We start from the raw sequence: 71,155 nt of genomic DNA on the forward strand, positions 1-71,155 counted from the left end.
GACAGCCTCCATCCTTCAGGTAATGAGCATCAGACTGAAGTCACAAAAGTACACCGTCCATCCTTCAGGTAAGGAACATCAGATTGAAGTCACAAGAGGCAAGCCTCCATCCTTCAGGTAAGGAGCTTCAGATTGAATTCACAATAGGACAGTCTGCATCCTTCAGCTAAGGAGCATCAGATTGAAGTCACAAGAGGACAGTCTGCATCCTTCAGGTATGTAGCATCAGACTGATGTCACAAAAGGACAGCCTCCATCCTTAAGGTAAGGAGCATCAGATTGAAGTCACAAGAGGAAAGCCTCCATCCTTCAGGTAAGGAGCATCAGATTGAAGTCACAAGAGGACAGCCTGCATCCTTCAGGTATCGAGCATCAGAATGAAGTCACAAGAGGACAGCCTCCATCCTTCAGGTAAGGAGCATCAGATTGAAGTCACAATATGACAGCCTTCATCCTTCAGGTAAGGAGCATTAGTTTGAAGTCACAAGAGGACAGTCTGCATCGTTCAGGTAAGGAGCATCAGATTGAAGTCACAATAGGACAGTTTGTATCCTTCAGGTAAGAAGCATCAGACTGAAATCACAAGAGGACAGTCTGCATCCTTCAGGTAAGAAGCATCAGATTGAAGTCACAAGAGGACAGCCTCCATCCTTCAGGTAAGGGGCATCAGATTAAAGTCACAAAAGGATAGCCTCCATCCTTCAGGTAAGGAGCATCAGACTGAAGTCACAAGAGGACAGCGTAAATCCTTCAGGTAAGGAGCATGAGATAGAAGTCTGAAGAGGCAAGCCTCCATCTTTCATGTAAGGAGCATCATATTCAAGTCACAATAGGACAGTCTGCATCCTTCAGGTAAGAAGCATCAGACGGAAATCACAAGAAGACAGTCTGCATCCTGCAGGTAAGAAGCATCAGATTGAAGTCACAAGAGGACAGCCTCCATCCTTCAGGTAAGGAGCATCGGATTGAAGTCACAAGAGGACAGACTCCATCCTTCAGGTAAAGAGCATCAGATTGAAATCACAAGAGGCAAGCCTCCATCCTTCAGGTAAGGAGCATCAGATTGAAGTCACAAGAGGCAAGCCTCCATCCTTCAGGTAAGGAGCATCAGATTGAAGTCACAATTGGACAGTCTGCATCCTTCAGGTAAGAAGCATCAGATTGACGTCACAATAGGACAGCCTCCATCCTTCAGGTAAGGAGCACCAGATTGAAGTCACAAGAGGACAGCCTCCATCCTTCAGGTAAGGAGCATCAGATTGAACTCACAAAAGGACAGCTTCCATCCTTCAGGTGAGGAGCATCAGATAGAAGTCACAAAAGGACATCCTCCATCTTTAAGGTAAGGAGCATCAGACTGAATTCAAAAGAGGAAAGCCTCCATCCTTCAGGTAAGAAGCATCACATTTAAGTCACAAGAGGAAAGCCTGCATCCTTCAGTTAAGGCGCTTCAGATTGAAGTCACAAGAGGACAGCCTCCATCCTTCAGGTAAGGAGCTTCAGATTGAAGTCACAAGAGGACAGTCTGCATCCTTCAGGTATGGAGCATCAGATTGAAGTCACAGTAGGACAGCCTCCATCCTTCAGGTAAGGAGCATCAGATTGAAGTCACAAGAGGACAGCCACCATCCTTCAGTTAAGGAGCATCAGATTGAAGTCACAAGAGGAAAGCCTCTATCCTTCATGTGAGGGTCATCAGATTGAATTCACAAGAGGAAAGCCTGCATCCTTCAGGTAAGGAGCATCAGACTGAAGTCATAAGAGGACAGTCTGCATCCTTCACATAAGAAGCATAAGATTGAAGTCACAAGAGGACAGCCTCCATCATTCAGGTAAGGAGCATCAGAGTGAAATGAAAAGAGGACAGCCTCCATCCTTCTGGTAAGGAGCATCAGATTGAAGTCACAAGAGGACAGCCTCCATCCTTCAGGTAAGGAGCATCAGAATGAAGTCACAAAAGGACAGCCTCCATCCTTCAGGTAATGAGCATCAGACTGAAGTCACAAAAGTACACCGTCCATCCTTCAGGTAAGGAACATCAGATTGAAGTCACAAGAGGCAAGCCTCCATCCTTCAGGTAAGGAGCTTCAGATTGAATTCACAATAGGACAGTCTGCATCCTTCAGCTAAGAAGCATCAGACTGAAATCAGAAGAGGAAAGCCTGCATCCTTCATGTAAGGAGCATCAGATTGAAGTCACAAGAGGACTGCCTCCATCCTTCAGGTAAGGAGCATCAGATAGAAGTCAGAAGAGGACAGCATCCATCCTTTAGGTAAGGAGCATCAGATTGAAGTCACAAGAGGACACCCTCCATCCTTCAGGTAAGGAGCATCAGATTGAACAGTCTGCATACTTCAGGTAAGGACTTCCGGTAGCTTCGTCGAGACACTAGGAGGCAAGAAGCTTTGCTCTGTCTCCATTTATCCATTGTCGGAGTCGTTTAAATTTCCAAATTTAACTATCATTGGTTTGGACCAAGAGAATACCCAACTCGGGTGAGATTTGGGGCGAGAGTCTGAAGGGGGCAAGATTGCCTGCCTTACTCTGCCCGCAGCGGGGAGCTGTTGGGTGGGGGAGGGGTCTCTGCAAAAGCCACAAGACAGCCGATGCGACGGAATTTAGTCAAAAAGACACTAGTCTCGACAGCTACTTTTTTTCAGTGAAGATAAGCCCTGTTTTCGACCCAAACAGGGGGATATAAGTTCAATTTTACCTTGGGTTGTGAAGGACTAGGAAAGACGCCAGATAGATTTGTTTGCCTCAGGGGGATAAAGGACAGAAGATTAAAAGGACATTGGTTTCAAAGCGTTAACAAAGCAGCTTTGCAGACTTGAAGAGAAACCTTCCCTTTTCCTTTTGAACTTTCTGAACTCTTGGTTGTTCTAGCTGTAATTTTACAAATCCTTGCTAAAGAGGACATTTGCAATATAAGCAATTTATTCGGTATTATCTAAGATAGCCCCAAAAGGAAAACATAAGACTTTACCGTTTTGGCATCTCACCTGAATCTTGTGGGAGTAAGAGAATAAGAGAAGGGCATTGAGTAACCTAATTAACGAAAGCAAATTGTACTCAGCTGGAGTTGTTTAAAGGGGAGGAGAAGCATTTAACCTCCTGTCTTAGACAACATTAAACTTTCTCTCAGAAGAAAAGAGATAACAGAAATAGTAACATCTCTAAAATAAATGGAGACAAGACAAGCTAAAAAGAAAATATGAGTTGGATATCCCAAGGAAATAGAAGAGGTTCCTCAGAATGGTCTAATAAGCAACAGGATCTCAATGCTATTTTCCTGGAGGAACTACGAGAATTTAAAAAAAAAACTTTAAGGCTGAGATAAGGGAGGAACAGAAAAGCCTCAGAGAAGAGATAAGGCTAGATATGCAATCGGAGCTACAAGGACTCCCCAAAAAAATTGATAGTCTGAATAAGGACTTTTGTGAAATCAAGGAAGAGGCACAAGTAACAGTTAAGAAGACAGAGGAGCTGGATGCTAGAGTGGAGGAAATTGTAAAAGTACAGAGGCGGGAGGAACAATTCTTATGGTCCCAGGAGAAAAAGCAGAGAGATAAGGCAATTAAAATAAGGGGCCTACCAGAAATGGATGAAGAAGACCTAGAAGAAAGAGTAATCCCGGTTCTAGCAAAAGTTCTAAAAATCTCAAACGATTTGGTCAGCGCTCTAATTGATAAATTGTTTAGGATAAATTCAAGAACAGCACAAGAAAAAGGACTACCAAGGGACATTGCAATATGTTTTAATGGAACAAGGATTAGAGAAAGAATAATGCAAAAGAACTACAATGAAGGCTTAGTCATAGAAGACATGGAAGTTGAGATTTTCAGAGACTTGCCTTTGTATGTCTTAAAGCAAAGACAACAATATAGATTTTTAACATCTCTTCTACAAAGGAAAAACATAGGCTATAGATGGGGAAATCCAGAAGGACTTGTGTTTATGTATAATGAAAAAAGATTAAAAATCAACACGGTGGACAAAGCGAAGGATTTCTATAGAAGATTTACACAGGGTGAAGACAGAGGAGGAGGGGAAGAAAACAGCTCCAAAGCAACCAGGGAGTTTTTTCTTTCGGGAAAAAAGGAGTCCCTGACCGGGGGAAAGAATACTACGGAAGATCTGTTAAGAAAGGAAGGAGGAGAAGGAGAGAAAGTTCCCCCGCAAGGGACTGAGGACTCGGTCTAGCTGGGCTTTGATAAAGGTGAAACTCTTCTGTACTTTAATAAGTAAAGATAATTACTATAGCATCTTGGAATGTGGCTGGGATAAATAGAGAAAGGAAGAGAAAACAAATTTTCCATCTTTTAGAAAAAAGAAAGTATGATATATATGTCTGCAGGAAACAAAAATTAGGAGTGGGGATCAAAAATTTCTCAGAAACCCCAGGTTGGGTAACTGCTTTGTAGCCTCTACCAACAAAAGAAAAAGAGGATGTGCGACCTTTGTTAATAAAAATTTCTCTGTAAAAGAAATTAAGAAGGATCCAGAGGGGAGATATTTAATTCTTGAAATTAATACTGGGGATACTGTACTTGTGGTAGTCAATATCTATGGACCCCTGGAAGGAAAAGAATCCTTTTTTCAGAATTTAAATATGGAATTGATGTTGCATGACAGGGGAAAGCTAATTGTAGCAGGAGATTTCAATGGAGTAATGAATGTGAAAAGAGATAGGAAATCGGAAAGCATGAAGAAAGTGAAGGGGACCCAGGGTCGGCTACCCAAAAGTTGTTTTGATTTAATTAGAGAACATGATTTGGAAGATCTATGGACTTACAAATATAATGAGAAACCAGGGTTCACATATTACTCAGGGGCACACAGATCTTGGTCTAGGATAGATCTCTTCTTAATTTCAAAAGCATTAGCATTAGTAAATAGTCCAGGGGGCTGAGGGGGGGGGGGTTCCTTTTCCAAAGTGGGGTGTAAGGACTGGTTCCCATGGGACTGTGGGCCCCATGACCTCTGAGCAAATCTATGGGAGACGCTGCCTCAAAGAGCATTGGAGGAGTCTCTGGCTGGATGGCCATCTCTTCGGAGGACTTGGAGGGCAGAATGGGGCTGACTGTTTGGCCCTTGGGGCACCCTTCCAGCCCTAGGAGCCTATGGAGCCTACCTTACAAGGCTGTTGTGGGAGTTAATCACAAGACAATTACTAAACAAGAACGGCCACATTTTAGTAGCTTACAACAAAAAAATATCCGTACAATACAATAAAAACATGTTTCATGATCTCCCAAAACCTTCCTAACACTCCCATCCAAAATAAAATACCATTAAATTACTGGACAGTTATTAAAACAATTATTAAAAACAGGGATAGTAGTCAAAGCCCAATGTTTGTGAAGAAGAAGAATAAGGCTTGTATTAAAACTATCCTCCCTATTTCTGATCCTTTTTAAAACCCATGTTCCCCAGAAGGAGCAGAGCTGTGTAAGAAAACCCTCTCTGAAAAGAGACACAAAAGACACAAAGGGACACACTTCCTTCCTTTTGGCCCAAGGAGCCTGGCCTCCTTCTGACTCTGGAGCCTCAGGAGAGAAAGAGAGGACTCTGTTCAACTGAGGCCTGAGAGAAGGTTCCAGAACATTATTCCTCACAGTCACAAGCAGCAGAAAAAAATGGCTGCCGGAACACAAAATGGCCGCCTCTTTCTCAGCGCTTGGCAGTTGGCAGTTTGAGGCCTTCAGGGAGAGAGAGAGACTGAGGGGAAGAATGGAAAGGAGGTCCTGCAGAAATAAGGCACTTTGATACTGCTTTAACCTCTCATTGCTATGGAATCCTGGGTTTTTTCCTTTGTGACACTTAGCCTTCTCTGCCAGAGAGCTCTAGTGCTGCAACAAACTACAAATCCCAGGATTCCACTGGATGAAGCCAGGAAAGTTAAAGCGGTTTCAATCTGAATTATTTCTTCAGTGCAGATACAGCCAGAGTCAGTTGTAAAAGTGTAGAAGCACCAAAGGCTGATTTTCACCCTTAGAAATGGTTCTACTTTTTAAAAGATTTTAGTTCTTATTGTTTGTTTGTATGTTTGTTTGTTTCATTCTTGGTAATATGAGATATTCTGGTCTGTCTCCTTCCTTCTTGCCTGAAAATCTCTTAATAAGAAAAGTGAGAAGACTTTTGAAACCTCCCAAAGGAGCTACTTTTGACCTATTTTGGGGGACAAGCCTCCTCTTAGAAGCCAAAGCCCCATGTTTGTGAAGAAGAAGAATAAGGCTTGTATTAAAACTATGCTCCCCATTTCTGATCCCTTTTAAAACCCTTGTTCCCCAGAAGGAGCAGAGCTGTGTAAGAAAACCCTCTCAGAAAAGCGACACAAAAGACACACCAAGAAACACACTGACTCCCTTTTGGCCCAAGGAGCCTGGCCTCCTTCTTGCTCTGGAGCCTTAAGGAGAGAAAGAGGAGCCTCTCAGTTGTACTGAGGAGGCCTTACAGAAGGTTCTGGAACATTATTGCCGACAGTCACAAGCAGCACAAAATGGCCGCCGTAACACAAAATGGCTGCTTCTGCCTCAGCACTTGGCACTTGGCAGGTGGAGGCCTTTAAGGAATCCCTAATGCAAGATCAAAGGGCCGCAAAGTCAGAAGGGACCCCAAAGAGGGTGGCCAGAGGCATGGACTGCAAAGGACCTCCCTTATTAACCACTTCTGAGCCTAGAATAAGATGGAGGCTTTTAAGTTCTGCCAAATTCTTTTGGTCTAGAGAGGCTGAAGTGGGGAAGGCGAGGGCCGAAAGTCCCAAATGGGGTTAGGACACACTGCTTTAATTAGTGCCAACTGAGTTTGAAGCAAAGTCATTTGCCCTCCATAAAATGGGAAGAGAAGAAAATTTGAGAGCCCTAGAATTGGAAATGATCCCCCAAGGGCCATCCATGCAGGAATACCCAAAATCATAGACCATGAAGGATCATCCAATCCAGCCTCCTTCTGCCATGCAGGAATACACAGAATCCTAGACCCCCAAGGGCCATCCAGTCCAGCCTCCTTCTTCCATGCAGGAATACACAGACTCCTAGACCCCCAAGCGCCATCCAGTCCAGCCCCCTTCTACCATGCAGGAATACACAGAATCCCAGATCTCCAAGGGCCATCCAGTCCAGCCTCCTTCTGCCATGCAGGAATACACAGAATCCTAGACCCCCAAGGGCCATTCAGTCCAGCTTCCTTCTGCCATGCAGGAATACACAGAATCCTAGACCCCCAAGGGTCATCCAGTCCAGCCTCCTTCTGCCATGCAGGAATACCCAAAATCCAAGACCACAAAGGGCCATCCAGTCCAGCCTCCTTCTGCCATGCATGAATACACAGACTCCTAGACCCCCAAGGGCCATCCAGTCCAGCCCCCTTCTTCCATGCAGGAATACCCAAAATCCTAGACCATGAAGGGCCATCCAGTCCAGCCCCCTTGTGCTATGCAGGAATACCCAAAATCCTAGACCACAAAGGGCCATCCAGTCCAGCCTCCTTCTGCCATGCAGGAATACCCAAAATCCTAGACCACGAAGGGCCATCCAGTCCAGCCTCCTTCTGCCATGCAGAAATACACAGAATCCTAGACCTCCAAGGGCCATCCAGTCCAGCCTCCTTCTGCCATGCAGAAATACACAGAATCCTAGACCTCCAAGGGCCATCCAGTCCAGCCCCCTTCTTCCATGCAGGAATACACAGAATCTTAGACTCCCAAGGGCCATCCAGTCCAGCCCCCTTCTGCCATGCAGGAATACACAGAATCTTAGACTCCCAAGGGCCATCCAGTCCAGCCCCCTTCTTCCATGCAGGAATACACAGAATCCTAGACCCCCAAGGGCCATCCAGTCCAGCTCTGCCATGCAAGAATGCACAGAATCCTAGAGTTGGGGGCAGGTAGGGCAGTGAAAAGAGATCCTTAGAAGGAGGGAGGATTGGGAGATATAGTTTTGAAAATCACATTGTTAAAGACTCCTTGGTTTTGTTTTTGTTTTTTTGCCTTTGCCACCCTCTGAAGCTGAGCAAACGAGATCCGAATTCTGGTCTCTAGAGTCCTAGTCCAGCACCAAAAGGCTTCCTCTGAGCACTGTATTTCCAGGAAACCAAATATTGTCCTGGGTGACTCTGGAGCCCAGGGTTCGAGTCCAGGCTTGGCTGTATAAACCCACTGGATGAACTGGGGCAATAAGTCACGCTCTCTCAGTCGTCAGTGGATGGATATGATGGCAAAACCACTCTGAAAAAATCTTGCCAAGACACACTGCAACAACAGCAACAGCAACAACAACATGCTAGTCCTGACCTCAGTGAGACTTGCTTGTGAATAGACAGGTGCAGTCTTGTTCTGAATGTGTGCATATATGGATCCGCTGGTACTATTGGATCCTTATATCCACAGATGTATAGCAGGATCAAACCTAGCTCACCAAGGATTCTGATTGAGATCAGTGTTTACGTTTGAGCCTGGTGGCCTTAAAATGGATCCTAGATCCGAAATAGTCCCTCCAGAAAAGGGGCAGATGTCACCTGCCCATCCTGTCTTTGGACTGGTTCCTAAATTCCAAGATTTAGGCCGGGGAGGAGTTCTGTCCCTGCCCTCCTCTAAGGCTGAGAGAGTCTGACTTCTCCAGGGAAGAAAGGAATCCTAACCTTCCCATCTGCTTCGGGGCTTAATGGCTGGGATCAAGGGAGCTGCCACGGGCTTGAGCCTCTGCCCAACCATTGCCTCCGCCAAGAAGGCAGTGACCGGTGGCCAGGGCACTGTTGACCTTTCCACCATTAAGTGCTCCATGGCTGCTGTAGTGTGAAAGGTTGGGGGCACCCTTGGCTGAGCAATTCCTGTCACTACTGTGCTCTGAGGCTGAGAGAGTGTGACTTGCCCAGGGCAAGACTTGCACCTATTTCCCAATATTGTGACTGGTATGTGTGTGCCTTCCAGTTGTTTCCAGGTATTATGGTGACCTTATGGGACCTAAAGGGGTTTTCTTGGCAGGTTTCTTCACAGTGGGTTTCCCATGGCCATCCTCTGAGGCTGAGAGAGTGTGACTTGCCCAAGGCTTCAGTTCTTTTGGAAGCCTTTTTGCTTTATCTTCTAGAAGGCAGCTGAGGTGTTGCTTCTTGCTCTGAAGAATGAGAGGAACCTTCTGGCATCCAAAAGGCTAACAATCTCTGGAGTTATGTCTGATAATACAGCGCGCCCGCGCTATACGTGGGCACACCATACACGGCTTGAGCATACGCGCTCAAGCCGCAGGGCGCACGCGGGACGGAAGGGGCGGCATGTCTCATTCAGTTGTGCCCCATGCGCCGCTGCGGCCACCGTGCACAAGCCCCATTGGAAACAATGGGGCTTGAGCATAGGCGAGGACGCACTGTATGTATATATAGGATTGAAATCTGAAAAGAGACACAAAAGACACACAAAGAAACACACTTCCTTCCTTTTGGCCTAAGGAGCTGGGCCTCCTTATCACTCTAAAGCCTCAGGGAGAGAAAGAGAAGCCAATGGTCAGTTCAACTGAGGCCTCAGAGAAGGTTCTGGAACATTCCCCACAGTCACAAGCAGCACACAAAATGGCTGCCAGAACACAGAATGGACACCAGAACACAAAATGGCTGCCAGAAAACAAAATGTGAGTCTGGTGCAGTGGGTGGGGTCTTCCAGCTGCTCTGCCCCCATTGGCCAGCCTCAAGAAGAGGAGGAGCTTCTGCTTCTCTATTTAGCTCTGCGCACGGAAGAGTGACTGAGGAGAGAAGCAGAGTGTCAGAGGGAGAAAGAGATAGACAGACAGGAAGGAGAGAGAGAGAGAGGGAGGAGTGGAGCGACAGCAGAGAGACAAGGCCTGGAACCACTAGGCTTCACTGCTGCCCTGAGGTCTGTCTGGGCCTGGCTTGGGTCTACTGCTGCTGCTTTCCTTTGGCCACTGCCATTAAGGAGGGGAGGAATGAGGCCCAGCAGTCCTTCTAGGCATGGCCCACTCTCTCTGAAGGTGGGAGAGTGGGACTCCCCAAAGGGGATTTCAGTGCTTTTAATGGTGGCTCTGACACAGTCACAATGGTGCTTGTGGTGATGATGATGATATTATCAGGCCTGCAGGGGAGAGGATGGAGCTGCTGTCAGACCTTAATAATCATTAATGCCACCCCCGTTCATTCTGAGGCAGAGGCATCCAGTTTGTGTTCCGGCGGCCATTTTGTGTTCAAGCAACCATTTTGTGTTCTGGCAGCCATTTTGTGTTCTGGTGGCCATTTTGTTTTTCCAACAGCCATTTTGTGTTCTGGGCCATTTTGTCTTCTGGCAGCTATTTTGTGCTGCTTCTGAATGTGGGGAATGTTCCACAATCTTCTATGAGGCCTCATCTTTCTCTCCCTGAGACTTCAGACCCAGAAGGAGGCCAGGCTCCTTTGGCCAAAAGGAAGGCAGTGTGTTTCTTGGTGTGTCTTTGTGTCTCTTTCCTGAGAGGGTTTTCTTATACAGAAATGGGGAGCATAGTTTTAATACAAGCCTTATTATTATTCTCCACAAACATTGGGCTTTGGCTTCTAAGAGGAGGCTAGTCCCCCAAAAAAGGCCAAAAGTGGCTCCTTTGGAATGTTTTCAAAGTCTCCCCAGTTTCCTTATTAATAGATTTTCAGGGAAGAAGGAAGGAGTCAGACCAGACCATCTCACGTTATGACCAAACAAACACAGAAACAAACAAGAACAACAAAAATAAGGATTAGACAGAAAAGCAAACTGCTTCTTCTTTTAAAGGAAACCCATTATTAGGAAGGTAAAAACAAGACTTGGGTGCTTCTGCCCTTTTACAACCGACTCAGGCTGTATCTGCACTGCAGAAATAATCCAGTTCGAAACCGCTTTAACTCTCCTGGCTCCGTCCTCTGGAATCCTGGGATTTGTAGTTCATTGTGGCACCAGAGATCTCTGGCAGAGAAGACTAAGTGCCCAAAGGTAAAATCCCAGGATTCCATAGCACTGAGCGTTAAAGACAAACCTATTACTCGCATTTACCATCCGCTGTTTCCAAACTACCAGACTAACTTTTATTTCTGTCTCATTCGTTTTTTAATTATCTGTTAATAAGTAAAAAGCAAATACAGTGGTGCCTCGGGTTACGAAAGTAATTCGTTCCGCGGCCGCTTTCGTAACCCGAAAAGCCTTCGTAAGCCGAATTGCCATAGGCGCTAATGGGGAAAAGCCGCGATTCCGTGCGAAAAAGCCGAAAAAAGCACCAAAAGTTTTTTCGTAACCCGAAAAAACATTCGTAACCCGGAACAATAATTCCCTATGGGATTTTTTCGTATCCCGAAAATTTCGTAACCTGGGTATTTCGTATCCCGAGGTAACACTGTATATATCGTTTTACTTATCCTTACGAATCATTTATTTTCTCTTTCAATCCTCATTTAAATTGTAAAACAGTTGATACAAAATCGCTCTCATTAGATTAAACTAAACATCATTGGGCTTTTAACCTCCCAACATACTTCTGTTTTACAGCCGTTATATTTCTTTGAATAAATTAAAATACTTCAACTTAAATTATTTCTGTCTCTAAAGTATCATTTTCCCTCCATGCTTCTGGAGAGATTCAATTATAATATTCCAGTCTCCTTTATATAAATTTGACGCTCCTTTCTAATTCCTCTTGAGAGTTTGTCAATTTCCATCGTGTCCAGAAGCTTAAATCTTCTTTTGAAGGTAATTCTTTAGTTTTCCATCTCTGAGCAAACACTATTTTGCAGATGACAACATATAAAATAACATTTTACCATGTGTTTTCCTATGGATTGTTCTATTATATTAAGCAAAACATTTCAGGCAAGAATTTAAAAGATATAGTTACAACTTTCTTAATGTCAAATTAAATCAGCTTCCAAAGTTGTATCTCTTTCCCACAATTCCACCACATTTGATAGATTGAGCCCTGCTCCTTTTCACATTTCCAACATAAATTTCTGCAATTCTTATACATCTTGCTTATTCTTTCTGGTGTTAAATACCATCAAAATGTTTTATAATAACTCTCTTTGATGTTTTGGCTGCAAATATAGTTCAATCTGTTTTTCCAAGTGTATTCCCACTGGTCTAATTCAATTGCAAAACCAAAGTTTTGAGACCATCTGATCACATTTTCTTTAATAACTTCCTTTTATGTACAGATTTTAAGAATACAATTATAAAGTCTTGCTAATAAGGCATCTTTATTCAACATTATTTCCTGTTTTAGATCAGAGCCAGATTTGCCAATACTGTATTGTTTTTTATCCATTAGGAAGAGCTCTCTAATTATCTGTAAAAGAACCATGAAAGATCATAACCCTGATCTTTAGGAACTTCTCGAGTCTTTATTCTATAACCAGTTCTATCTATTTGCATTGATTCTTTATAGGAGATCCAATTTGCATCCTTTTTTGAATCTCTGGTCTCTTTTCTCAGGACCTTCATCTCGGACCCCTTGGACACAGCTTTGGGGCACCTTTTGCTGGAAGAGACCTGAGTGCAAGACCACCAGGACCCCTGCCCACCTGATGGCCGACACAGAGGCCAAGCGGAGGGAGCTGGGCTCCAAGAGAAAGAGGATGCAGAGGTGTAAGAACTCTTTGGTGAGTTGAGGTTCTTGACTATTAGTTTCATCTGTGTCACTGCTGGGCCAGTTCATGAAAGCAAGCGGAGAACATATGCTCCCAATTTAGCAGAGACAGTCCTGGTTAATCCTCTGTCACCCCACTTTTTCATGGGCTTCCAAACATGTCCCGGTTGCTCTCTCCTCCTCCTCCCACTTTCCCCCTTCTCAGCTCACTTCAAATCCCGAGAGCCATTCAGTTTGCATCCCATCAACTCAAAAGTGGGGAGAGGAGAGGAAAGAAGGAGGCAGGATATTGCCCTTCCCAGGAGCCTGAAGCAAAAGCAAACTGTTGTGCACTTCCTAGCTTGAGTGATCTTCCTCATAAACAACTTTGACCATCCTCACCACCTTCTGGATTGCTTCTCCACATGTGACTTGCTTTTCCAATCTGTGAAATATTGGGGATATGGAAGAATGTCTCTGGATCTAAATTGGGGGTGGGCCCAGTGGCCCTTATTAAAAATAACATTTACCTCTGAGATTTGGCAAGAAATGGCTAAATGCCCCATAATTCTTTTGTGGCTAAATATACTATATATTTTGGGATAGTTAGTATCCTAATCCATCCTCAATATCCCAGCCATGGCCTAAATTACATTGTTTATTATATTGTATATTATATTGAAAGGATTCGAGACAAACTGGTTCTCAAAGGCAGTAGCTTCTTTCTTGCTGATAGAATTTAAAGTTTATTTCCTGGACTGAATTGTGAAGTGATGAAATAATATTTGGATGCACCATGTGCTTTCCTCCCCTTTTCCTTAGTCACTTTCTGGATAAGGGCTATTTTCTGTTGCAGGTGACCTTTGCAGATGTGGCTGTATATTTCACTGAGGAGGAATGGAAACTGTTAACAAACAAGCAGAGACTGATGTACAGTTATGTGATGATGGAGAATTATGAAAATGTGGCCTCTGTGGGTAAGGAACTGGAATCCATTGTCTTTTCTATGAAGACTGAAGTTGCCTTTATGCTTAATTATCATGTTGCTATGATTCCACTAGAACTAGAGTTGAAATAGACCACAAGGGCCATCCTGTTCAACCCCCTTCTGCCATGCAGGAATACACATTCCAAGCCTCTGTTTAAAGACCTCCAAAGAAGAGGAGTCTGCCAAACTCTAAGGGAGTATATTCCACTGTCGAAGAGCTCTTACTGTCCCAAAGTTCCTTCTAATATTTCGGTGGAACCTCTTTCCCTTTGGCTTGCATCCATTGTGGTGTCTCTTTTTTCTGTAGCAGCAGAAAGTATATTTGCTCCATCCTCAATACGACTCTTTCCGATATTTAAACAAGGATATCATATCCACTCTTAACTTTCTTTTCTCCAGGGTAAGCATTCCCAGCTGTCTAAGTCACTCCACATAGGGCTTGATGGTTTCCAAATCCTTCACCACTTTGGTTGCTCTCCTCTGGGCATGTTCCAATTGTCAACATCCTTTTTGAATTGTGGGGCCCAGAACTGGACACAGGATTATTCCAAGTGAGGCCTGACCAAAGCAGAATAGAGTGGCACTATTACTTCCCTTGATCTAGAAACTATACTCGTATTGATGCAGCCTAGAATCACATGGGCCTTTTTAGCTGCTGCATCACACTGTTGGCCCATGTTCAACTGGTGGTCTACTAGGAGTCCTATATCCCTTTCAAGCGTAGTTTAATTGTGATAGCAACATCCTGTAGAATATCTGAATGCGAAGTTTAGTGAGGCACTATTGGAGAGACACCAAAGGAGAGGGGTCTTGGGGATTGGGAGCCAGCCACAAACCTGACAGATTTTATGAACTGGTTTGAGGGAACCTCTGAGAATTGGTTCAAATCTTTGTTTTCAGACATATTTAGGGGTTGCATTTAGCAATTATGAGTGATACCTATGAAGGGAGGAAAGAGGGACACAAAACCTACATTTTCCTCTAATGTTTCTTTTCCTACCTGAGCTTGCTTAGTTCCATGGTTGATTACAGAGGCCCTTTGTTACCCAGAATGCTGAAGTCTGGGGAAGACACCCGCAAGTACTATGCTTTTAGGGAGAATTTGGTACTTAGCTGAAAGCAGACATATAATTTGGTTGGGGCAAGAGTGACCTTGGGATTCAGCCCAACTATACCAGGCCTGGAAGCACAGAGAACTTCAAAGGCATTTGAAATAGGTTTTTATGTTTTATTTAGGGGAAAAGCAAAATACCCGCATACACACGCACATACAGATATAAGTGTTCACACACACACACACACACACACACACACACACACACCCGAACTAGGTAACAAAGGTGGGAGTGGTGAAAAGTGTGAGACTTTGCTAATGGTAAAACTTTACCTAGATGGATCTTGATTGCAATTGCTGAGGGTCCAGAAAGGGGAGAGAAGTCAGTAACTCCAAAGGCAAGTGGGGCTGGTGAGTGCATTGAGGTGTTTAGCAATGTAAACTGACAGACTGTCTGTCTGTAATTGGACTGATGTAAAAGAACAGCCAGTCTGGGCAGATATTTATACTGTGATTGTTTCTTGGGGTCAGAAACCGAGTGTTCAAAAACGTTTAAATTGCTTTAGAAAGATTCCTGGGGGAGAGAATGGTTTGAAACCAAATTGAATGTAATGGGTGCTTGATGCAAATATCTCAGACAAAAAGGATTAGCACACTGGATCTTGGTCCTTCTTGGCTCTGAATTCTGATTACATTAACAAGCCGATATACAGCACAATCTGAGGGTAATGCTCCCAGATGCAACCAAGAATAACATAGCAGAGTATGGAAACAGATGTCCAGATATAGATATTGGCAAAGCACTGGCCACTTTTCACTTAAAAATAAGACACAAACGCAGTTGATTTCATTGAAATACTTGTAGGTTCTCTATTTTGAGTTGCAAATTAATACAAATATTTGCCAGCTCTCCTCTCTGACTTCCATCAACTTCACCATCTCTTGTACACACAACTCTGGTCCAATCTACACCAATCCGCATGTGAGCTGTATACTGTATTGGTTGGGAGTCACCTCCTGGAGCCAAACAGCATGAAGTGTCCTCTGCAGTTAGGTCGCATCATCCCTTGGGCTCTGACTCTGTACTCTATGGCAGTCTCACAGGATATGATGCCACTTTTTAATCAAAATATCTTTACATATATTTAATGGAATATGTTTCACCAGCCTAACTCTCTGATTCCAGTTATTTTCTCATGAAAGTTCCCTCAATCTCTTCTTTGCTAGCTCCTATGGGTAAGGATACAATCATTATATGGATTTGGGGGTATCCAGAACAGGGTCACTCACACCAACTTTATTAATTTAATCTGAAATAGGGAGGGGTGAACGTGGAGCTAAATCTTTGGGTAACATCTTCCTCTCTTAAGGCTGAGATTGTCTTGTCTCTCATTTTCCTTGTTTACAGAAGAACTTGTCAGTCATGAAAGAGTCCACACAGGAGAGAAGCCATACAAATGCCAGCATTGTGGGAAATGTTTTTCTTGGAAGTCACATCTAGTGACACATCAGAGAGTCCACACAGGAGAGAAGCCATACAAATGCCAGCATTGTGGGAAATGTTTTTCTCGGAAGTCACATCTAGTGACACATCAGAGAGTCCACACAGGAGAGAAGCCATACAAATGCCAGCATTGTGGGAAATGTTTTTCTCGGAAGTCAGACCTAGTGACACATCAGAGAGTCCACACAGGAGAGAAGCCATACAAATGCCAGCATTGTGGGAAATGTTTTTCTCGGAAGTCACATCTAGTGACACATCAGAGAGTCCACACAGGAGCAAAGCCATACAAATGCCAGCATTGTGGGAAATGTTTTTCTCGGAAGTCACATCTAGTGACACATCAGAGAGTCCACACAGGAGAGAAGCCATACAAATGCCAGCATTGTGGGAAATGTTTTTCTCGGAAGTCAGACCTAGTGACACATCAGAGAGTCCACACAGGAGAGAAGCCATACAAATGCCAGCATTGTGGGAAATGTTTTTCTCGGAAGTCACACCTAGTGAGACATCAGAGAGTCCACACAGGAGCGAAGCCATACAAATGCCAGCATTGTTGGAAATGCTTTTCTCGTAAATCAATCCTAGTAACACATCAGAGAGGCCACACAGGAGAGAAGCAACACAAATCCCAGCAGTGAACTAACATTATTTTTATCAATAAGGAATACAAAAAATATATTTTTAATTCAGAGGTGCTACGAAAAGGCCCTTGTGATTTTGTTTGTAAGGTTTGTCTGTCCATATGTCTGTTTGTATTTTAAAGTTGTATTTCGATAAGTTTAGGTTTTATTTGCTAATAGTATAGATCGTTACTTTGGGTTATAAATTTGGCTGGGGATTGTGGGTCATGGTATAGGTTTGCTAGATGGGGGGCTGGGATTTGTTGCAGCTATCTAGAATAGTTATAGCAATGATAGCTTTTGCAATGTTTGGGATGTTGGCTGAAGAAAGTTGGAGGCCGGTATTAACAGAAAGGGGTCTAGTTTCTGGGAATGGCAAAGAGGGGCTTGTTACATTTGGGGCATAGATTATGGGAATTGGAGGTGGGGGCTAGGTTTGGAAGAGGGTGGAGTTTTAGGTTTTGAAGTTTTAATGTATTTGCTTGGAATGGGCAGTTCTGGCTCAAACACTGAATTCCTAAGTGTTCTCAATAAAGTTCTTTGCTATTTCAACACACTGGACTCTTTGATGCACAGAAGTTCTGAATTTGCTCAAAATGGACACTTTCTTCTCTCTTCAGTCCTCAGCTCCATTCCCAGCCATAAGAACAGCAGAGGCAAACACATACACAGAAATAGAAGATACATAGAGAGAGCTTGATTTCCAAAGCAGAGCCTTCCTTTCCTGCCTTTCCCTCTGCACCTTGAGCTCTATTGCGGTCTCTTCAAAGGAGGAAAGGAGGGAAGGAAGAGGAGGCCGCTGAACCCCCAACGCATACCTTCTTTTCCCACAAAGGCCTTAGCTGAATAAGCAGCAGCAGTACCTAGGCCCTGGCAATCCCTGCGCATGCTGAGGAGGGGCATCGAGGAGATGTTGCGATCGCCCAAGACCAAAAGCCTAGGTGACTCCAGCAGCAGCTCAGTGACTAGTTGTCTAAGCTTGGCTAGGGAGTCTGTTAAGGAACAGGACGGACCTTAAACCGACAGAATCCCCAGACTTTCCCTAGTCTTTAAGCTTAGGTAAATGCATTAGATGTGGTCCATCATATGGATAGGTATCCTGCTCAAGCAAAGATTGTCTTTATGGACCAAAGGCACTCCCCTTACCTGCTCTCTGATGGAGAACCCAGATGGTAAGGCCCGATCCCAGGTGGCTGAGCTATCATCATCCAGCCAGGTCTCCATGAAACAAGCCAGGTCAGCCTCTTGGTCCAGTAGGAAATCCTGGACTATCTGCGTTGTATTTTTTGATGACCTGGCATTACACAAGAGCAGGGGAAGGTTCTGTGGTTGGTTTGGTATGCTCTCCAGCCCTTTTGGAATAGCAGGGTGAATGGAAGGGGAGAGAGATATCTGTCAGGGTCTTAAGTGCAGCCCCTCTTGCAACACAAAAGGCAGTACTAATGGAAGTGAGTTTTTTGTTAGGAATGAAAGAAAGTATCAATATATCCCTTTTATAACCATATGAATCCACCGCACTCCATTCACCAATAAAGCTAATTGATTGGATAGCCCTTTCCCGCACAGTGTTCTCCTGCCCTTTTCTGCGCAGTGTCCTCCCATCTGGGATTCTGGCACTTTTCTAAAAGCAATTAAGCTCTCATGTGCCTTTTCTCAACCACTGCACCTGTGGCCTTGGACCACAGAACTCAGCCACACAACGGTTTTAATTTACATTATGGCTTAACTATATAGATAGCTATCTATAATATAAAACCCTATCAATCTCCACATAATATGATACCATGTGAAAATATAATAAGCACAAACCTTATACTTTGAATTATTGCATTCTGGGAGTCACTGCTGGGAGGAGTCTCAACTTTAAATTCTACAGAAGGCTGGCAGAGGCGCGCGCCGTTAGTTCTGATCTCAGCCTGAGTTTCCTTGCCTGAAGAATTGAGACGGTAATATTGTGACTTCAGGGTGGTGCTCTTTACCTGAAGGATTAAGACTGGCCCATTGTGTGTCAGAATTAGTGTATAAGAGTTCTGTCATAAAGAGTAAAAATATTAGAGTTTGGTTATTAAAGTAGGAGTTATAGTTGTAGTTCATAGTAGGTAGTGTAGAGTGATGGGTTATTGAAAGCACATCATGGAAAATGATAGAAGGACAGATGGAGTGGCTTTTAGATGAAGGAGAGAGGGATGGGGTTGCAGCTGGAGACTGGTTCTCAAGGAGGAGTGAAGCTGGCTTGGGAAGACCGCTCTTCAAGGTGAGGCTGTCTGGGAGAAGGGAAGGGAAGTATAGACAACCTTGGTATCTATGCAACCTCCGCTTGTGTTGCTTTAGCTTGGGAATTGGGGGCTGGCTTAGGGAGGGGTTGAGTAGGTTAAGAAGGGAGCAAGTGCCTTTGGACTTCAGACTTTGCAAAAAGGTGTTAATGGATGTTTCTGCCTGGATTCATCAATAAAGCTTCTTTTGTTTCAAATGAGATTTATTTTTGAGCACAGGACTGACTCCAGATCTCACCGATTGCAAAGTATCACACTTTTAACTCCAATGGAGACCCAGGAACAAGAAGAGTCCTTGGAGAACCCGGTGGTTCTGGAGAGTCTGGTGGTGTCTTCTTCAGAGGAACTAGGGCCAAGCCCAAGACTGGGAAACCTCCTGAAGCTCACACTTCCCAGGTCACCACTGGAGGATTTGGGTTTCCGGCCCCAGACTGGGGAAAGGAAGGCCATTGGGGGCAGAGTGACAGCCTGAGACCTGGCAGTGGGGGAGTCACTTGATAGCCGCCCCAGCACAGAAGAACCCCAGGTAGACGTTTATCGAATGGAGGAAGACATAAAGGAATTAAAGGACCTTATGAAGTGGATGGTGCCCAAGTTAAAGATACGGAGGAGGAAGATGTGAGAGGCGAACCGAGGGCAGCTGATTCTCCTTGCCTGAAGCATTGGGACTCTCCCATTGTGACTTCAGTCTGATGCTCTTTGCCTGAAGCATTGAGACTATCCCATTGTGATCTCAGGCTGACCTCCATGGATGAGGAAGCTGGGCCAAGTCCATGACATACAATGGCCCAGTGAAACGATGTCCATGTTGTAGGAGCCAATGTCACCTAGTGGTTTGAGCATAGTGGAACTATGACTTTGGAGATCAGGGTTTGAATCTCAGCTCCAACACAGAAACTCACTGGATGACTGGGTCACACTCTCTCAGCCTTAGAAGAAGGCAATGGGAAACATTAAATATAGACATTTAATATTGTGATTGCTATGGTTCTTATTGGGTTGTTGTTGTTATTGCTGTCTATCTATACAGTATGATTTTATGTAGCTTATTTTAAGAAAAAAATAAAAAATAGACCCATTAAAATCAATCAGACACATGAGCCCTACCCAGCCCTCCTCCTATTGACCTCTTTGGGAGTGATGAAGGCTGGGGCCAACCCTAAGACTCCAATCCTAGCCCTATTTTCTGGAAATTAAGGGGATGTACAAACTGCCCCTTTTAGCGCCAGATCAGGGCCAGGGCAAACATGCTGCTTTTTGCAACTCCTTTTTGCATTATGATAAGGCTACGCTGTGGCCCTGATGTAGCCTTTCCGTGGTGCAAAAAGGAGCCCCTTTCTGTGCCGGGGGGAAAGTGCCATATTCACCAATGGTGTGACTTTTCTGCACTCCTTTGGCACTGCGTCATCTGGATGTAGCGCCAGAGGAACACTGTGTCGTCACCTGCAATGTGGTGCAGTGTGCAGCGTCAAACCAGCATGCGTGAAGAGTCAGGGAGTGTGCTGTGCAGACGCCATCTTCGCCCTCATTCCGGCTAATGATGCTGGTCTCTACGCCCCGAAAGGCCCAGTGAACTGTCTTAGTATTTCAGCATTCACTAGATTCTCTCTCTGAGGGTTTGGAGACGAGACTAATAAAAGTAATAATAATAATAATAATAATAATAATAATATAATCACTAATTTATATCCTGCTTTCCAATGGATTTATTTTGAATTTTAGGGGAGGTTCAGGTTTGATTTGCCCTTAACGCTGTTGAATTGTATTTTCAGTGGTCCATGAAAGATTGCATAAATGTGTGCACATAAAAACACTTTGTATTTTCTGCAGGTGTGGAAAGAACCAAGATGCTTCCAAAGGAAGGGAGAGAAGAGAAATGACCCTCAATTCCTCCTTTGTGGAAGAAACTGGAGGAAAGGAGACCTCCGGAAAGGTTAGTGTCCAGACCTCCCTTTTCGTGGTGGAGCCATTGGGACTTTGACTGACTAGGAAGCAATGGGGCTGTTATTTACAATCCTCTGTCTTTCAGCAAAGGCTATTTTCTATTGCAGATTACCTTTTGAGATGTGGCAGTGTTCTTCACAGAGGAGGAATGGCCACTCTTGAGTCCAAAGCAGACATTTCTGTACAACGAGGTGATGATGGAAACCTATGAAAATGTTTCCTCTGTGGGTAAGGACCCATTGCCCTTCCTATAGAATGGGGGCAAGTGCTCTAGAAAGCTACATTGCATGCAACACTGGTTCTAATTTAATTATTATAGCAACATCCTGTGAAATCATGGAATTTGTAGTCTGTAGTTTCTAGAACTGCCCACATTACACCGGATCTTAAATCCCTCCACTGGCTGCCCATTAGTTTCCAGGCAAGATACAAGGTGTTGGTTGTAACCTTTATTTATTTGTTTTAATTATTTTTTTATTAATTTTACATAGAAAAAAATACTACATAGCATATTATTACACAATAAACCATATTGAACAATATTACATTGTAGCAATACTTCAATATTACACAGTATCTATTTACTGTTTCACATCCAACAAAAAACTTTTGTTCACATCAATCAAAAAAAAACTTTTTAATAACTTCCTGTCTTTGCAAATCTTCTTTATACTACTAACATCTTTCTATATACCTTCTTGCTAATCTTATATACAACCCTTAAAGAGGTGAAAAATAAAAAGAAGCCAAACAATTTGTGTTGCATAGTCTTTTATGTATTCTCCCAACATCTTTAACTATCTGTAGCCTTGTTAAGAAAAACCAAAAGAGCTTTATATTTCCCTGGTCATAAATATTTCGTTTTCCACTTCACACACAAATATTTCTTTAATAGTGACCTACATTCATTTATATTATCCATTCGACCAGTCTTTCCTCCAAACCCCATCTTTTTTGCAAAAATAACATTATTTTTTCCCATTCCAGTTGCATTTTCTCTTTTTTATCCTCGTCAAGTCTATATGAGATCAAATCTAACTGCTTGATGTTATTTAATTTTGACAACCATTCCTCAGTTTGCAGCTCTTCAGAGTCTTTCCAATGTTTAGCTATGATTAATCTCGCTGACGTTATCATATATAAAATTATTTTCCAATATCTTCTTTCATCTTCTCTTTTCACAAAATAAGTCATATTTAGTAAATAAATCTCCAGTTTCTTTTTATAACTAATATTAAATACCTGTTGGATTATATCATGTATATTGTTCCAGAAAGGTTTTATCTTTTCACATCCCCACCACATGTGCACCATTGACCCCTTTTCCTTTTGACATTGCCAACATTTATCACTCTCTAATTTAAACATTCTTTTCAATCTTGCCGGGATATAATACCATCTGTGACTGATCTTAATGAAGTTCTCCTTATAATCCAAACATTTTGTGAAACCATTTGTCCTTTTCCACGCCATTTCCCATGCCTCCATGGGGATTTCTCTTCCAAAGTCCCTGGCCCAATCCACCATGTATTGATTGATCGGTTCCATCTCTAAGGCCTGTTCCAGACTGCCAAAATAAAGCTGCTTGGGGTCTCTTTGGAGGCATGCTGTTTAAATGATGCATGCATCCAAAGAATCTGGAAGCTGCATCAAAGCTGCACTCCTGTGCTTAGGAATGGAGTGTGGCTTTGGCGCGACCTCTGGACTCTTAGGACCCAAGCATCATTCAAATAGCATACCTCCAAAGAGACCCCAAGCAGCTTTATTTTGGCAGTCTGGAACAGGCCTAAGTCTCTTTGCCTTAAAATATTATAATATTTAGTTATCTTTTTTTCCTCATTTTCCAAAAGAAGTTTATCTAATTCTGATAATTTTGTCTCAATTCCAATTACTTTCTTATCATTATCAAATCTCATTTTTATTTGTTAATAACTAAACCAATTTAGATTTTTCCGTTCTCCTGAAAGCACATCCCTAGTTTTAATACATATTTCCTTACCATCTTTAACATCAAGCAGGTCCTTATATGTTATCCATTCATCTTGCCTATCCCATCTGTTAGCGAAGGCTTCCTGAGTTGAAACCCATGCCGGCACATTTATATAAAACTTATTTTTGATTAGTTTCCATGTGTTCATCAGGGCCCTCCTTATCGGATTATTATAGAAGTCTCTATTAACCATACCAAAGATATCCGTGCCAGCCATACCTAAGATCCGCACCCTCCCAATTTAATATATCTTTATCTTTTAGTCTAATCCACTCCTCCAACCAGCTCAGATTGCAGGCTTGTTTATACAGTTTAAGATCAGGGAGCGCACATCCTCCATTTTCTTTGCTTTCCTTCAAACAGTTCCATTTAATTCTGGCTTTGCCCCCTTCCAAATGAAGTTCTTTAAATCTTTATTCCATTGATCTAACGTTTTATTATTAATATTAATTGGTCAATTTGAAAAAAGATACAGAATCTTAGGTAAGACTGACATTTTAATAGCGTTAATTCTTCCCAGTAACGATAGATTTAGATACTTCCATTCATTTAATTTTCCCTTGATGTTACTCCACATGTCTTTGTAATTATTATCGTATAGATTCATATTATTATCCGAAATATATATTCCCAAATATCTGACCTTTTTAGTCACTTCACATCCCGTTTTTATGCAATATTTCTTTCTCAATATTAGTCATATTTTTAGTGATTATTTTAGACTTTTCTCTATTTATATTAATGCCAGATAACCTGCCAAACACATTTATTTCCTTCATCAAACTTTCCACATGACGGAGGGCTTCCTCCACTATAACCAACAAGTCCTCCTCAAACGCTTGTATTTTAAGTTCTCTTCCTTTTACTCTAAATCTTCTGATTTCTTTATTTCTCCTAATATTATTTAACAAATATTCCAGTATTATAATAAACAGGAGGGGGGAGAGGGGGCAGCCTTGCCTTGTTCCTCTCTTAATATCAAAATCTTCTGATTGTTCCCCATTTAATATTAATCTTGCCGTTTGTTTAGAATATATTTCCTCCACATTACTCACAAAGTTATTTCCCATGTTCATAATTTTTAGTAAGCAAAACATGAAATCCCACCTAACAGAATCGAACGCTTTGGTTGTAACCTTTAAAGCCCTTCATGGCTTGGGTCTTGACTACTTGCAGGAGAGCCTTCTTCCACACAATCCTCTCGCACTGGAAAAAGTCTCCTGAAGCCCAAGAAGGCTAGATTGGCTACAACAGGGGTAGGCAACCTGCGGCCCACGGGACAGATGCGGCCCGGCAAGGCCTTGGGACTGGCCCCCACCTGGTCCCACTGCCGATTGCCACCAGAGCCTTTGGCCTCTCGCGTGAGGGCGTGGGGCCTTTGGCCTATCAGGGGGAGGTGGGCAAGGGGGGGCAAGCGGCAGGCAAGGGTGGCAAGCGGTGGGCAAGAAGGGCAATTGACTATAGAAGCCTCCGAAACATAAATGTATATTAACATTTTTTTAAAAATCAGCAATTTTTATTGCGTGTCCTCCATTTTTAAAAAGCGTCCTCCATTTGAAAATTTTGTCCTACATTTGTCCCAGTTTATTTATTTAATTAATTTTTTTTAAAAATTTTTTATTTATTTATTTATTTATTTATTTATTTGGCTTTGGCTCCCTAGTTTTCTGAGGGACAGCAACCTGGCCCCTGGCTCAAAAAGGTTGCCTACCCCTGGGATACAACAACCCAGAGGACCTTTAATTCTGCCACTCCTAGTCTTTGGAATGACCTGCTGGAAGAGATCCGTCACATCACCACCTTAGAAGCCTTTTAAAAGGCTGTTAAAATGGATCTCTTTTGGCAGGCCTTTCCAGATTAGGGCTTTTCACTGTCACTGACACAGTTATTGATACCGATACCCCGGCTACCTTTCATAGATAGAAATTATTCCCTCAGCCTCTGCACTCTATTTAGTCTTCACATGTGGTTTAAAGAATAAAGGAGGTAGGAAGGAGAAAGATTTATATGGTAATAATAAGAACAAAAATAAGAACAAGTGTGATGTATGTTTGAATTGTAATTTTATTGATTGTATGGTTGTTTATTCTGAAAGTAAAAAGAATTTGAACATTATTTACAGTTTGACCTCAGTATCTGCTGAGGTTTGGTTTCAGGAGCCCACTTAGTAACCAAAATCCATGGATGTTCAAGTCCTATTACAAACATTGGCGTTGTAGTATGATGTGCCTTACATAAAATGGCAAAATCAAGGTTGGCTTTTGGGGGATATATTGAGATGCAGAATCTGTGGATACTGAGAGCTGACTGTGAAAGGTTAAAAAAGCAATTGAAATCATCCTATTAAGAGAAATGCAACCCATGTAATTGGACTCATGGAGAAGTGGTCAGATGGAACCAAGGAGAATGTGTTTCTTTGGTTGGTTTCCCTGGAAAGAACTGAGAATCTTGGCCAAGGAGGGAGTTGAGTCAGTTGAGGCTGAGAGAAGGAGGAGAGACCTCAGGACAAGAGCATTTCTCTGGGTTAGTTTGCCTGTTTCCTATTTTATGTTAGTGTTTTGAGTACTATCTTTTTTACAGTGGAACCTACTCCTGCTTTGTGAAGGCATCACAAGTTGGACTGGTTGATCTCACCTGAAAGCATCCTTCTTATTCATCCATTCCTATTGTACATTCTTTGAACTGTATGGTTGTGTTATCTATTAAATTTCATCCCACCTTTCTCCCATGGATGGGTCTCAAGGTGGCTTAGGATACAAAATAAAGAATGAACAAAAGCGTTGTTTAAAAAAGAACACATACTAGTAAAATAAGGATATTGCTCTTCCTTCGGTTGGAAGTTCGTTCTCCAAGATCTGCAAGGGATAATCTACAAATGTTAACTGGGAGGGAAAGAGGACATTGGAGGACAATGGCTTGGAGTTATATCTTATAGACAGTAGTGAATGGAGACTTCCATGTTAGTGGGTTGGTGAATCTGCTCTGTCTTTTAGTCTGAGCTCTCTCTGGTGCTGACTCTATTTTGGAAATGGGCTCCAGCCCCATGGATGAAAACCTGGAGGAAATTCAATGCCCCAAAAATATGGAAGTCACAGTCTGTCAAAGTTTACATGAACTGTGTGAAATGTGGTTTTTGTTTTGCTGTTGTCTGTCCTGAATTTCCCATCTCCACTAAATGACCCCAAGATCAAGCAAGAAGAGAGAAGGAGAAAACTGTGACTCCTTCCACTTTCTCAACCCCATTTAGAAATGTATGAACCTCTTCCATGGCAATGCTTAGACACAGCTTTGCTCATGAAAAACACAAGGCTTGTAATCTTTCACAGAAGACGTATTATTTGGGAGGCAGTTCAAGAAAAATCCTTCCAGGAAGGTGCCCCAAATTTCTTTTCTAGGCATAGAGGCTGGTGGGCTTTTCATCCACAGTTTTATGGTGGAGGTGGCCTATGACAAACATCCTTTGAACACAGACTAATGAAGAACTGCCTTCAACTTGACCACTAGCGATCCTGCTAAAAGTTTACATGATGAAGAGAGTTCTTCCTGATAGATCCTATGATGCTTCTCCTTAGTTTCACTTAATTTGCTGAGGTAAAATTGTATTTATTTGTTAGACTGTTCTTATCCTTTAAAAAAAATCTTCTCCAGACAAAGGACTTGGAAAGAAGAAAGATCCCTCCACAAAATTGTCTGGCCTTAAGATGAATGAGAAAGGCATCATGCGAAATGAAGAAGAGACGGCGATCGTGAACCAGACAATTCTTTCTGACCCAGAGGAAGGGATCCAAGTGAGTCTGGGACACTTTTATGCAATAGGTTCTTGGCCTTAGGAGAAAAGACGCAATATGGAAAAGGGGCACCAGCTCATCTTTCTACTCTTTGTTCAAATGGACAGGTTTTCTCTGACCTACGGAGTCAAAGCAGCCATTTGGATGTTGAATGCGGATTGGAGGATGACTCACATTTGCCGCTGGGATCTTACTGGCATGGCTACAGGAACATGGATCTCATAGAATCAGACGATGACCTGGAACTAACTGACAAGGTACAGAAGAAGCCTCATGCACTTTCCATGTGTTTTAGAGTTGGGCAGCATGTTCGCATCTGGCTGTCTTGCAAGGAGAGTCACAGAGGTCAGGGCAGGGGAACAGTAAATCCACCGCCAACTTTTTACTGAACGCTCTTCCCCCCAATAAATTCAATGCCTTGGACAGTCATGATTAAAACCAAAATGGATTCACTGTCCCACTAGAATGGAAGCCACTAAGGAGGCTGGATACAATGGGACACAGACCTTTGTCTTTAGTGAGAGCCATGCAATGAATTTTACGAGGCAAGTCAGGTCAGATCTAGGATTCCAAGTAGACAACAAATTGAACATGAGTCGACAGTGTGATACGGCAGCTAAAAAGGCCTTGCTTATTTATCAAATAATTCCTGATGCTGCTGTTTATTCCACTGTCGGCTTTTGAGGGAAGGGAATGAGTTCGGCAGGGGTTCAGCAGCCCCTCCTTCCTTCCTTCCTTCCTTCCTTTCTTCCTTTTTTTCTTCCTTCCTTCGAAGAGATTTTGAAGAGGCTGCAATGGAGCCCAGGAAAGGCAGGAAAGAAAGGTTCTGCTTTGGAAATAGTCTCTCTGTGTATACTGTAGGTATATAGATATATATAGATATATATAGATGTATGTGTGTTTGCCTCCTCTGTTCTTATGGTTGGGAATGGAGCTGACGACTGAAGACAGAAGAACGGGTCAGTTTTGTGCAAATTCACAAGTCCAGTGTGTTGAAATAGCAAAGAACTTTATTGAAAACACATAGTCAGAAATTCACTTTTTAAGCCAGAAGTGCCCTCCCCAAGCCAAAGAATATATTGAAAACCCTAAACCTAAAACTCAACCTTCTACCAAACCTAGCCCCCACCTACAATTCCCACCATCTATCCTCCACTATTTACCAGCCCCACTTTGCCATCCTTCTCACACGCACAATCTCTCCCTGCCCCAGACATTCGAAGAAGCTTGCTCCCTTTGTGTTACTACCGGTCCCCAACTTTTGTCGGCCAACATCCCACAAATTTTGAATGCTATCATTGGTATTCTAGTTAGCTGCAACAAATCCCAGCACCCCATCTAACTAACCTAAACCACGACCCACAATCCCCTGCCAATTTTATAACCCAAAGCAATTATCTTTACTAGTAGCAATTAAAAACTAAAGTTAACAAAACATAACTTTAAAACATACACAGGCGTATGGACAGAAAACTTGTAGATATAAATCATAAGGGCCTTTTAGCACCGCTGGATTGAATAAATATTTTTGTATTTCTTATTTACAAAAATAATGTTTCTTCACTGCTTGGGTTTGTGTGGCTTCTCTCCTGTGTAGCCTCTCTGGTGACTGAATAGGCCTGACCTCCAAGAAAAACATTTCCCACAATGCTGGCATTTGTATGGCTTCTCTCCTGTGTGGATTCTCTGATGTGTCACTAGGTTTGACTTCCCAGAAAAACCTTTCCCACAATGCTGGCATTTGTATGGCTTCTCTCCTGTGTGGACTCTCTGATGTCTCACTAGGTTTGACTTCCCAGAAAAACCTTTCCCACAATGCTGGCATTTGTATGGCTTCTCTCCTGTGTGGATTCTCTTGTGTATCACTAGGTGTGACTGCAGAGAAAAACATTTCCCACAATGCTGGCATTTGTATGGCTTCTCTCCTGTGTGGATTCTCTGGTGTCTCACTAGGTTCGACTTAAAAGAAAAACATTTCCCACAATGCTGGCATTTGTATGTCTTCTCTCCTGTATGGACTCTCTGATGTATCACTAGGTGTGCCTTCTGAGAAAAACCTTTCCCACAATGCTGGCATTTGTATGTCTTCTCTCCTGTATGGACTCTCTGATGTATCACTAGGTGTGCCTTCTGAGAAAAACCTTTCCCACAATGCTGGCATTTGTATGGCTTCTCTCCTGTGTGGATTCTCTGGTGTGTCAGTAGGTTTGAGTGCTGAGAAAAACAGTTCCCACAATGCAGGCATTTGTATGGCTTCTCTCCTGTGTGGATTCTCTGGTGTGTCAGTAGGTTTGAGTGCTGAGAAAAACAGTTCCCACAATGCAGGCATTTGTATGGCTTCTCTCCTTTGTAGATTCTTTGGTGTGTCAGTAGGTTCGACTTAAAAGAAAAACAGTTCCCACAATGCTGGCATTTGTATGGCTTTTCTGGTGTGTGGACTCTCCCATGACTGACAAGTTCTTCTGTAAAGAAGGATAATGACAGATAATACTGAATATCAGAGTTAACAGAGGAAAGTGTTAGCCCAAGATTTAGCCCTATGTTTACTCCTCCCTAATTGATATTAAAGTAAGTTGGAGTCACATTCCAATAACTCATTGGCAAAGGCAGAGTAAGGGGGCTGGGACCTGGACTCCAATTTTGGTGAGGGTCAAGTGCCAGGGAGCAGCCTTAAAACAGCCTTAAAACATATATAAGACAGGCATGGACTACTGATGGGGTTTGGAGGAGATCTCAGGGGCAACCCCACATTGTATTGCCTAGGGGCAATGAAATAATATTTTGCCCTTCAACATCCCACAGAATCCATTTGGGGAAGTGGAGGCCATTTTGCCACTACTGGGCCCTCTCTGAGCCATTGCAGGCCCAAGGAGGTCTTTCCCCCAGGAAGACTCTACAGAGCATTAAAAGGATGGAAGAGGGGTCAAAAAAAGGTAGGAAAGTTGCTCAGGGATGTGCTGAATACCATTTGGGTGAGAAAAGCATTAATCTCCATGCTTCCTTCCCACAAAATCCTAGAATTGGCAGTTTAGGATGGAGTTTTTAGAATCCTTAGAAACTGGAGAGCAATAGTGCCTCACTGAAATACAGATTCAAATATTCTACAGGATGTTGCTATCACAATTAAACTAGGCTTGAAAGGGATCTATGACTCCTAGTAGACTGCAAGTTGAACATGGGACAACAGTGTGATGCGGCAGCTAAAAAGGCCCATGTGATTCTAGGCTGCATCAATACAGTGGAACCTCGCCATAGGCGGGCGTGCAATACACGGCCTTGAGCATATGTGCTCAAGCCGCAGCGCACGCGCAGGGCGCAAGGGGCGGCGCGTCCCATTCAGTTGAATGGGTGCGCATGCCTGTTGCGCCCCGCGCACCTCCGTACCGCCGTGCACGAGCCCCATTGTTTACAATGGGGCTTGAGCATAGGCGGAAATTGCCATACACGGCGGGATCCGGAACGGATCCCCCGCGTATGGCGAGGTTCCACTGTACAAGAATAGTTTCTAGATCAAGGGAAGTAATAGTGCCACTCTGTTCTGCTTTGGCCAGACCTCACTTGGAATAATCCTGTGTCCAGTTCTAGGCCCCAAAATTCAAAAAGGATGTTGACAAATTGGAGCATGTCCAAAGGAGGGCAACCAAAGTGGTGAAGGGTCTAGAAAACATCAGGCTCTATTAGGAGCAGCTTAGAGAGCTGGTTATGTTTAGCCTGGAGAAAAGAAGATAAAGAGTGGATATGATATCTATGTTTAAATAGTTGAAAGGGTGTCATGTTGTGCAAGGAGCAGCCTTGCTTTTTTTCAGCTACAGAGAAAAAGACACCACAATGGATGCAAGACACAGGGAAAGAGGTTCCACCTAAACATTAGCAGGAACTTTGTGACAGTAAGAGCTCTTTGACAGTGGAATATACTCCCTTAGAGTTTGATGGAGTCCTCTTCTTTGGAGGTCTTTAAAGAGAGGCTGGGTGGCCATCTCATGGGGGTGATTTGAATGTGTATTCCTGCATGGCAGAAGGGGGTTGAACTGGATGGCGCTTGTGGTCTATTCCAACTCTATGATTCTACAATTCTAGTGGAACCATAGCGACATGATAATATAGTATGAAAGGGCCCTCAGTCGTTATAGAAAGAGCAATGGATTCAGGTTCCTTACCTACAGAAGCCACATTCTCATAATTGTCCATCATTACATAATTGTACAAATGTTTCTGTTTCTTTGTCAACAGATTCCATTCATCCTCGGAGAAATATACTGCCACATCTGCAAAGGTCACCTGAAATAGAAAATAGCCCTCATCCAGAGAGTGACTAAGCAAAAGGGGAGGAAAGCACATGGTGCATCCAAATATTATTTGATCGCTTCAGAATTCAGTCCAGGAAATAAACTTTAAATTCTGTTGGCAAGAAAACAGCTACTGCCTTTTTTTTTTTCATTTTATGATTATATATATATATATATATATATATTTACAAAGCTTGCATTTTTACAACAAGATAAACAAAAACATATATCAACAAGCTATAAATCTGTTATATATTAGGCTTTTACCTGATAACTCTCCACAAGAAACTGTATAATTTTATCTTTTAATACAAAATCTTATTCCCTTATCGCTAGGTATGAATAAAAAGGTTTTGTTTCTTGTAGCTCTCCTTAGTGAGCAGCCACTAAATAAAGTCTTATAGCTTCCCAATCCTTTCCCTTTTAACCATATTTTTCTTGTTTATTAATGCTGTTAATCTGTCTAGATCAGGGGTAGGCAACCTGCGGCCCGCGGGCCGGATGCGGCCCAGCAAGGCCTTGGGACCAGCCCCAGCCCGGTCCTGCCTCCGATTGCCGCTGGAGCCTTTGGCCTCTCGCGTGAGGGTGTGGGGCCTTTGGCCTATCAGGAGGAGGCGGGCGAGGGGGGGTAAGGGGGGGCAATTGTCTATAGAAGCCTCAGAAACATGCATTTATATTAACATTTTTTAAAAAAATCAGCAATTTTTTTGCATGAGCTCAATATTTTTTTTTTTAAAAAAGTGTCCTCCATTTGAAAAATTTGTCCTACATTTGTCCCGGTTTATATATATATTTATTTTTTTAAAAAAAATTATTTAATTATTTATTTTTTGGCTCCGTCCCCCCAGTTGTCTGAGGGACAGCAACCTGTCCCCCAGCTCAAAAAGGTTGCGTACCCCTGGTCTAGATCTTTCAATTCCTGTTTTTCGTTTTGCCAAGTCTCTATTTGTGGGTTTATTATAGGTAATTTCCAGTTCTATGCTATTATCCTTCTTGCAGCCGATATTAAGTATAATAATATTTCCCAATATTTCCTTTCTTCCTCTGGGTCTAGTAATGACGTCTTGCTTAACAGATATATTTCTGGTCTGAACTCAAAATCATTTTTTAATATTAACTTTATTTCCAAATGAATCTTCACCCAAAATGACTTTATATATGTGAATTGCCACCACATATGCAAATATGTACCCATTTCTTTTTGGCATGTCCAACACCAGTTATCCTTTAATTTATAATCGAGTTTGATACCATCTATTTAGAATTTTAAAATAATTTTCTTTTTTTTTGTGCAACAGTAATTTTTTTTGTTTTTAATCTAGCTTTTCCCCATTTTTCGAAGCCTAAATTGGATCCCAACTCTTGTGCCCATTTTATCATAGAATCATTAATTTCCACTTCTTCAAGGGATCTTTTCAGTAAGATGTTATATATTTTACATAATTTTTTTCATCTTCTTTCATTAATATTCATTATATTCTTTCTCAAAACCAAATAAACTCTTATCCTTTGTAAATCTGGCTTGGTAGACCTATTGTGACAAGGTCTATCATGCGCATGATGAATTGGGCACAAGGCCATGAAGGTTCATGTTGCGAATCTCTTCCTTTTAGTTGGTTTCAAGGTGATACAAGATTCCTTTGCATACTGTTGGGCATGCTTTGATTGTGAATTCCTGCATGGCAGGGGTTGGACTTGATGGCCTTTGTGGTCTCTTCCAACTCTACAATTCTATGATTCCTTCTTTAAGTTGAATATAATTCAACCAATTCATATGGCCTATTTTAGTTATGGTTTCTTCCTTTAATCTTAATATAACATTTCCTTCATTATCATGAGTTAATATGTCTCTGTACCTTATCCATTTCTGATCTTTTCCCCATTGGCCTAAAAAAGCATCCTGTGGGGAAACCCAAAGTGGAAGTCCAATGTAAAACATTTGTTCACAATTAGCCAGTTTTCCTCAATAGATGTTCATTAAAGACTTTGTCACGTTTGTTCCCATCATACCAGACGTATGCAAAAAAGCTATTGCCTTTGAGATCCAGTTTGACTCGAATATTTTCAATTTAATATACAATATAATAAATAAATATTATTTAGGGCATGGCTGGGATACTGAGGATGGATTCGGATACTGACTATCCCAACACATATAGTCTATTTAGCCACAAAATAATTATGGTGCATTTAGACATTTCTTGCCAAATTTCAGAGGCAAATGTCATTTTTAAAAAACAGTTCTGGGGAGGACTCTGGACTTGAGGGCCACTGGGCCCACCCCCAATTTAGATTCAGAGATGGTCTGCCATATCCCCAACATTTCACAGACAGGAAAAGCAATGCACATGTGCACAAGCAACACCAGAAGGTGGAGAGGGTGGCCAAAGTTGTTTATGAGGAAGATCACACAACCTAGGAAGGGCACAGCAATTTGCTTTTGGCTCAGTCTCGCAGCAAGGGAAGACACTTGCTACTTCTCTCCTCTCCTCTCCCCCCTTTTTAGTTGATGGGGTGCAAACTCCTTGGAAGTCATTTTGCAGCAACTGAAATGAGTTGAGGAGAAGGGGGAAAGTGGGAGGAGGAGAGAGAAACAGGGACATTTTTGAAAGCCCCTGAAAAAGTGGGGTGACAGAGGATTACCAGGAGTTTTACTGCCAAACTGGGACAATATGTTCTCCACTTGTTTTCATGAGCTGGCCCAGCAGTGACACAAATGAAACTAATAGTCAGGATGGCAACTCACCAAAGAGTTGTATTTCGACAGCCTCTTTCTCTTGGAGCCCAACTCCCTCTGCTTGGCTTCTCTGTTGGCCATTAGGTGGGAAGGGGGATCCTGGTGGCCCTGCACTTGGATCTCTTCCAGCAAAATATGCCCCAAAGCTGTGTAGAAGGAGACTGAGATGAAGTTCCTGAGAAAAGAGACTAGATTTAGGCTTGATTTGTCAAGAAACCCTGCATCACTCAAAGACACAGAGAACAGCATGCTGCTAGTAAGATACGCAGGTGACATATGCCTCCTTTGGGCCGATGTAGAGGTGAGCATCCCCTTCCTCCCTCTTCACCAAACAAAGCCCCCTGGACCTAGCATAGATTCACTGCAGCTCCCTTACACAACAGATACTCCATGTTAAAACACTTTTGACGTTGCTATGTTGTGCAGCATGTGAGGCAACACATTAACGTATGGTGCCAGATTCTCCACCTTGACTGTAGTCAGTAGCTTGTGAGCTGAAGAAACACCTGTCGCTTTCTCACTGAGCAAAGAGACCTTGTAATCTTCTCTCAGATGAGGCTTTTATTCCTATAAGAGGTTCCATTGTGTACAACACTATATACATTGACACCCTCCACCATCCACACCAGTAACAACCCACTCTGAGGCACACACTGTCTGACCCTTCCTCAGTGACAGTTGAGAATGACAGTTGACAGTTGCATCAACATTCCAGTGATGCACTGTTTAAATGCTGACACATCTAACTGCCACTAGAGCTGTCAATGCCTTCCACAACAGCTCCACCTAGTGGCCACATGCATGTCATTTCCTCAGACCTGTTCACCATGGTCCTGACACTCCATGCCTTGTGAGAGTGGAGGGGGGTCAGGGGATGGGGAATGGGAGAGGACCCTGGCTATGTCCCTGTAGCTAGATGTGAAATGAGCGCATCCTCTGCTGAAACCTCCTGACCTCCCCAGTGGCCCTCAGAGAAGGTCTTCCTTTGGCTTCTGGCTAGAGAAACACAGCTGGAGGCTTCTCCAATGCCTCGCACCCAACGCTCTCATCAGGCATGGAATGAACATGGAGCATGGCTTCCACAATTCCCATTTTGCATTTTGTATTCCTTCTAATTTCACATCTATTTTAAACCTCTCCCTCATTTGATGATAAAGATACCAGTGACAATCTAGGCCTGATTCTTTAAGTTCTTCTTGTGTTTTGATCTCTAGTTTTCCTTGCGATTCTTTCAGTACATCCTTGTATCTCAACCATTTAGTTTTCTGGATACTTTTCCTCCCGAAAAGAGCCTCATGCGGCAAAAACCATAAAGGTAATTTTTTGAACATATTCTACACTTGTTTTTCCCCCAGATCTTCAAAAGAGCTTTTCTTACTAAATGATTTCTGCTTTCTTTATGAACTTTCTCTTTACCATAAATTAGGTATCCATGCCACCCAAATCTTAAATGTTCACCCTCCAGACATAACAACTGTTCATTCTCTAACAAAACCCATTCTCTAATACAAACTAAACAACAAGCAGCATCATAAAGTTTTGAGTTTGGCAAACCCAGCCCTCCTCTACTTTTGTCATCACAAAGTATTTTCGTTTTTATCCTGGCTCTTTTTTAATTCCAAATAAATTTTGAGATTTCCTTTTGCCATAGATTCAAGGGTTTTTCATTCTGGATGATGGGTATCGCTTGGAACAGAAACAGTATTTCAGGAAGGAAACTCATTTGGATCAGTGATATTGTTCCTAATAGCGATAAGTGTAGTTTCCCCCATTTTTCTAGGTCTTTTCTGATTTCCTTCCATGTGTCTCATAGTTATTCTGAAATGGATCTGAGTTTTTATTTGTTAAATTTATTCCTAGATATTTAACTTTCTTTCCTACTATAAATCCACTAATTTCTTCCAGGATTTCTTCTTCCTTTTCCCCATATTTTTTGTTATTAATGTTGTTTTGTCTCTGTTTCCTTTTAGTCCTGAAACATATTCCAATTCCACTATTACATCCATCAATTCTCTTGTGCTCTTTTCTGGGTTCTCCAGGGAATAAACAAATGTCGTCTGCAAAGACTCTCATTTTAAACTCAACGTATTTTAATGTTTATTTCCATTGATCTTATTTTCTAATCTTATCCTATTATTCAGTGCTTCAAGGATCAGAATGAACAAAAGGGGTGAAAGTGGAAAAGCTTGCCTTGTACCTTTAGAAATCTCAAATTCTTCTGTTTCTTTATAGTTAACAATTAGTTTGGCTCTTTGATCTTTATACATTGCCTTTATCCATCTTAAATAAGAAGCTCCTATTCTGATTTTTTCAAGTGTCGCAAATAACATATCCCATCCTATGTTATCGAAGGTTTATTCGAAATTGACAAAGATTAGTGCAAGTTTTCTTCGTTCTGCCTTTCAAAATATTCAGTTATATTTAAGATGTTTAATATGTTATCACTTTCCTTTAGATATTTAAGTTTATTCTGTATTTCCATTGCTTCTTCTGTATAGGGTTATGAGGGACGATTGCATCCTGGATTATGCTCATTTTTGGGATGTGAAGACCTATGTAAATTCATTTTATAAATCTAGTGAAACAAATACCTCACAAATCTCTAGTAAACAACACGTACACACACAGTCCCCACACAATTGACTCACTGGCGTACTGTGTGTCTGGGGTCTGGAAATCTCACTTCCTCTTTCTGGGAAGACAATGCTGCCAGAGACTGAATTTGGGACTTTATGTCTGCAAAGCATGGGACCATTCTCTCAGCTGCAACCCTTTCACACAATCCTGGACTGAAACATTTAAACAAAGTCCTCTTTCAGCTCCAGGAATAAATGCCTACCTTCAGTACAAAGACACAGACTTCTGCAGCCCCAGAAATGCCTCTCCTTCGGTCCTTTATGGCTGGAGCTTCCCTGGGTCAGAGGCCGTCTCCTCAGCCGTAGAGAAGGGTTGCTCTGAGTGCGAAGGAGGAGGAGGTCCAAGGGCTGAGGGAGGGAAGGCAATGGGGAAAGGTCAGTGCCAATGGCCATGGAGGGCAGAAGGTGACAATGCCTAGGAAACTCCTCTGAGTCCCAGCCCTGGGAATGAGAGGCAGGAGTGAGTCCAGGGGGCTGAGGGGGTCTCCTTTCGCAAAGGGGGAGGCAAGGACCGGTGGACCCTCCCCAGCTAGGGCCCAAAGGGAGGGTCTCTTTCCCCACCTCTCTCTCCCAGCCCCCAAAGCCCAGGCCAGTGTTGCCAATCTGGTGACTTTCAAACCAAAATGGGCACTTTTCAGAGCCTTTGGTGTGATTTTGGTGATTGGTTTTAATGGTAATTTTGAGATTTGAAATAAGTATTTGGGGAGTTTTGGCCAAATGTTTGGGGAATTATCTTCGAGGCTTGTTGGCAACACTGCCAGCCTCCCTACTGGCCCTGAGTCCCTGACTCCCTTCCTCAGACCCCAAGGCCCCTTCCTTCCTTCCTTGGCCCCAAAATGGCAGGCCAGAGGTACAAAGGGACACGCTGCCTTCCTTTAGGCCCAAGGAGCCTGGCCTTCTTGCTCTGGAGCCTCAGTAGAAGAAGACATACTTCTGTTCAACTGAGGCCTCAGAGGGTCTGGAACATTATTCCCCACAGTCACAAGCAGCACAAAATGGCCGCCAGAATACAAAATGGTTGCCTCCGTCTCAGCGCTTGGCAGTTGACGGTTTGAGGCCTTCAGGGAACCCAAAATGGAGGATGAAAGGGCCCCAAAGTCGGAAGGGACCCGAAACAGGATTTCTGATCCTAAAGAAAGGTTTTCCTGATGGCATCCAATGGCTGTGAGAGCACAAAAAGTCCCCAAACAGGATTTCCAAAGCTTAACAACACCTAAACATTTTCCTGATGCTATTGAAAGGAGGAATCTGATCCCCTCCTTAATTACAATCAATAGTGAAAGATATTAATATTAATATTAAGAGTGTCCATCGTCCACAACCCAGCTCAGCTCTTGACCGCTCAGGGAGGCCAGTCCAGCTGCAGGTGGCCCTCCGTCCGTCCGTCCTCCTTTCCTTCTGCATTCCTCCTCTTTTCCCCATTATCAGCCCCTTTCCCAAGAAGGCTGCATCTGCACTATAGAAATAAGGCACTTTGGCACCACTTTAACCGCTCAGTGCTATGGAATCCTGGGATTTTACCTTTGGGACACTAAGCCTTCTCTGCCAGAGAGCTCTCATGCCACAAGAAACTACAGATCCCAGGATTCCATAGCATGGAGCCAGGAGAGTTAAAGCAGTTTCGAACTGGATTATTTCTGCAGTGCAGATACAGCCTGAGTTGGTTGTAAAAGGGCAGAAGCACCCAAGTCTTGTTTTTACCTTCCTAATAATGGGTTTCCTTTAAAAGAAAGAAGCAGTTTGCTTTTTGTCTAATCCTTATTCTTCTTTTTGTTTGTTTGTTTGTATGTATTATTCTTGGTAATATGAGTTATTCTGTTCTGCCTCCTTCCTTCTTCCCTGAAAATCTATTAATAAGAAAACTGGGGAGACTTTTAAAACCTCCCAAAGGAGCCACTTTTGGCCTTTTTTGGGGGACAAGCCTCCTCTTAGAAGCCAAAGCCCAATGTTTGTGAAGAAGAAGAATAAGGCTTGTATTAAAACTATCCCCCCATTTCTGATCCCTTTTAAAACCCTTGTTCCGCAGAAGGAGCAGAGCTGTGTAATAAGAAAACCCTCTTAGAAAGACACACAAAAGATATACAAAGAGACACACTTCCTTCCTTTTGGCCCAAGGAGCCTGGCCTCCTTCTGACTCTGGAGCCTCAGGAGAGAAAGAGAGGCCTCTGTTCAACTGAGGCCCCAGAGAAGGTTCCAGAACATTGTTCCCCACAGTCACAAGCAGCACAAAATGGCCGCCAGAACACAAAATGGCCACCTCTGCCTGAGTAGTAGATACTCTAAGGAAGTATTTACTATAAATAACAAAATATAACTAAAATATAAGTCCTACAAGATATTAAGAGTCTTGCATCTACAATGTTTGTAGGTATATAATATTCAGTTCATACAAGCTATTAAAATAACAAATAAACCCAAGTGTCCAATTCTGAGACTAACTTCCAAGATCCGCTCTTTAACTCTCTCTCTCGATCTCCAACCGACACAATTCCCCCAACTGTCTCTTGGTCTCTCAGGCCTTATATCTCCTTCTCACGGAAGCTTCCAGAAGAACCTTTATCTTGCTCTCTGATTGGTCAAGAGAGCCTTCCGTAGCAGTGATGTCATTCTGCATTTGCATAAACCTCCATTTACTGCCTGAAGAAGACCTCCATTGACTGGAGCCCAGTCATTACACTTTCCCGAGGCAAGGCTTGCACCTATTTCCCAATGTTGTTCTTGGGGTCTGCCTTCCAGTTGTTTCCAGGTCTTATGGTGACTTTATGCGAGTCTCTGAAGGGGTTTTCTTGGCAGGTTCCTTCAGAGTGGGTTTCCCATGGCCATCCTCTGAGGCTGAGAGAGTGCGACTTTATCATCATCATCATCATCATCATCATCATCATCATCATCATCATCGTTTATTTCTATAGCGCTGTAAATGTACACAGTGCTGTACATACAAATGACCTGTACATAAAAATAAAACCTGCCAATCTACAAAATATGTATAAAACAATAGGCAATAATATAAAACAGAATTGGTTAAAATAAGCATCAACATCAACATGAGGGACGTTTTTGCCATGCTTCTGGGAAGCGAGCGGAGGACACCTCATCTTATGGCCTTATATTGACCCAGGGGTCCCACAAAACATGGCGGAAGTGCCCCTCGCATCCCAAGATCACGAAAAGACCCCAGACATTTTTGACCACTGTGGGTTACAGAGAAGTCCCTGATGCATGGAGCCGTGGGTCATGCTTTGCCCACCACATTGTAACCTGAAAGGGAAGCCCAGGTGGGATGGGGAGAATCTGGTGTCACTTTTAACGCATGTATTATTTAAGCATGAGCTGTTTTACATTATTTCAAATGTGTATTTTTATTTCTTGCAACGTAGTAGGGCCCAGGGCAGTTCACCAATGCTCCCAGAAAGGGATTTCGGAGAGGACTACTTTGGGTTCTTGGTGGGAAGCAGCAGTTGTATTCCATGGGCACAAAAGGAAGGTCCCAGAAGGTCCAATGCTTCAGACAGCGACTCCTCCCCAACCGCAGATGCCCTGCTCCTAGGTCTCTGGCCTCTCAGCCTGGAGAGACACAGCTTCTTTCCAGGGAGCTCTCCATTCGGCCTCCCTCTCTCCTCTCCCAAAATGGAGGACAAAAGAAGGTTCTGGCTACTAGGGTTGCCATGACTCTCTTCCACAAAACTCCAGACGCAAGTCTACAAAAGCATATGCTACAACTTTTTTCACGCAGTTAGTCTCAAAGATGCTACAAGATCCCTTAGGATACTGATATTCCTGAATAACATGGCTTATGGTTGAATCTGCACTGCAGAATTCATGCAGTTCAACATCGCTTTAACTGCCATTTCTCAGTGCTATGGGATTCTGGGATTTGTACTCTCTTTTCACACCAGAGCTCCCTGAGAGAGGCTACATAGCTCACAAAACTACAGATCCCAGATCTCCATAGAATTGAGCCATGGTAGTTAAAGCAGTGTTGAAGTGCACTATTTCTGTAATGCAAATTGAACCTATGTCTCTGAATCCTAGCCCCTTGGAAGAGACCTTTGCAAAGGTGAGTCGAGTCCCCCCTTGACTTTTATGGGGCAGAGAGGAGGGAGGGAGAAAAGCCCCAAACAGCCATGAGACAAAGAGGGATTCCTACTCTAGGGATCATATCCAGAGGTTGCCATGCTGGCTGGACCATACAGCAAACCACAATCACACCCACAATCCACAAAACAGGGATACCTTTAGTGGCCAGCCAAAATGCACAAAATAGATAAAACAAGCTTTTGAAGCTCAACTGGGTTCTTCATTGGGAAAAAGTGTTAAACATCAAACAGGAGAAAGGTATCACTGTTTTGTGGATTTTGGAGGTTGTTGTTTGCAGTGTGGCCTAAATACCTTCTCCTGGATATGCTTTCTAGATTTCAGGATTCTGTACTTTTAAAAACTTTATTGGTAAAAGGGGGGGGGGGGACATATAGGACCATCAACAATAACACAGATACAATTAAAAGACTTGACAAATACAAATATTCACAAGCGACAAAACTTGTAAAACATACTAAATTACATTGAAACTCACAATACATCCAACCTCAGATTCCACAACAAACAAACTAAAAGACTTCCAAAGTGTATGTTCTTTGCTGTGTCTTTGTTTTCTTTTTATCCGTTGTATGCCCTTCAGTCTTCCTTTCTTTTTTGATATAGTCCAGCACTTTATCCCAGTCTTCTATCAATCTATACATTTTAGTTTTGTTTTGTTTTTGTAAGATCCTTGTGAGTTTATCTGCTTCCAATGCATCAAATAGTCCTAACAGCCTTCCTCTACTTCAAGAACTTTCCTTTGTCTCCATTCTTTTGCTAAGGTCATCCTTGCTGTTTTTGCTAGGGTCATCCTTGCTGTTGTGTCACACCTTTCCCCGTCAATCACTGGGCAGTGAATCCTATCTTTCCCATGGCTCCCCACATTTCTCCTAACCTGATCCCCATTCGGCCTCTCCCTGTCTCCCTGCTTCCCTTCCTCTGTTCCCTCTGGAACTGCCGCTCTGCTGCCCCTAAAGCAACAGCAATTCATGACCTTTTTCTCTCTAAATCCTTTAACCTCCTCGTTCTCACAGAAACCTGGCTCCCAGCCCATGATACTACAACCTCCGCTGCCCTTTCTTTCGGTGGTCTCTCCTTCACCCACTCCAGCTGCCCTGAGGGTCGAGGAGGAGGGGTTGGTATCTTGCTATCTAAGAGTTTCAAGTTCTATCTTCCCCACCAGCTATCATTCCTCTTCTTTTGAGTTTCATCCTATTAGACTCTTTTCTCCTCTACAGCTCCGTGTTGCAGTTATCTATCGCCCTCCTGGTTCTGCCACCCAGTTCCTCTCAGACTTCGAATCATGGCTGACATTCTTTCTTTCAGATTCAGTCCCCACTTTGATCCTAGGTGACTTTAATATCCACGTTGATGATTCCAATAACCCTACAACATCTCACTTTAACTCTCTCCTGGCTTCTTTTGGCCTCCAACCACACTCCAACTCTTCAACTCATTCTCTTGGTCACTGTCTTGACCTGGTTCTTGCTGCAAACTGCGCCATTTCTGACTACCTGGCACCTGACTTTCCACTTTCTGACCATCATTTAATCTCCTTTCCTCTAGATGGATTAGGGGGGAAAATAGACAATTTAGCTAAAGAGATATCAGGAGTAAAAGTGGAGGTGGAGGAAGTATTAGAAAGAACGGTAAGTCTGGAAAAAAACAGAAGAATTGGAAAAGGCTCAATTAAGGGAACAACAGAATAATCTTCTGCAGCAGGTCAGATATAGGGAAAGGGCAATTAAAATTAGGGAAAGTAAAGAACAAGACAAACAAATATATGACAAAATTATACCTATGCTGGCAAAATATGTGGATATTGAGGAGGATTCGATGGAGGAACAGATTGATAAGAAATTTAGACTTAGCTCAAAGATAGCAAAGGAAAGGAAATTGGACAGAGACATTACGGTATGTTTTACAAGGTCAAGGATGAGAGAGCAAATACTGCAACGAAATTATGAGAAAAAATTGATTGTGGAAGATAGAATAGTGGAAATTTATAAGGATTTACCATTGCAAATAATTAGAAAGAGACAGGAATATAAATTCCTAACAATATTCTTTTGCAATAAGAATGAGATACTGTACAGATGGGATAAGATAGAAGGAGTGATCTTTCATTACCATCAGAGGAGATATAGGATAAGTACAATAGAACAAGGAAAAGCATTTTATGAGAGATTAAGCATAGATAACAGAGAGCAAGAAGAAAGAAATAAAGAAAGGGACAAGAAGGAAGGAGAAAGTGTAAATGGACAAAGAGAAGAAAAGACCCAGAGAAAAGGGCAAGGAAGGAGAGATAATCTAGGGATTAAGGAGGTAAATACTGACAATTTGGGAAACAAAAGCTCAGAAGAGGGTTACTCAGGAGAGATAGGAAAGTCTACATAAAAGACATAAGAACCTCTCTAAAAGGAAAATGGGGCTTAAAATAGTTTCGTGGAATGTAAAAGGAATAAGCCAAGAGAGAAAGAGAAAGCATGTAATGCAGTATCTAGGGAAGAATAATTTTGATTGATTGTGTTTACAGGAAACAAAAATAAAAGATGGAGATATAAAATATTTGAGAAATAGTAAATTGGGGACATTATTTTGTGCCACAGTAAATAAAAGGAAGAGGGGAGTTGCAATCTTTGTGAATAAAAGGTATGCAGCAAAGCTACTGAAGAAAGATAAAGACGGTAGATTCTTGTGTGTGGAGATTTTGATAGATAATGTTAAATATGTACTGATTAATGTTTATGGGCCATTAGAGAAGAAGGAAACCTTTTACAGAAATTTGGCAGAGGTTAAGAGAGAAGTTGATAATGACAAATTAATCTTGACAGGAGATTTCAATGGAGTTCTAAATCCAATTTGGGACAGGAAATCCCAGAAAAAAGTAATTAAGAAAAGACAAGGAAAATTACCAAGAGGTTTTTTGTTTTAAAAGAGGAATTTAATTTGTTAGATGTTTGGTCACATTGTAATGGGAACAAAGGAGGGTATACCTTCCATTCAGATGCACATAAATCCTTCTCAAGGTTGGATATGTTTTTCGTGACGAAGCAACTGGTTACTAAAGTGAAAAAAATGGAAATTTGGCCAAGGACGATGTCGGATCATAATATGATAGAGCTGGAATTAAATATAAATTGGGACAAAAATATAGGATGGAGAATGAAAGAGGATATCCTAGATGACGAAGAATTTGTAAATAAGGTAAAGAGAGAGTTAAAGATGTTTTTCAAAGAAAACAGTGGAAAGGAGGTAAAAATGAAGGTTGTATGGGATACTAGTAAGGCATTTGTAAGGGGACTATTTATACAAAGAACAATGGAAATAAAAAATGAGAAAAGCAGAAAGAGGAAAAAATTAGGAATGAATTTAAAATTAGAGAACAAAAACTACAACAAACAAAAGGGTATAAAAATAATGAATGAAATAAAACTATTGAAAGAACAATTAGAGAAAAAATGACAGAGGAAATAGCTATAAATTTAAGAAGATCAAAGCAAAATCAATTTGGGAATGCTAATAAAATAAGCCGACGGATGGCTAATAGATTAAAGAATGAGAGAGAAAAGAAAATGACAACTAAAATTAAACAAAATAACACAATCATAACGGAACAAGGGAAAATTAAAAATACTTTCACTACATATTTTGAAAAATTATTTGAGGAAAAAGGTGAGCAGATATATATTCAGAAAATCAGTTAATAGAAATAATTGATAAATATAATGAAATAAAATTAAGATCAGAACTATAGTGTTTAGGTCTTCAGCTTCCAGGACTGGGTGCAGTTAGCATATCAACTGAAGGAGATAATAGGCACTCCTCGCCGTCACATGTATCTGAGCTGACATCTGGAGTGATGGATCCAGGAGCATCCCCCAAACTACTAACATAGTCCTTTAGGGAAAGTGTGACCCCTTATACAGGTGGATCACACGTGTCAAACCTCCATACCTGGATTAGGATCTCCAGCATTACGCAGCTCTGTCTTATCTGGATTCAGCTTCATTCTGTTTTTTTCTCACCCAGCCCATTAATTCTTCAAGACATTCATTCAGAGGGGAGATGCCTTTCTTAGTTGACGCTGAAGTCCGGGACATGGAGAGATATATCTGTAATTCCTCAGCATACTGATAACATCCAATGCCATGTCTCCAGATGATCTCTCCCAGCAGCTTCATGTTTATGTTAAACAGCATTGGGGAGAGGATGGTGTCCTAAGGAACATCAGATTTAAGCTCCCTCTTAGAGGACCAACTATCCCCAAGAATCTCCATCTAGAATCTGCCCAAGAGATAGGACCAGAACCACTGCAATGCATTGCCTCCTCGTCCCCAATTCCTTCAGACGTTCAAGAAAGATGCCATGGTTGATGGTATCGAAGGACCCTGAGAGATCCAAAAGCACCAGCAGGGTTGCACTTCCCCTGTCCATACTCAAGCGGAGATAATCTACTAAGGCGACCATAACAGTCTCGACTCCGTATCCCATCCTGAAGCCAATTTGAAATGGGTCTAGATAATCTGTTTCATCCAAGACCACGTGGAGTTGAAGAGCAACAGCTTTCTCAATCACCTTGTTTAGAAATGGAAGATGGGAGACCGGTCTGTATTTGTTCATGTAGAAGGGATTTAGGGAGGGCTTTTTCAGAAGCGTCTGTACCACCGCTTCATTTATGGAAGATGGAAAATAGCCCTCCCTCAGAGATGCATCTATGATATATCTCAGGTGAGTCCTAAGTGCATCTCCTTCTTGGATGACTAGCCATGAAGGGCAAGGGTTGAGAGGGCAAGTTGTCTTCTTCACACTTCCAAGGAGCTTGTCCATGTCTTCAGTACTCACAGATTTAAATTGATCCAGGATGCTCCCATTCACAGAGTCACTGGACACCTCACCTATAGCATCAGCAATAATGTCAGCATCCAAGTTGGCTCTTATCTGAGAGATTTTATTTGCAAAATGGTCATTTAAAGCATCACAGTGAGCTGTGGAAGGCTCTAATAATGGGTTCTGGGGGGAAGTGCCTGAGTCAGGTCCCAGATTCCCCCTTCCTCCCCCCAAGACCCCAGAGAAAACTCCCCCCCCCCCAAATAATGTTGTTTCCAATGCTATTGAAGCCTATGCTGTGTGGTGCTATTTATTTGGCACAAAAATCTTCTCCAAATGAGGCATCAGAAGGGAGGGCCTCTCCTCTGCCCCACTTTCCAGGATGGAGGGGGCTCCTCAAAGCCCTTTTTATCTTTGGACCCCCCTCCATGGCCATGCCTCTCTGTAATGGTCCCCCCTGTCCTCTCTTCTCATGATAACCCCCCAAGTACCAGGGCCCCAAGGAATCCCCCGAGGAGGGGGCAGGGAAGGAAAGAGGGAGAGGAGACCTGGCAGGCCCCCTGCGTTTTGGTTGGGGGGAGAAGAGGGGATTCCTTCTTCTTATAATCCCCAAGCCCCCCTCCCCCCGAAGACATTCCAGCCATTCCTCTGAACAAACAACGGTTTCCCCCCATTTCCATCCTTCCTTCCCTCAGAACAGAGTGTGAGGGCAGCCATGGCTTTAGGGCTGAGACTGTGCATGCGCACATACATCCAAAGACCCCTTCTGATCATGTGCAGGGATCACCAGGGCTTTACTGCTCCTGCTGTTTATTCCATTGGCGGCCTTTGAGGGAAGGGAAGGGGTGTGCCGGGGGTTCAGCAACCTCCCCTTCCTTCCTTATTTTGAGGACACTTCGAAGAGGCCACAATAGAGCCCAGGAAAGGCAAGAAAGGAAGGCTCTGCATTGGAAATAAAGTCTATGTATACTGTATGTATGTAGATATAATACACACACATACACATATATACATATATATAAATGTATGTGTGTTTGCCTCTGCTGTTCTTATAGCTGGGAATGGAGATGATGGCTGAGGAGAGAAGAAAGGGTAAATTTTGGGCAAATGCAGAACTTCTGTACACCAATGAGTCCAGTCTGTTGAAACAACAAAGAATTTTATTGAGAACACATAGTCAGAAATTGAGCGTTTACGTCAGAACTGCCCACTCCAATCCAAACAATTAAAACCCCCAAACCTAAAACTCCACCCTCTTAAAACGTAGCCCCCACCTTCAATTCCCACAGTCTATGCCCCACAGGTAACAAGCCCCCCTTTGCCAATCCCAGAAACTAGCCACCTTCCTGTTAATATCAGCCTCCACTTTCTTCAGCCAACATCCCACAAATTCCAAACGCTATCATTCCCAAAACTATTCTAACCAACTGCAACAAATCCCAGCCCCCCATTTAGCTAACTTATACCACGAACCACAATCCCCAGCCAAAGTTACAACCCAAAACAATTATCTATCCTATTAGCAATTAAAACCTAAATCTAACAAAATACAATTTTAAACATAAACAGACATATGGACAGAAAAACAAAATCAGAAAGGCCTTTTCTTAGCACAGCAGGACTGCAAATATATTTTTTGTATTCCTTATTGACAAAAATAATGTTAGTTCACTGCTGGCATTTTTATGGCTTCTCTCCAGTGTCGATTCTCTGATGTCTCACTTGGTGTGACTTTGAAGTAAAACATTTCTCACAATGCTGGCATTTGTATGGCTTCTCTCCAGTGTGGACTCTCTGATGTCTCACTAGGACTGACTTCATATAAAAACATTTCCCACAATGCTGGCATTTGTATGGCTTCTCTCCTGTGTGGACTCTCTGATGTTTCACTAGGTCTGACTTCTGAGAAAAACATTTCTCACAATGCTGGCATTTGTATGGCTTCTCTCCAGTGTGGACTCTCTGATGTCTCACTAGGACTGACTTCATATAAAAACATTTCCCACAATGCTGGCATTTGTATGGCTTCTCTCCTGTGTGGACTCCCTGATGTCCCACTAGGTCTGACTTCTGAGAAAAACCTTTCCCACAATGCTGGCATTTTTATGGCTTCTCTCCAGTGTGGGCTCTCTGATGTGTCACTAGGTTTGACTTTGAAGTAAAACATTTCTCACAATGCTGGCATTTGTATGGCTTCTCTCCTGTGTGGACTCTCTGATGTGTCATAAGGTGTGACTTCTGAGAAAAACATTTCCCACAATGCTGGCATTTTTATGGCTTCTCTCCAGTGTGGATTCTTTGATGTCTCACTTGGTGTGACTTTGAAGTAAAACATTTCTCACAATGCTGGCATTTGTATGGCTTCTCTCCTGTGTGGACTCTTTGATGTATCACTAGGTGTGACTTCATAGAAAAACATTTCCCACAATGCTGGCATTTGTATGGCTTCTCTCTTGTGTGGACTCTCTGATGTGTCACTAGGTGTGACTGCCGAGAAAAACATTTCTCACAATGCTGGCATTTGTATGGCTTCTCTCCTGTGTGGACTCTTTGATGTATAACTAGGTGTGACTTCATAGAAAAACATTTCCCACAATGCTGGCATTTGTATGGCTTCTCTCCTGTGTGGACTCTCTGATGTGTCACTAGGACTGACTTCATAGAAAAACATTTCCCACAATGCTGGCATTTGTATGGCTTCTCTCCAGTGTGGACTCTTTGATGTATAACTAGGTGTGACTTCTGAGAAAAACATTTCCCACAATGCTGGCATTTGTATGGCTTCTCTCCTGTGTGGACTCTCTGATGTTTCACTAGGTCTGACGTCTGAGAAAAACATTTCCCACAATGCTGGCATTTGTATGGCTTCTCTCCTGTATGGACCCTTCGATGCATGACAAGGATTGACTTGTAAGCAAAATGTCTCCCACAATGCTGGCATTTATGTGACTTCTTTCCTGTGTGGATTCTCTCATGACTCAAATATTTTTCTGTAAAGAAGCACAGTGACAGATAAGACTGAAAATCAGTGTTAAGAGAGGAGGGTGTTACCCATGATTTAGCCCTCATTAACCCCTCCTTATTAGAGATTAAATTAAGAGAGTTTCTGTTAGTAACCCAAGGATGACCGTACTACTTATGCCCCTAAATCCATGGAACAATTGTATCCTTATTTATAGGAGTTAACAAAGAAGAGATTGGAGGGGGACTTAAGGGAATCACTGGAAGCAGATAGTCAGAAAAAGGAATGTTGCAAAAATATTCTATTAAACATATGGAGAAATAGTTTGATTGGCAAGTGGCATTATATCCTGTGAGACTGCCATAAAGTCCTGAGTCAGAGACCAAGGCATGATGAAGGCTAACTGCAGAGGTCCCTTCATGCTGTGTGGCACCAGGAGATGACTCACAACCAATACAGTATACAGCTCACATGTGGATTGGTGTGGATTAGAGTTGTGTGTACAAGGGATGGTGAAGTTGATGGAAGTCGGAGAGGAGAGCTTGCAAATAATTGTATTATTAGGAGCAGGTAACTGTTAAAGTTGCCAGATATTGTGCATCTGCGATTATTTGTAGCAGATTTTTTTTTTTGGAACAGATGTAGAAACACCCATGAAATATCTTGAAATAATTATGACCCAGAGTCAGGCTATTACATTTTTATACAACTTCCATTTTGGAATTAATAGGACTGTATACGGTGTTTTCTGCACTATATCCATTTGACTGTTCTGTTTTATATGAATCATTTTAGAAGTTTGAAGTTAATGAGTGGGTTGCCACTATAAACACTATAAACACGCCATGTGCAGCTTGTATTCTGCTTGAAATGTTATATAACTCAGCTTGGGAGATACTCAGTTAGGATACAACTTTCTAAGCAACCGTGCCAAAGCTACTATTTTAAGTCTATATTTCTCAAAGTTATTTGGGACAATTTTTACCTGCCAGGTTTAGGATTTCATTTTATGGATTGATGTTTACCCTTATTGCTACAATACAAATTACTTCTTGTGATGCTTTGTGTGTTTTTCAAGCTAGGCGATCCTGGCTTTGCTCCTGCCTTCCCCTCCTGGATCCCAGAGGCCTGATCCCCTTCCTTTTCTCCTTTCACTCTCCAACCTTCCCTCTTGCCCATCTGCACTGCTTTACCATTTCATCTTCAGCATCTCTTCCCTGCCTTTCTGTTTTTCACATTGCCTCCATCTCTCTATCACAGACACACATCCACAGAGTGTGATGCACAGAAGGGACACTTTGAGGCTCATTTCTTGAGAAAGGCAAGACAATCAATATACAACTAATGCATTAGGAAAGGCAGAACAAGGAGTCTGGGACCTGGTTTCTGATATTAGTGAGGGTCAAGTGTGAGAGATGAGCCTTAAAACAACCTTAAGGCATCTCTAAGACAGGGATGAACTACTGTTGGAAAGTGGGGTGGTCACATTGGACCCCAGGGGATCTCAGGGGAAACCCCAAATTGTGTTGCCTAAAAATATGGTATAATGTTTTGCCCCTCAATATCCCACAGCATCCCTTTGTGGAAGTGGAGGCCATTTTGCCACTGTTGGGCCCTCTCTGATCCATTGCAGGGCCAAGGGAGGCCTTTTTCCCATGAAGCCTCTCCAGAGCCTCAAAAGGCTGGAAGAGGGGCCACAAAAGCCAGGAAACTTGCTCAGGAATGGGCTGAGGACCATTTAGGGGCAAAAAGCATTCATCTCCATGGCTCCTTCCCACAAAATTCCAGAATTGGCAGTTTAGGATTGGATACTGAGAATCCTTACAAAGTGGAGAACAATAGCGCCTCACTAAAACTAGAAATTCCAAGATTCCACAGGAAGTTGTTATGACAATTAAATTACATGTGAAAGGGAACTAGGAATGGTAGTAGAGCACAAGTTGAACATGTGTCAACAGTGTGATGCAGCAGCTAAAAAGGCCAATGTGATCCTAGGCTGTATCAATAGGAGTATAGTGTCAAGATCAAGGGAAGTAATAGTTCCACTCTATTCTGCTTTGGTCAGGGCTCACTTGCAATGATTCTGTGTCCAGTTCTGGGCACCACAATTCAAACAGATGTTGAGAAACTGGAGCATGTCCAGAGGAAGGAAACCAAAATGGTGCATGGTCTGGACACCATGCTCTCTGAGGAATGACTTAGGGAGCTGGGTATGTTTAGCTTAGAGAAGAGAAGGTTAAGAGTGGATATGACAGCCCTGTTCAAGTATTTGAAGAGATACTGAGTATGGAGCAACCTTGCTTTCTGCTGCTCTAGAACAAAGGACACAGAACAATGGACGCAAGTGTTAGGAAGGATCGAATCAGGAGAATTTAATTAGCTCAAATTTACAAGAGGCGTGTCCTAACAATGCACGCAGCAGATTGGATCCCTATGTGTATACCAGAGGTCATATAGTCCAACCCCAAGAAACAGAGACTGCAATGTCAATGAGTTGCAAATAAAATATAAACATTTATTAAAGCCACACAACCAAAAAGGGATCACACACACACACGCACATTCAATGCTAAAGCAAGGGAGGGGAAGAGTTGGGGGTAAAGGAGAAAGGATAGAGGCACCGTTGAAATATTTACCTTAGGAGTCTTCTCCAAGCGACAGATGTGAGGGATGTTGGTAAGTGAACACGGCAGCGGGGAACAGAAAGCAAGTGGCAACCGCGATGGCTAGGAGCTAAGTTCCAGCGGGCTAAGCTAACAAGAGGCCCGAAAGAGACAGTGGGCTTTGGCTTGCCCAAGTGATTTCAGCAGGGCACAGTGCCCAAGAGAGCTCCGGAGCGATTGCTCGACAGAGTTGAGGTTTGGAACTGTAGCTCAGAAAGCCCAAAGGAGGGCTGGAATCTGGGTCTTATTTATACTGCGAAACGTATCCTCAGGCTATAGCTACCTGCGGAACAAAGGTCTTCATGGCTATGTATTGACTAAGACTAAAGTTAAACAATGGATACACAAAAGGGTCTGCCACTTCGTTGGGAGAAGACTACTATGTAGATGGCTGGGTACTTAATACCATCAATAGGTGAGGCAAACTTCCTTTGTCCTCATTCAGGTTGCCTGCGACAATGGCAACTCCCAGAACTGGTTTTAAAGGTTTAAATCTGCCTTTCTGCTTTAGCCATGGCCTGCTAGGCTTGTCTGGCTACGTAGTCAGCTCGCTTTTGGGATAATGGCGGCTGCGATGGGGTCAGTCAGGGGTCATGATTTTTGATCGCTTGGTACCCAAAATTTATATAAATCCAAACTGGATCACACAAGCCACAGGAAAAAAGGTTCCACCAAAATATTAGGAGGAACTTCCTGACAATAAGAGCTATTCAACAGTGGAATATACTCCATCAGAGCATGGTGGCATCGCATTATGGTTATTATTATTCTTAATTTCAAATTAATGGACATGGAACAATGGATGCAAGCCACAGGGACAAGAGATTCCACTTAAACCTTAGGAGGAACTTCCTGATAGTAAGAGCTCTTCAAAAGTGGAATATACTCCCTCAGAGTTTGGTGGAGTCTCTTTCTTTGGAGGTCTTTAAACAAAGGCTGGATGGCCATCTCTCGGGGGTGCTTTGAATGTCTGTTCCTGCATGGCAGAAGATTGAACCGGGTGGTCCTTGTGGTCTATTTCAACTCTTTGATTTTATAATTCTAAAGTGGAATCATAGCACTCTGACAGTGAATTATGAAAGGGCCCTCAGTCTTCAAAGGAAGTGAAATGGATTCAGGTTCCTTACCCACAGAGGCTACATTTCCATAATTCTCCATCATCACATAACTGTACATCAGTCTCTGTTTCTTCGTTAACAGTTTCCATTCCTCCTCAGTGAAATATACAGCCACATCCGGAAAGGTCACCTGGAATAGAAAATAGCCCTGATCCAGAGAGTGACTAAACAAAAGGGGAGGAAAGCACATTGTGCATCGCAAATATTATTTCAACACTTCAGAATTCAGTCCAGGAAATAAACTTTAAATTCTGCAAGAAAGCAAAAAGCTACAGCCTTTGAGATCCAGTTTGTCTCGAATCCTTTCAATATAATATACAATATGATAAACAATATAATTTCGGCCATTTCTGGAATATTATTGATTGATTAACATACTGGCTATTCCAACATGTATATTAGTTTTCATTTAGCCATATTTCACCTAATTTCAGAGGCAAATTTCATTTTTAATAAACAGTTCTGGGGAGTACTCTGGGCTTGAGGGTCACTGGGCCCACCCTCAATTTAAGTCCAGAGATATTCTTCCATATCATCCAGCATTTCACAGATGGGGAAAGCAACACACATGTGGACAAGCAACACCAGAAGTGGGTCAAGATGGCCAAAGTTGTTAATGATAAAGATCACACAAGCGAGAAAGGGTACAGCATTTTGCTTTTGGCTCAGACTCCTGGCAAGGGCAAGACCCTGCCCCCTTCTCTCCTCCCCTCTCCCCTCTTTTGCATTGATGGGCTGTAGACTCTTTTGAACCTGGAATGCACTTTGCAGCACTGACCTGAGGAGACCTGACCTGAGGAGAAAGGAGGAAATGGGAGGAGGAGAGTGAAATAGGACATTTCCTAAGCCCCTGAAAAAATGAGGAGACAGAGGATTAACCAGGACTCTCTCTGCCAAACTGGGACAGTATCTTCTCTGCTTGCTTTCATGATCCAGCCCAGACACAGATGAAAATAACAGTCAGGATGGCAACTTACCAAAGAGCTGTTAACCCTCGGCAGCCCCTTTCTGTTGGAGCCGAGCCCCGTCTGCTTGGCCTTTGTGTTGGCCATCAGGTGGGCAGGGGGATCCTGGTGGCCCTGCACTTTGGTCACTTCCAGCAAACAACGTCCCAACGCTGTGTACAAGGGGATCGCAATGAGGTTCCTGAGAAAAGAGACCAGGGTAAGGCTTGGTTTAGCCAGAAACCCTGCAGCAGTCAAAGACACAGAGAACAGCATCCTGCTGATGACATATCCAGGTAACATATGCCTCCTTTGGGCCGATGTAGATGTGAGCATCCCCTTTCTCCCTCTGCACCAAACAAAACCCCCTGGACCTAGCACAGACTCACTGCAGCTCCCCTACACAACACTTACTCCATGCCTTGTGAGAGATCAGGGGATGGGAAATTGGAAAGGGTCCTGACTATGTCCTCATAGCTGGATGTGAAATGAGTGCATTATCTGCTGAAACCTGCAGAGGTCCCCAGTTGCCCTCGGAAGAAGATTTCTTCATTTTGCTTCTGACTACAGAAACACAGCTGGATGCTTCTCTTGGGGTGCAAGTGGTGGGATCCTTAGGTGGAAGCGACCATGTTCTCCTGGAGTTTGTTATACAATGGAGAGGAGAAGCCAGGCAGAGTCAGACACGCATCCTAGACTTTAGGAGAGCGGATTTCAGTAAACTTAGAGAAGTACTGAGGGCGATTCCATGGTCAGAAATACTAAAAGATAAAGGAGTTCAGGACGGATGGGACTTTCTCAAAAGGGAGATACTGAAGGCACAATTTCAAACAGTTCCAGTGAGAAAGAAAAACGGGAGGTGTCTCAAGAAACCAGGATGGATGACTAAGGAACTTTCAACCGAGCTGAGTTTGAAACAGAACATGTATAAGAAATGGAAAAAGGGGGAAATCACAAAAAAGGAATTCAAAGAAATAGCAGGCATGTGTAGGGGTAAAGTCAGAAAAGCTAAAGCGCAGAATGAACTCAGGCTTGCTAGAGAGGTTAAGAACAATAAAAAGGGCTTTTTTGGATATGTCCGCAGCAAGAGGAAGAAGAAGGAAACGGTAGGGCCACTGCGTGGAGAAGATGGCAAAATGCTAACAGGAGATAGAGAAAAGGCAGAATTACTCAACACCTTCTTTGCCTCAGTCTTCTCAGAAAAGGCAAACGGTGCTCAACCTGAGGATAATGGAGCAGAGGACAGAATAGGGGAATTTCAGCACAGAATAAGTAAAGAGATAGTAGAGGAACACCTTGTTAATCTAAATGAATTTAAGTCTCCGGGACCAGATGAACTCCATCCAAGGGTATTAAAAGAACTGGCAAAAGTAATATCGGAGCCATTGGCAATCATATTTGAAAACTCCTGGAGAACAGGAGAGATCCCAGCAGACTGGAGGAGGGCAAACGTTGTCCCCATCTTCAAAAAGGGGAAAAAAGAGGATCCCAACAATTATCGTCCAGTTAGTCTGACATCAGTTCTAGGAAAGATTCTGGAGCAGATCATTAAACAGAGAGTCTGTGAACATCTAGAAGGCAATGCCATAATCACAAAAAGTCAACATGGGTTTCAGAGAAACAAGTCATGCCAGACAAATCTAATCTCTTTCTTTGACAAAATTACCAGCTTGGTAGATGAAGGGAATGCTGTGGATATAGTATATCTTGATTTCAGTAAGGCCTTTGACAAGGTTTCCCATGACATACTTGCAAACAAGCTTGTAAAATGTGGGCTAGACAACATAACTGTTAAATGGATCTGTAATTGGTTGACCGGCCGAAGCCAAAGGGTGCTCAACAATGGCTCCTTTTCATCCTGGAGAGAAGTGACCAGTGGGGTCCCACAGGGCTCTGTCCTGGGCCCAGTGCTATTCAACATCTTTATCAATGACCTGGATGACAGAATTGGGAGCATACTTATCAAATTTGCAGATGACACCAAATTAGGGGGAATAGCTAATACCCCAGAGGACAGGATCAAGATTCAAAATGACCTGAATAGACTAGAAAGCTGGGCCAAAGCTAACAAAATGAAATTCAACACAGAGAAATGTAAGGTATTGCACTTAGGGCGGAAAAATAAAATGCACAGATATAGGATGGGTGACACCTGGCTGAATGAAACTACGTGTGAAAGGGATCTAGGAGTCCAAGTAGACCACAAGTTGAACATGAGTGAACAGTGTGATGCGGCAGCTAAAAAGGCCAATGCTATTTTAGGCTGCATCAATAGAAGTATAGTGTCTAGATCAAGAGAAGTAATAGTGCCACTGTATTCTGCTTTGGTCAGGCCCCACCTAGAATATTGTGTCCAGTTCTGGGCGCCACAATTAAAAAAGGACATTGAGAAACTGGAGCGTGTCCAAAGGAGGGCGACAAAAATGGTGAAGGGTCTGGAAACCATGCCCTATGAGGAACGACTTAGGGAGCTGGGGATGTTTAGCCTGGAGAAAAGAAGGTTAAGAGGTGATATGATAGCCCTGTTTAAATATTTGAAAGGATGTCATATTGAGGAGGGAGCAAGCTTGTTTTCTGCTGCTCCAGAGAACAGGACCCGGAACAATGGATGCAAGCTACAGGAAAAGAGATTCCACCTGAACATTAGGAGGAACTTCCTGACAGTAAGGGCTGTTCGGCAATGGAATGCACTTCCTCGGAAGGTGATAGAGTCTCCTTCCTTGGAGGTCTTTAAACAGAGGCTGGATGGCCATCTGTCAGGTATGCTTTGATTTGGATTTCCTGCATGGCAGGGGGTTGGACTGGATGGCCCTAGTGGTCTCTTCCAACTCTACGATTCTATGATTCTATGATTCTATGATTCTATAATACCTCACACCAACACTCTCACCAGGCATGGAATGGCCATGCGGGATGGCTTCCACAACTCTATGGTAGGACCTGGGTCAGTGAATGGCCAGTTGTAGCCTGATTCCACTCGGAGCAACATTGGAGCATAGAAGGTTCTGCTGGGTCAGGCTGTCTGGCCTGGTGGTTCCTCATTCTCCCAGTGGCCAAACCAGTAGAACTCTCTATGCTCCAGTGTTTCTCTGGGTGGAATGAGTCTACAAATGGCCCTTCTCCAGGGAGGCCCCCGGTCAAGAAGGGCAGGAAAGGAGCTCTCTCTTCTCTGGTTGCTCCCCTTCCATGGGATCCAACCCTTCTCCCAGGATCAGGGGGCACCAGAGGATTGAGCTGATGGAAAGGGAGCACCCAATTCCCATGGCAGCCTTCTGCACGCAGAGAAGTCACAATTCTGATAGTGTCTTTGCCCATGTGGAGAGTGCCCATTTTCCACACTGTTGCCTGTCCATCTTGTCTTGGGAATATCCTGTTCCAGCCACATGCAGACCTAAATCCTAGCCTCTATCTTGTGCCTAGTCCTGATCAGAGTAGAATCACTGAATAATTTGGATTTATCTGTATGTCGACTCACCAGTCACTTATGGTTTCAGTGGGTCTACTCTCTAGAGTTAACCAACAGGATTCAGGACTCCTCAGATTTTTAAATTCAGGAATGCAAATTTTTCATGCTGTGTCATCATCACTGATGAGAATTTGACTTCTCTTTCACACAGAGGAGGAGGGGGAGGATCTGCTTTATGTCCCAGGTGAAGAAGCTCTAGCTTTTGGGCTGGATGAGACATGAATTACCTTACAGATCTAATCCATGTCCTCCCATCATCATGGCCCCCTCCCCATTTAAACACTGGTCAAAATAATTACTTTTTTTTTGCAGATGAGACTATTTTTCTAAGCTTAACTGCTGTGTTTCCTATGTCAGTCATAGCAGGAGCATGAAGTATGAACCTCCTCCCTCTTCTTGCTAAAGCCACATAGAAATTGAGGCATATACATTTGTGTGCATTGTTTCTGAATGGATCTATTGTTAAAATCACAATTTCTTCATTTTTCCTTGAATATTTTTTAAAAAGATGCAAACTGCTGAATACGTTGCACTTGATATAACAAATATCTATAAATGTATAGGTTTATGACTTGAATATTGCACCCTGGATTATGCTCATTTGGGGTAAGTGAAGACGTATATAAATTCATTTTATAAACCCAGTGAAACTAATATCTCACAAAGTTCTAGTAAACAACACATACACACACAGTTCTCATAAAAAGGACTCACTTGCGCACTGTGTGTCTGAGGTCTGGAAATCTCCCTTCCACCTTCTAGGAAGACAATGCTGTTAGAGAGCGAATTTGGGGCTTTATGCCTGCAAAGCATGGGCTCACCCTCTCAGCTGCAACATTTCCATATAATTCTGGACTGAAACATTTAAACAAAGGTCATCTTTCAGCTCCAGGAATAAAAGCCTACCTTCAGTACAAAGACACTGACTTCTTCAGCCCCAGAAAGGCCTCTTCTGCAGTCCTTTATGGCCGGAGCTTCCCTGGGTCAGAGGCCGTCTCCTCAGCCGTAGAGAAGGGTTGCTCTGAGTGCGAAAGAGGAGGAGGTCCACAGGGCTGAGGGAGGGAAGGCAATGGGAAAAGGTCAGTGCCAATGGCCATGGAGGGCAGAAGGTGACAATGCCTAGGAAACTCCTCTGAGTCCCAGCCCTAGGAATGAGTGTCAGGAGTTAGTCCAGGGGCTGAGGGGGTCTCCTTTCCCAAAGGGGGAGGCAAGGACCGGTGGACCCTCCCCAGCTAGGGCCCAAAGGGAGGGTCTCTTTCCCCACCTCTCTCTCTCTCAGCCCCCAAAGCCCAGCCTCTCCACTGGTCCTGCCTCCCTTCCTCAGACCCCCACAGGCCCCTTCCTTCCTTCCTTCCTTCCTTCCTTCCTTCCTTCCTTCCTTCCTTCCTTCCCCCCAAAATGGAGGGTCAGAGGCACAAAGGGACACACAACCCTCTTTTTGGCCCAAGGAGCCTGGCCTCCTTCTCGCTCTGGAGCCTCAGAGAGAGAAAGAGGAACCTCTGTTCTGTTGGGGCGTGTGGAAAGACGTGCTTTGTCCACCACGACCACCTGCTGAGTTGAACCACATCGACAGGACGCCAGGGAGAAGGAATCTGTGGAGATGTCTGCAAAGGTATTCTGGTCAAGAAGGACATATTCCTTCACCACTGCAAACGGACATGAGCTCCAGGCTTGAGAAATAACCACAGAACAAGCCTTCACTCTTCATGAGGACTTTAATATTCGTTTGCTATATTTACAATATATATATATATATATATATATATATATATATACACACACAGTGTATTGGACAACCGTCTCTAATACACACTATTTACACAACCAACAATAATAACACAACCTGTGACGCAGCCACAGTAACACCCTCCACAGAGAGGCAATTGCTCTCACACACCAACTGTCTCACTCTGTCTCTCAGTGACAGTTAGGAAGGACAGTTGACAGTTGCATCAACATTCCGATGATGCACTGTTCGAATGCTGACACATTTAACTGCCACTAGAGCTGTATATATATAACTTGCACAACAGCTCCACCTAGTGGCCACATCCATGTCATTCCCTGACATGTTCAACTGAGGCTTCAGAGAATGTTCCGGAACATTATTCCCCACATTCAGAAGCAGCACTAAATGTCCACCAGAACACAAAATGGCTGACAGAAACGAAAAAGTCCACCGGGACACAAAATGGCCGCCAGGACACAAAATGGCTCCCTCTGCCTCAGTGCTTGGCAGTAGGCAGCCTTCAGGGAACCCAAAATGGAGGATGAAAGGGCCCTAAAGTCGGAAGGGACCCCAAACAGGATTTGCAAACTTAACAACACCTAAACATTTTCCTGATGCTATTGAAAGGAGGAATCTGATCCCCTCCTTAATTACAATCAATAGTGAAAGATATTAATATTGATATTAAGAGTGCCCATTGTCCACAACCCAGCTCAGGGCTTGACCGCTCAGGGAGGCCAGTCCAGCTGCAGGTGGCCCTCCGTCCGTCCTCCTTTCCTTCTGCATTCCTCCTCTTTTCCCCAGCATCAGCCCCTTTCCCAAGAAGGCTGCATCCGCACTTAGAAATAAGACACTTTGACACCGCTTTAACTGCTCGGTGCTATGGAATCCTGGGATTTTACCTTTGGGACATTAGCCTTCTCTGCCAGAGAGCTCTCATGCCACAACAAACTACAAATCCCAGGATTCCATAGGATGGAACCAGGAGAGTTAAAGCAGTTTCGAAACAGATTATTTCTGCAGTGCAGATACAGCCTAAGTTGGTTGTAAAAGAATAGAGGCACCCAAGTCAAATTCTTATCCTGTAAAAAATGGTTTTGCTTTTTTAAAATATAAGCAGTTTGTTTTTCTGTCTAATCCTTATTCTTCTTGTTGTTGTTTGTTTCTCTTTTTGTTTGTTTCATTCTTGGTAATATGAGTTATTCTGGTCTGTCTCCTTCCTTCTTGCCTCAAAATCTATTAATAAGGAAACTGGGGAGACTTTTAAAACCTCCCAAAAGAGCCACGTTTGGCCTTTTTTGGGGGACTAGCCTCCTCTTAGAAGCCAAAGCCCCATGTTTGTGAAGAATAATAATAACACTTATATTAAAAGTATCCTCCCCATTTCTGATCCCTTTTAAAACCCATGATCCCCAGAAGGATCAGAGCTGTGTAATAAGAAAACCCTCTCAGAAAAGAGACACAAAAGACACACAAAGGGACACACTTCCTTCCTTTTGGCCCAAGGAGCCTGGCCTCCTTCTGACTCTGGAGCCTCAGGAGAGAAAGAGAGGCCTCTGTTCAACTGAGGCCTCAGAGAAGGTCCTGGAACATTATTCCCCACAGTCACAAGCAGCACAAAATGGCCACTGGAACACAAAATGGCCACCTCTATCTCAGTGCTTGGCACTTGGCAGTTTGAGACCTTCAGGGAAGCCATAATGGAGGATGAAAGGGCCCCACAGTCGGAAGCATCTTCAAACAGTATTTCCAAACCTTAACAACACCTAAAATGCCAAACCAAAAGAACATTCCCAGAGTTCCATAGCACTGAGCCATGGCCATTACAGTGGTGGAAAGCAAGAAGGCACAGGAAGGTGACATTAATGATGATTAAGGTCTGGCAGCACCTCCATCCTCCCCCAAGGCCTGACATCATCATCATCATCATCATCATCATCATCATCATCATCATCATCATCATCATCATCATCATCTTTGCTACAGCATGAGCGCCACCATTAAAAGCACTGGAATCCCCTTTGGGACTTCAGAGAGAGTGGGCCATGCCTAGAATGACTGCTGGGCCTCCTTCCTCCCCTCCTTAATGGCAGTGGCCAAAGGAAAGCAGCAGCAGTAGACCCAAGCCAGGCCCAGCCAGATCTCAGTGCATCAGTGAAGCCTAGTGGTTCCAGGCCGTGTCCCTCTGCTGTCGCTTCACTCCCCTCACTCCTTCCTCCCTTCCGGTCTGTCTCTTTATCTCTCTTACACTCTACTCCTCTCTCCTCCTTCCTTCCTGTCTCTCTATCTGTCTCTTTCTCCCTCTGACACTCTGCTCCTCTCTCCTTCCTTCCTTCCTTCCTTCCTCCCTCTCTGTCTGTCTCTTTCTCTCTCTTACACTCTGCTCCTCTCTCCTTCCTTCCTTCCTTCCTCCCTTCCTGTCTGTCTCTTTATCTCTCTTACACTCTACTCCTCTCTCCTCCTTCCTTCCTGTCTCTCTATCTGTCTCTTTCTCCCTCTGACACTCTGCTCCTCTCTCCTTCCTTCCTTCCTTCCTTCCTCCCTCTCTGTCTGTCTCTTTCTCTCTCTTACACTCTGCTCCTCTCTCCTTCCTTCCTTCCTTCCTCCCTCTCTGTCTGTCTCTTTCTCTCTCTTACACTCTGCTCCTCTCTCCTTCCTTCCTTCCTTCCTCCCTTCCTGTCTGTCTCTTTATCTCTCTTACACTCTACTCCTCTCTCCTCCTTCCTTCCTGTCTCTCTATCTGTCTCTTTCTCCCTCTGACACTCTGCTTCTCTCCTCGGTCATTTTTCCACATGCAGAGCTAAATAGAGAAGCAGAAGCTCCTCCTCTTCTTGAGGCTGGCCAATGGGGGCAGAGGACCTGGAAGACCCCACCCCCTGCCCCAGACTCACATTTTCTGTTCCGGAGGCCATTTTGTTTTCTGGCAGCCATTTTGTGTCCCTGGCCCTGATTGGCTGGAATCCCAGTCCCTGCCTCCTTGTGTTCTGGCGGCCATTTTGTGCTGCTTGTGACTGTGGGGAATAATGTTCCAGACCTTCTCTAAGGCCTCAGTTGAACAGAGGCATCTCTTTCTCTCCTGAGGCTTTAGAGAGATAAGGAAGCCAGGCTCCTTGGGCCAAAAGGAAGAAAGTGTGTTTATTTTTGTGTGTTTTGTGTGTCTTTTCAAATAGACACAGCTCTGCTCCTTCTGGGGAACATGGGTTTTAAAGGGGATCAGAAATGGAGAGGATAGTTTTAATACAAGCATTATTATTATTCTTCATTACATCAGGCTTTGGCTTCTAAGAGGAGGATTCCCCCCCCCTCCGCCAAAAGGCTAAAAGTAGCTCCTCTGGGAGGTTTTAAAAGTCTCTTCAGTTTTATTATTAAGAGATTTTAATGCATGAATGAAGTTGACAAACCAGACCATCTCATATTACCAAGAATGAAACAAACAAACAACAACAAAAGTAACAAAACAAAGCGCTTAGTTTTTGAAAGTAAAAGCATTATTAAGAGAGGAAAAAAACCAGACTTGGGCGCTTCTACCCTTTTACAACCAGCTGAGGCTGTGTCTGCACTGCAGAAATATTCCAGTTCGAAACTGTGTTAACTCTCCTGGCTCCATCCTGAGGAATCCTGGGATTTGTAGTTTGTTAGGCACCAGAGATCCAGAGCCACCCCAAGGCAAGGCTCTCCAGGGCTCTCTTGGCCCTCCTTTGCTTGCAAATATAGTGGGGCCCTGGTATACGTGGGGGGTCCGTTCCGCCCCCCGGCGTATACCAAAATCCGCGTATGCTCAAATCCACACGTGCCAACATTGGGGACAAAAGTCCCTCTCCTCTTCTCCCCTCCCCAACTTTTTCCCTCCTCACCGCCACGGTCGGGGGAAAGGCCGCGTGGGGATGTTGGAGGCCAAGAGGGCTCCAGCCCACCATCCGGCCCTTCTGCGGAGGTGGCAGTGATTGCTGCGGTGGCAGCGAAGAGGAGGCAGAGGATCAGCGCCAGAGGCCTCCTCTCCACCTCGGCCTGCACGCCTCCACTGTCATGACCGCTGAAGGGCCGGGTGGTGACCCAGAGGCCTCTTGGCCTCCAATAGCCCCATATTGGCCCTTGCGCCATGGTGGCAGTGGAGAGGGGGCCGAAGAGGCCTCTGGCAGTACTCCTCGGCCTTCGCTCCACTGCCAGCACACTTGGCCTCCAAGAGAAACACCTCGCCTTTCCCCTGGCCTTGGCAACGAGGAGCCCGAGGTGGCGGAGCAGCAACACCAGATGCCTCCTCAGCCTCCTCGCTGCCACCGCAAGCACAAAAGGGCCAGGTTTGGGTGTTGGAGGCCAAGAAGACTCCAGCCCAGCACCTGGCCCTCACGCAAAGGCGGCGGCGGAGAGGACGCCTCTGGCACTCTCCTTGGCCTCCTCTCCGCCGTCACCATCACCACCACAGGAGTTGCCGGCGGCGACGGCGGAGAGGTGTCTGAGGCTTGGCCTCCTAACAGCCGCAGCTCCACTGCCGCCACCAATGTAAAAGAGCCAGGTGCAGCCTGGAGGCCTCTTGTCTAGCTTCTTCCATGTTTTTGTTTTATATACTGTTTAATTTGGTTAACTGCTATTAAGGGACATAGCTATGAGATTCTATGATATGGGGTGCACTATAAACCTTTTAATAAACGAACAGGGATTGCAATCCTATATATTCATATTATCAGACATAACTCCAGAGAATGTTAGCCTTTTGGATGCCAGAAGGTTCCTCTCATTCTTCAATGCAAGAAGCAACACTTCAGCTACCTTCTAGAAGATAAAGCAAAAAGGCTTCAAAACCACGAAAGCCTTGGGCAAGTCACACTCTCTCAGTCTCAGAGGATGGCCATGGGAAACCCACTCTGAAGAAACCTGCCAAGAAAACCCCTTCAGAGACTCCCATAAAGTCACCATAAGACCTGGAAACAACTGGAAGGCAGACCCCAAAAACAACATTGGGAAATAGGTGCAAGCCTTGCCTTGGGAAAGTGTAATGACTGGGCTCCAGTCAATGGAGGTCTTGTTCAGGCAGTAAAGGGAGGTTTATGCAAATGCAGAATGACATCACTGCTACGGAAGGCTCTCTTGACCAATCAGAGAGCAAGATAAAGGTTCTTCTGGAAGCTTCCGTGAGAAGGAGATATAAGGCCTGAGAGACCAAGAGACAGTTGGGGGAATTGTGTCGGTTGGAGATCGAGAGAGAGAGTTAAAGAGCGGATCTTGGAAGTTAGTCTCAGAATTGGACGCTTAGGTCTATTTATTTTTTTAATAGCTTGTGTGAATTGTATATTATATACTTACAAATATTGTAACCTGCAAGATTCTTAATATCTTGTATGACTTACATTTTAGTTATATTTTGTTATTTATAGTAAATACCTCCTTGGAGTATCTACTACTCGACGCTCCTTTTACACATGTCTTGGCTCAGTTGATGCTTGGGAAGATCAGTAAAGAAGTAGAAATAAGGTTCCTTAACTGGTCCCAGTGTAGGTTAAGGGAAGTCCTTTTATAATTCACTGGATGATGGCAGCGAGATTTAAGGAAGTTAAGGGTCTGCTGGGCTAAGAGTCATAATGTCTAAATGTCTAATTAACAGTTTGTAAGATACTCTGATAGCCTTTTGGCTGAAGAGAGGGGTATAAAATTATTATTATTATTATTATTATTATTATTATTATTATTATTATTATTATTATTGGGCCGCAGTTTGGCTTCTTGGACCACCGGAGATCATCACAGTCAGTCAGTTGGAAAAGCCCATCTCACTCCAGAAAATAAAGGTACTTGAGGAGTTTGCACTCTACGTCTTTCTGTAATAATAGCTACAAAACTGATAATAGCATTTGGGACATTTAGTCTTTTAAAAACAAATAGTGCAGATTTAAATGCTGCTTTAAAACCTCTTTCCATCTGCCAGCTTTGCGCTGGTTTTGGGGGGAAATGAGAAAGTGTTGGGAGGGAGGGACTGCCAACAGAATTAGGAGATGCATTGCAGGCTATGGACAGTTTGCGGCCAAGTAAGGTCCAAAACACACAGCAGCAATAGTCCAGTTTGAGAGCGCTTTAACTTCCCTGGCCCAGTGCTGGGAACTGGAGTTTATTGTGGCACCAGAGCTCTCTGACAGAGAAGGCTCAATGTCTCAGAAAACTAAATTTCCCAGAATTCCTTAGCACTGAGCTCAGCTAGGGCAGTTAAAGCAATCTCAGATTGGATTATTGCTGCAGTGTGTTTTGGACTTAGGCGGCCCTTGGGAAGTCACACTTTCTCAGCCTCAGAGAATGGCAATGGCAACCCCTCTCTGAAGAAACCTGCCAAAGAAACCTCATGATAAGGTTGCCTTAGGGTTGCCATAAATTAGAAGTTACTTGAAGATACACATGAAGAAAAAAACCTGCAATTATTTCTCAGGTTGTACATGGGAATGGGAGACAGTGTGGTGCAGTGGTTTATGTGTTGGGTTAGAACTCTGGAGGCCAGAGTCCAGTGCCCCACTCCTCCATGAAACCAGCTGGGTCCATTGGGCAAGAAGTCACACTCTCTCAGCCTCAGGGAAGGCAATGGCAAACCTCCTCTGAACAGCTCTTGCCAAGAAAACCCCAGGAGAGGCTCCCCAGAAGTCGACAATGACTTAGAGCCACTCCACAAAAAACGACAAAGCCTCAAGAAAGAGCCAACATGGTTTAGTGGCTGGAGTATTGGACTATGACCCTGGAGCCCAGGGTTCGAATGCCTTCTTAGCCATGGAAACCCACTGAATGACCTTAGACAAGTTACACTCTCTCAGCCTCAGAGAGAGGCACTTATAAAACCACTTCTGGACAAATCTTGCCAATAAAAGCCTGCGAAGAGCTTCCCTTAGGGTCAGCATAGGTCAGGAACAACTTGGAGGCACACAACAACAACAAGTCCAGTAACGCCACTAACACAAGGCAGCTAGGGAGAAAGAAAGAAAGAAAGAAAGAAAGAAAGAAAGAAAGAAAGAAAGAAGATGTGGGAGTTGTAGTCCTTGGTTCAGAAGGATTGGAGGGGCCTTACTGCAAGGCAGGACCCCTCCTCTCTCTGGCCATGTGGATGCTGGGAGATCCAGTCCAGGAAATACACTTTAAATCCCATTGGCAAGAGAAAAGGCTACTACTGCCTTTCAGGTCCAGTTTGCCCCAAATCCTTTATGAGGCCAGAAACCCCTTTGTTAGGAAGTGAACACCGAATATCTCAGGAAGGCCCTATATCTCCCAAGGCCCCCTCCCTCCAGGACCTCCTTCCACTCTTCCCTCGGTCTCTCTCTCCCTGAAGGCCTCCAACTGACAACTGCCAAGCGCTTAGACAGAAGTAGCCATTTTTTGTCCCAGCGGCCATTTTGTGTTCCAGTGACCATTTTGTGTTCTGGCAGCCATTTTGTGGTACAGCAAACATTTTGTGTTCCGGCAGCAATTTTGTGTTCTGGTAATCATTTTGTCTTCTAGCAGCCATTTTGTGTTCTGGTGGCCATTTTGTGTTCTGGCAGCCATTTTGTATTCTACCAGCCATTTTGTGTTCTGGTGGCCATTTTGTGCTGCTTGTGACTGTGGGGAACAATGTTCCAGAACCTTCTCTGAGGCCTCAGTTGAACAGAGGCTTCTCTTTCTTTCCTGAGGCTCCAGAGAGAGAAGGAGGCCAGGCTCCTTGGGCCAAAAGGAAGGAAGTGTGTCTCTTTGTGTGTCTTTTCTTATTACACAGCTCTGCTCCTTCTGGGGAACATGGGTTTTAAAAGGGATCAGAAATGGGAAGGATAGTTTTAATACAAGCCTTATTATTATTCTTCATAAACATTGGGCTTTTGCTCCTAAGAGGAGGCTTGTCCCCCCAAAAAGGCCAAAAGTAGCTCCTTTGGGAGGTTTTAAAATTTTTCCAGTTTCTTATTAAGAGATTTTCACTCAAGAAGGAAGCCATCTCAAATGACCAAATAAAAATAGAAACAAACAAGAACAACAAAAATAAGGATTACAGACTAAAACAAACCACTTATTTTTTAAAAGGAAAACCATTATTTGGAGGGTAAAAACAAGACTTGGGTGCTTCTATCCTTTTACAACCAATTTAGGCTGTATCTGCTCTACAGAAATAATCCGGTTCGAAACCACTTTAACTCTCCTGGCTCTGTCCTGTGGAATCCTGGGATTTGTAGTTCGTTGTGGCACCAGAGCTCTCTGGCAGATAAGGCTAAGTGTCCCAAAGGTAAAATCCCAGGATTCCATAGCACTGAGCGGTTAAAGCGGTGTCAAAGTGTTTTATTTCTGCAGTGTGGATGCAGCCTTCTTGGGAAAGGGACTGATGCTGGAAAGCACTAGGGACCTCTGTAGGTTTCAGCAGATTATTCATTTATTTAGTTATGATGCACTCATTTCACATCCAGCTACAGGGACATAACCAGGGCCCTCTCCAATTCCCCACCCCCTAATCCCCCATCACTCTACTAAGACATGGAGTATCTGTTGTGTAGGGGAGCTGCAGTGAGTGTATGCTAAGTCCAGGGGGCTTTGTTTGGTGCAGAGGGAGGAAGGGGATGCCCACCTCTGCATCGGCCCAAAGGAGGCATGTGTCACCTGTGTATGTCACCAGCAGGATGCTATTCTCTGTGTCTTTGAGTGCTACAGGGTTTCTTGCCAAGTCAATCCTAACCCTGGTCCCTTTTCTCAGGAACTTCATCTCTGCTTCTTTCTACACGGCTTTGGACCTCTCTTGCTGGAAGTGACCCAAGTGCAAGACCACCAGGACCCCTGCCCACCTGATGGCCAACACAGAGGCCAAGCAGAGGGAGTTGGGCTCCCAGAGAAAGAGGCTGCAGAGGTACAAGAATTCTTTGGTGAGTTGAAGTTCTTGACTATTAATTTCATCTGTGTCACTGCTAGGTCAGTTCATGAAAGCAAGTGGAGAACATATTCTCCCAATATGGCAGAGACAGTCCTGGTTAACCCCCTGTCACCCCACTTTTTCAGGGACTTTTAAAAATTTTCCGGTTGCTCTCTCCTCCTCCCACTTTCCCCCTTCTCAGCTCACTTCAATTCCTGAGTGCCATTCAGTTTGCACCCCATCAACTCAAAAGTGGGGAGAAGAGAGGAAAGACGGAGGCAGGATATTGCCCTTCCCAGGAGGCTGAAGCAAAAGCAAACTTCTGTGCCCTTCCCTGTTTGTGTGACCTCCCTCATAAACAACCTTGGCCATCTTCACTGCCTTCTGGATTGCTTCTCCACATGTGTCTTGCTTTTCCCATCTGTGCAATGTTGGAGGATATGGGGGAACATCTCTGGATCTAAATATGGAGTAGCCCCAGTGGCCCTCAATCCCAGTGTGCTCCCCAAAACTGTTATTAAAAATGACGTTTGCCTCTGAAATGTGGCAAGAAATTTCTAAATGCACTATAATTCTTTGGTGGCTAAAAGTTCTGTATGTATTGGGATAGTGAGTATCCTAATATATCTTCAATATCCCAGCAATGGCCTAAATTATATTGTTTATGATATTAGAATCATAGAGTTGGAAGAGACCACAAGGGCCATCCAGTCCAACCCCCTGCCATGCAGGAACTCTCAATCAAAGCATATACATCAGATGGCCATCCAGCCTCATCTTAAAGACCTCCAAGGAAGGAGACGCCACTGCATTCTGAGGAAGGAGTGTGTTCCACTGTCAAACAGCCCTTACTGTCAGGACGTTCCTCCTAATGTTCAGGTGGAATCTCTTTTCCTGGATCTTGCATCCATTGTTCCGGATCCTGTTTTCTGGAGCAGCAGAAAACAAGCTTGCTCCCTCCTCAATATGACATCCCTTCATATATTTAAACAGGGCTATCACATCACCTCTTAACCTTGTCTTCTCCAGGCTAAACATGTCCAGCTCCCTAAGTATTGAAAGGATTCGAGACAAACTAGATTTAAAGGCAGCAGGTTTTTGCTTGCTAACATAATTTAAAGTTTATTTCCTGCACTGAATTCTGAAGTGATGAAATAATATTTGGGATACACCATGCGATTTCCTTCCCTTTTCCTTAGTCACTCCCTGGATGAGGGCTATTTTCTGTTGCAGGTGACCTTTGCGGATGTGGCAGTATATTTCACCAAAGACGAATGGAATCTGTTGACGAAGAAGCAGAGGCTTATGTACAATTGTGTAATGATGGAGAATTATGAGAATGTGGCTTCTGTGGGTAAGGAACCTGAATCCATTGTCCTTTCTATGAGACTGAGGTCCCTTTTGTGCTAAATTAACATGGTGCTATGATTCCACTAGCATTATAGAATCATAGAGTTGGAATAGACCACAAGGTCCATCCAGTTCAACCCCCTTGTGCCATGCAGGAATACATTTCCAAACACCATCCAGCCTCTGTTTAAAGACCTCCAAGGAAGAGGATTCCACAAAAGTAAGGGAGTTGCACTGTCAAAGAGCTCTTACTGTCGCTCCTCAAAGGGCTTGATGGTTTCAAGATCCTTCACCACTTTGGCTGCCTTCCTCTGGGCATGTTCCAACTTGACAACATCCTTTTTAAATTGTGGGGCCCTGAACTGGACACAGGATTATTCTGACTAAAGCAGAATAGAGTAGCACTATTACATCCCTTGATCTAGAAACTTTACTCATATTGATGCAACCTAGAATGATATTGGCGTTTTTAGCTGTATACTGTATTGGTTGTGAGTCATCTCCTGGTGCCACACAGCATGAAGCATCCTCTGCATCATGCCATGTGCTCTGACTCAACACTCTATGGCAGTCTCACAGGAAATGATGCCACTTTTCAATCAAAGTATTTTTACATATATTTATTGGAATATTTTTCAACTGCCTGACTATCTGCTTCCACTGATTTATATGGATTTGGGGGCATCCAGAACAGTGTCATGCTCAGGTCACTCACACCAACTTTATTAATTGAACCTGAAATAGGGAGGGGTGAACGTAGGGCTAAATCTTGGGGTAACACCTTCCTCTCTTAACACTGAGATTCAGTCTTGTCTGTCATTGTCCTTGTTTACAGAAGAACTTGTCAGTCATGAGAGAGTCCACACAAGAAAGATGTCACATAAATGTCAGCATTGTGGAAAAAGATTTGCCTACAAGTCAGTCCTTGTCAAGCATCAGAGAGTCCACACAGGAGAGAAGCCATACAAGTGCCAGCATTGTGGGAAATGTTTTTCTTGGAAGTCAATCCTAGTGAAACATCAGAGAGTCCACACAGGAGAGAAGCCATACAAATGCCAGCATTGTGGGAAATGTTTTTCTCAGAAGTCAAACCTAGTGAATCATCAGAGAGTCCACACAGGAGAAAAGCCATACAAATGCCAGCATTGTGGGAAATGTTTTTCTTGGAAGTCAATCCTAGTGAAACATCAGAGAGTCCACACAGGAGAGAAGCCATACAAATGCCAGCAATGTGGGAAATGTTTTTCTCGGAAGTCAATCCTAGTGAAACATCAGAGAGTCCACACAGGAGCAAAGCCATACAAATGCCAACATTGTGGGAAATGTTTTTCTTCAAAGTCATACCTAGTGATACATCAGAGATCTCACACAGGAGCAAAGCCCTACAAATACCAGCATTGTGGACAGTGTTTTGCTCAGAAGTCAAACCTAGTGACACATCAGAGAGTCCACACAGGAGCAAAGCCATACAAATGCCAGCATTGTGGGAAATGTTTTCCTCTAAAGTCAAGCCTAGTGACACATCAGAGAGTCCACACTGGAGAGAAGCCATACAAATGCCAGCATTGTGGACAGTGTTTTGCTCAGAAGTCAAACCTAGTGACACATCAGAGTGTCCACACAGGAGAGAAGCCATACAAATGCCAGCATTGTGGGAAATGTTTTTCAGTGAAGTTAAACCTAGTGACACATCAGAGAGTCCACACAGGAGAGAAACCATACAAATGCCAGCATTGTGGGAAATGTTTTTCAATGAATTCAAACCTAGTGAAACATCGGAGAGTCCACACAGGAGAGAAGCCATACAAATGCCAGCATTGTGGGAAATGTTTTTCTCAGAAGTCACACCTAGTGACACATCAGAGAGTCCACACAGGAGAGAAGCCATACAAATGCCAGCATTGTGGGAAATGTTTTTCTTTGAAATCATACCTAGTGACACATCAGAGAGTCCACACAGGAGCAAAGCCATACAAATGTCAGCATTGTGGGAAATGTTTTACTTTGAGGTCAAATCTAGTGAGACATCAGAGAGGCCACACAGTAGAGAAGCCACACAAATCCCAGAAGTGAACTAACTTTATTTTTTCAAGAATTAATATAGAAAATATATTTTAATCCAGCAGTGAAAAGGCCCTTATGCTTTTGTTTGTAAGGGTTGTCTATCCATATGTCTGTGGTTTGTCTGTGGATAAGTCTGTTTATGTTTTAAAGTTATATTTTGTTAAGTTTAGGTTTTCATTGCTGTTAGTATAGATCATAGTTTATAAATTTGTCTGGAGATTGTAGTATAGGTTAGCGAAATAGAGGGGTGGGATTTGTTACAGCTGGCTCGAATAGTTATGGGAATGTTAGTTTTTGCAATGGGTGAGATGTAGGCTGAAGAAAGTTGGGGGCCGATATTAACAGAAAGGGAGTTAGTTTCTGGGGGTGGCAAAGGGGGTCTTGTTACCTGTGGGGCATAGACTGTAGGAACTGGAGATGGGGGCTAGGTTGGGAAGAGGGTGGTGTTTTAGGTTTTGGGGTTTTAATGTATAGTTTGGCTTGGAGTGGGTAGTTCTGGCTTAACCACTGAATTCCTTGTATGTGTTCTCAATAAAGTTCTTTGCTATTTCAACACACTGGACTCTTTGATGCAAAGAAGTTCTGCATTTGCACAACATTGACACTTTCTTCTCTCCTCAGTCCTCAGCTCCTTTCCCAGCTATAAGAACAGCAGAGGCAAACACACACACACACACACACACACTCTGAGAGAGAAAGAGCTATATGTACAAAGCAGAGTCTTCATAGCCTTTC

General features: G+C 43.4%; 3 protein-coding genes and 1 pseudogene across 4 annotated transcripts; 2 read left to right on the top strand and 2 right to left on the bottom strand.

The window, feature by feature from the left end:
- The first annotated feature begins 10,596 nt into the window (after positions 1–10,596).
- Positions 10,597–17,284, top strand: LOC149301659 (uncharacterized). The gene is made up of 4 exons (XM_089484141.1): positions 10,597–10,764; positions 12,432–12,598; positions 13,421–13,541; positions 16,015–17,284. Exons 2-4 carry the CDS (start codon positions 12,524–12,526, stop codon positions 16,746–16,748), a joined length of 930 nt encoding a protein of 309 aa, XP_089340267.1. The 5' UTR covers positions 10,597–10,764; positions 12,432–12,523; the 3' UTR covers positions 16,749–17,284.
- A 3,082-nt stretch (positions 17,285–20,366) lies between these two features.
- On the bottom strand, positions 20,367–37,042 carry LOC149301660 (uncharacterized). The gene is made up of 5 exons (XM_089484261.1): positions 36,588–37,042; positions 33,758–33,923; positions 30,883–31,003; positions 28,792–29,187; positions 20,367–20,446 (listed from the first exon to the last, which is right to left on the bottom strand). Exons 2-5 carry the CDS (start codon positions 33,827–33,829, stop codon positions 20,367–20,369), a joined length of 669 nt encoding a protein of 222 aa, XP_089340387.1. The 5' UTR covers positions 33,830–33,923; positions 36,588–37,042.
- Positions 37,043–46,970: 9,928 nt separating this feature from the next.
- LOC149301661 (uncharacterized) lies at positions 46,971–52,153 on the bottom strand (annotated as a pseudogene). Its single transcript, XR_016272232.1, has 2 exons — positions 52,044–52,153; positions 46,971–48,281 (listed from the first exon to the last, which is right to left on the bottom strand). The product of XR_016272232.1 is annotated as an uncharacterized LOC149301661 (transcript).
- A 15,953-nt stretch (positions 52,154–68,106) lies between these two features.
- Positions 68,107–71,023, top strand: LOC149301662 (uncharacterized). Its single transcript, XM_089484135.1, has 2 exons — positions 68,107–68,360; positions 69,192–71,023. Exons 1-2 carry the CDS (start codon positions 68,180–68,182, stop codon positions 70,427–70,429), a joined length of 1,419 nt encoding a protein of 472 aa, XP_089340261.1. The 5' UTR covers positions 68,107–68,179; the 3' UTR covers positions 70,430–71,023.
- The last annotated feature ends 132 nt before the right edge of the window (positions 71,024–71,155 follow it).

The sequence above is a fragment of the Sceloporus occidentalis genome, unplaced genomic scaffold (genome assembly GCF_023333645.1).
Source record: "Sceloporus occidentalis isolate IW3139 unplaced genomic scaffold, rSceOcc1.0.p SCAF_21, whole genome shotgun sequence".
NCBI lineage: Eukaryota > Metazoa > Chordata > Lepidosauria > Squamata > Phrynosomatidae > Sceloporus > Sceloporus occidentalis.

Excerpts from the sequence above, each read along its gene's own strand:
- LOC149301662 (XM_089484135.1), top strand. The coding sequence starts at position 68,180 with ATGCGATTTCCTTCCCTTTTCCTTAGTCACTCCCTGGATGAGGGCTAT. Across the intron at positions 68,361-69,191 it reads TGAGAATGTGGCTTCTGTGG|AAGAACTTGTCAGTCATGAG; the intron begins GTAAGGAACCTG and ends CCTTGTTTACAG.
- LOC149301660 (XM_089484261.1), bottom strand. The coding sequence starts at position 33,829 with ATGGCCAACAGAGAAGCCAAGCAGAGGGAGTTGGGCTCCAAGAGAAAG. Across the intron at positions 29,188-30,882 it reads TGAGAATGTGGCTTCTGTAG|AAGAACTTGTCAGTCATGGG; the intron begins GTAAGGAACCTG and ends CCTTCTTTACAG. Across the intron at positions 20,447-28,791 it reads GACATACAAATGCCAGCATT|GTGACGACACAGTGTTCCTC; the intron begins GTGGGAAAGGTT and ends ACCACATTGCAG.
- LOC149301659 (XM_089484141.1), top strand. The coding sequence starts at position 12,524 with ATGGCCGACACAGAGGCCAAGCGGAGGGAGCTGGGCTCCAAGAGAAAG. Across the intron at positions 12,599-13,420 it reads AGAGGTGTAAGAACTCTTTG|GTGACCTTTGCAGATGTGGC; the intron begins GTGAGTTGAGGT and ends TTTCTGTTGCAG. Across the intron at positions 13,542-16,014 it reads TGAAAATGTGGCCTCTGTGG|AAGAACTTGTCAGTCATGAA; the intron begins GTAAGGAACTGG and ends CCTTGTTTACAG.